Here is a 64,926-nt window from a genome sequence, read left to right on the forward strand (position 1 = left end):
TTTTTGTAGCGCAGCCTTTGCTAACACACGACTCAGCACAACCACTTTCGCAAAACGTGGACCATGCTCCACACGGCGGCGACGAGCAACAAGCGGCCGCAAGGCATGTCAATTCGGCAGTTTCTCAGCGAGGGGCTCTCGTTCATCCAGCACCTCGAGGCGCACCACTCGATCGAGGAGAACTACTTCTTCCCGCAGCTCGCACGCAAGATGCCCGAGTTCCGCGGCGGCAAGGCCGAGCTGCTGCGGCAGCACCGCGAGATCCACAAGGGCATGGAGGGCCTGCAGACGTACCTGCGCGCATGCCGGGCCGGCGAGGTGGAGCTGCAGATGAGCGTGCTGCTGGAGCAGCTCGACAGCTGGGGCGGTGTGCTGTGGACGCATCTGGATCAGGAGGTCAAGACGCTCGGCGCGGAGAATATGCGCAGGTACTGGACGCTTGCTGACATGAAGGGGTTCATGATATAAAAAGGGCATGGCGCTGGCGTTTCGCTGGAGCTGACGGGGCTCTTTTGCATGGACATGGCGTTGCGATTGGTATTCGGGGCAGCGAATTGAAGAGGATCGTGTTTGGTAGTTAGAAGTACAATTTCAATGACCTGGTATTGTCGTAAAAGTTGATTGCTCATTCTGAGAGGCTATCTGACACCAGCGAAGTGGTTCTTTGTCCTGCTGAGAAACCATGACCGTGTTCTAGAGCCAAACCCATCATGTCGCACCCGTCTATCATGTACGATAGTCTAACATCCTCAAGCTGTGTCCTTCCAGAGCTGCCTCATCTGGACAATGCCGGGCACACAGCCGATGGCCCAGACGACGGTGTCGTTGAGAATCCCGTCGGCCGTGCTCCAGTGCACCGTCAATGGCGCCCACGCCACGTTCCTGACGAAGCTCCTCTGCCACGCGGCCTTCCACTCCTTGTGCTCCGCGCTCGTCACGTCGCCGCTCTTGCGACGCTGCCTCTCGATGAGCAGCCGTCCAATCTCGAGCCCGACGTAGGCCGACCACGACCTCGTGCTCCAGCGCGCGGCCTTGACCTGCTGTGCCGGCGTCAGGCCGAAGACGCCCTTGCCGCTGAGGAAGTAGGCGTTCTCGAGCGACTGGAACAGCACGAGTGTGATGAACTGCGCCCAGGCAATCGTCTTGTCGAGCGTCTCGGCGCTCGTGTCGGGCTTGGCGCCCGTCTTCTCGTCGACGGTCTGGGGCTTCTTCTTCTCGAGAAGGGGCAGCACGAGGCGGCGGCCGGCAAAGTAGATGCCCAGCAGGCCCCAGGAGCGCAGGAAAACGCGGCTCTCGCTCAGCAGCAGGGACAGGGCGCGCAGCCTCGTGGCGAGGCGCAGGGCGAGGGTCGCGACCGGGGAGGCCTGGGGCGCGGCGGAGAGAAGCAAGGTCGTGCTCTCGGGGAGGGAAAAGGCGAGGGTGATGAGCTTGTGGGCGGAGCGGTGGAGCGCCGAGCGGCTGGCGGCGTCGAGGAGGTTTGAAGAGAGGCGGGCCGTGTAGCCGATGAAGAGGAGTACCGTGTCGATGCCCGAAGGGGTCTGCATGCAACGGTGGAGGTGGGCAATGAAGGCGTCAATGTTGGAGGGCGTCGCAGCGAGGATGGCGCTGAGGGGCAGCTTGGGGGGAGCTGGTGCCGGGGTCGGCGGGGCGATGGGCTCGCCAGAGGGCAGGTCTGTGATGGCGTTTGCTTCAGTCATGGTGATGGCGTGGTTAGTCTTGCTGCTCCAGGGCTGTCGGTATATTCGGGGAGAGCTGCAGTATCGAGGTAACGGGTTCGCGTCGAGGGCTCGGGAGTACGATGGCCTTGCTGAGGTTGCTGAGGTCGCTGACTGGGAGAGCTCTGTATTGCTGGGTATAGACGACGAATGACAATAAGATGAAGAGAGAGATGCGATATTCACCGGCAGCTGGCCATCGATACGACAATTCCACGGAAGAAGGCTAATGGCGGAGAGCAAAGACACGATCTCCAATGCTGGGGAGACGGGGTCGGCAGCGAATGCAGCGAGAGGAAGTGCCGCCATCTGCCTCTTCTGCCTCTTCCCCAACTTCCCCTTCCACCTGGCAGCTCGCACGAGGCGGCAGTCGGCCTTCGGCCCTGGAGGGGAGACCTCGGCAGAACGTAGCGTGGCTTGTAGGTACCTCGCTACCTCGCTAGCGATACCAAGCTGGCGACGAGGGCAGGTACTCAGGGGTGTCGGTCCCCCAGACCCCGGCGCCGCGGGGCGCTACGGTTGGCCCTTGGCGTCCCTTGCCCTGAGGTGGCTTGCCGACACCTCGGTCTCTGGGTACGTCTATCTGCCTGCGATCTGCCGCTCCGTACGTCGCGCTCGGATCAACAAATCAACTACCTAACTACCTACCTACCTATCTAGGTACCTGGAGCGTTTCATCTGTCTTGTTAATGCAAAATGCCGGAGACGTTGCCGACATGAAGCCAACGGCTACAATACGCTCATCTTCCCGGCACCCATCCTCACGAGGCGAGACCCCGCGCACCCATCTCAGATTCGACGTGTTCATATCCACGCGAATCCACAAAAACCTCCACTGCGCCAGGAGTGCCCTGACCCGGAACGCCGCTTGATCAGATAAAAACAGCGCATCCACATCTGAGCCCTCATCCGTTGTTCCTCTTGACAAGACTCCACAAGCCATATTTTGCCCTGTCCACTACTTATCCTCTTGCTGCCGCCTCCATCCGGCATCCAGCTTCACAGCATTCGGCGAGATGGCAGAGTGGTCTAATGCGATAGACTAGAAATCTATTCACTTCGGTGGCGCAGGTTCAAATCCTGCTCTCGTCGTTATCCTTTTGCTGTTTCGTGCTACTTCCCCTGCTTCTCGACTTTCCTGTCTTGCGGGATCCACAAGCTGTCTTTTTTTTTCAAACAATATTTTCCGCTCTGATTTTTTTCTTACTTCAGCAGTCAGACTTCGCTTCGTCCTCATCCACTCTGTCCCCCCTGCTGGTTCACCATAATCTTCCAGACCTAGCCTCTCATCATCAACGGGCGAGATGGCAGAGTGGTCTAATGCGATAGACTAGAAATCTATTCACTTCGGTGGCGCAGGTTCAAATCCTGCTCTCGTCGTACTTCTTTTGTCTTGTTTTGACAACCATCCTGTTGATGTCGGTTGTCATGAAGGATCGACCGGTTACGAGTGGTTGGCAACATAGTCGGGCCTCGGGATTCAACTCTGGCTCTGCTCAGCAGAGCCAAACGCTGCTTTTTGGACACGACCAATTTTCTCTCCTTCCTCTGCAGGGAAAAGGCTGTAGAGTAAATTGTGCGAATCGGTAGAGTGGCTAGTTCTCTAGGTCTTGATCCGGCATATCTATGGATCAGACTGTTTGGGCCAGTGAAGACCAGGCCAAGATGCTGTCTATTACGACGGCAGAACTGAGGGGGAAGTGAGCTGGCGTTTCCTCTCACAAACGTGAACACGGTCCGGGCATCTCAAGTGACATACTTGCATCTAGCCCTTGTGTAGCCATGCGAAAATTTGGTTGTCTTGTTACTCCATCAAATGGTCGTCAACACCGAGCAATGCGAATTGATCCCACCCAAGGCCGTGGGTGGATGCCTGTTGTCGACGTTCCAAATCTGATTGGCCACAAGGCAGCAGCATGGTCCGTGCAGCTCCCCGAACGCTCCCTTGTCATGCGTCATGCTGTGTCTAAACGTCTTTCTGGCTTACAAAAGTTAGGCTACATTGTGAATTCACGACGGCGATATTTTTCGTGACTGCGCTTTCTCGAACACAACAACAGGCAGGAAGTTGCTTCTGCCTGAGATGGGTGACAGAACACACAACTTCTTTCTGAACCTTGACATCCTATTCCCCAGGATCCTCGAGCTTGGAGACGGGGCATCATCGTTCTGACGTTTTCTCTGTCACTTATGGTTAATCCCAGCAAGGGAAGGTTCATCCAGATCACCCCCATGCACAACCTATACCGCGCAGGAGCAGTTTTACCCGAAGGGTCCCGTCTGAATTGACGCCATTCGCCATTCAATCTGCGCTCTCTCACTACTCTCATGGTTTCTTGAGCACACTTCCTTGGGTCTGACATCACACACATTTCAACTGCCATGGCTTCCGACGACACACTGGATGAGGAGGCTGCCCTCCGCAACCTCACCGCCGATGTTCGAGATCAAGAAGATATCGAGAGAGACATCGGCCTCCAGGCCAATGCAGCCATCAAGGAACAACAGGATAAGAATGACCAGGCCAAAATCGACAAGCTCGAGGCTAGCAAGACGAGACTTGAGGCCCAACGGCGGAAGGAACGTGAGAAGCTCGAAGCCAACCGCAACAATGTCTTCCAGTCACGCAATATCCAGAAGACCCTCGACAAGCTCGAGCTGGAGATCAGACAAATTGACGGTGACGTGGCTGATTTTAAGGCTCGTCTGGAGCGCCGCCAGGAAGAGGTGGCCGCCGCCGAACAGGAAGTTGCGCAGGGGAAGTCGCTGAAGCTGCCTAATGAGAGCCGCCGCGACTACTTGGTGCGGACCGGAAAGATCACGCCATTTGCCTCCATTGGCGGCCCTCGCCCTGAAGGGTTCGAAGGCGACTTTGCCGACACGCTGCTGGAAGCCGAGGACGAGGCCAAGGAAGAGGCTTTGGCAGCCAACGACAAAGAGCCCACCTCGCACCAGATTCTGCGTCGCCCGGGGTTTGCGGATGCCGCACCCGCACCTGCCGCCGTGGAAACAGAATTCAGTTTACGTCCCCGGAAGAAGAGGAAGGTCAAGCAAGCTGATTCTGACGATGATTTTGACCCTACCTCGGCTGACGCATCGAATGCGCCGTCGCCAGAATCCGCTGCAGCCTACACATCAGAGGATGATACCAGTTCGCGCAACCTCAAGCGAACGACCAAGGCTAGAGGCAAGAAGACTGCAGCCACAACGGACAAGGTTGATTTGAGCAGTATTGACGATGGAAACGAGCGTTCGTACCAAGAGCGTCTAGCAGACTGGACCGAGAGACGGAGCGAAGCTCGGAAACAGCGACGATCAGAAGCTGGGGATACGTCAGTGGAACCCAGCGGCCCGGAATGGTCCAAGCCTTCGCCAGATGAGGAGGACTATGTGATCAATGATGATCTCAGGCTTCCCGGCGACATACATCCCTCTCTCTTTTCATATCAAAAGACTGGTGTTCAGTGGTTGGCCGAATTGTATTCGCAAAACGTCGGGGGTATCGTCGGGGACGAGATGGGACTTGGCAAGACAGGTAAACCGATTCTGAAGTCTTGAGTCGACCCATGCTGACAAGTCAAAAAGTACAAGCCATTGCCTTCATTGCGGCCTTACATTACAGCAAGAAGCTTACCAAACCCGTCATCATTGTTGCACCCGCCACAGTCTTGCGTCAATGGGTGAATGAATTCCACCGCTGGTGGCCGGCTCTACGTGTTTCCATCCTCCACTCTTCAGGAAGCGGCATGATAAACCTGCGTGAGGATGACACAGACGAGGAGACACACAGCGGGAGGCGTGATAAGTCTGTCCGCAAAATTGTTGACAGAGTGGTCAAGCATGGACACGTGCTAGTGACTACCTACAACGGTCTCCAGACATACCAAGACGAGCTGCTCCACGTGGAGTGGGATTATGCAGTGCTCGATGAAGGCCACAAGATCCGTAATCCCAACGCCGAGATCACAGTTCTGTGCAAGGAGCTGCGGACTCCCAACCGAATCATCCTCTCGGGCACCCCTGTACAAAATAATCTTTCGGAACTCTGGTCGCTTTTCGATTTCATCTACCCTATGCGACTGGGCACTCTGGTTACGTTCCGTACCCAGTTTGAGGTGCCCATCAAGCAGGGCGGTTATGCTGGTGCTACGAATCTGCAAATCCTGACAGCTGAAAAATGTGCCGAGACTCTCAAAGAAGCCATCAGCCAATACCTCCTGCAGCGGCTCAAAATTGACGTCGCCGCCGACCTTCCCTCCAAGACAGAACGGGTCCTGTTCTGCAAGATGACAGATAGGCAGCTCGAAGCTTACAAACAGTTTTTGAATTCTGATGCGGTTAACCAGATTCTAAGCGCCCGACGGAAATCCCTTTATGGTATTGATATTCTGCGCAAAATCTGCAATCACCCTGACCTTATTGACCCTCACCTCCAAAACAAGGCAGGCTACGATTGGGGAGACCCTGAGAAATCAGGAAAGATGTTAGTTGTGCGGAATCTCCTCCAAATCTGGAAAAAGCTTGGCCACAAGACACTGCTCTTCTCACAGAGCAAAATGATGCTCAATGTCATCGAGAAATTCCTGGGTGGTCTTGAGACAGTCAAGTACGTTCGCATGGACGGCGAAACCTCCATCGAGAAGAGACAGAGTCTCATTGATCGGTTCAACACGGATCCCGAGATTGACATCTTCCTCCTGACAACCCGTACTGGTGGTCTTGGAGTCAATCTGACGGGTGCAAACCGAATCATCATCTTTGATCCTGATTGGAACCCTTCGACAGACATGCAGGCTCGTGAGAGAGCATGGCGCCTTGGACAGACTCGCTCTGTTGAAATCTACCGTCTCATGACTGCTGGCACTATTGAGGAGAAGATCTATCATCGCCAAATCTTCAAGCAATTCATGACAAACAAGGTGTTGAAAGACCCTAAGCAGCGAGCTGCTTTCGATCTATCGGATCTTTACGACCTCTTCACATTCGGCAACTCCCAAGACAGCAAGGGTAATATCGACCGGAGCAGTATTCTCAAAGATGCCCAAGTCAAATTCGACGGAACCACACCTCCCAAAGAGAATGCTCCTGCCAGTCTAGTACCAATCTCATCCGTGAGCAGCGAAAGCAAACCCCAGACTGGCAGCGAGGAAACGCGTGAAGTTCAGAATATCGATGGCGTCCAGGGCATGGAAGAGACAAACAACCCAGAAGAGATGGAGGACGAGAAGCGCATGGTAGAAGGCATCTTTGCTCGCAATGTCGAGAGCGCTTATGAACACGACAAGGTCATGAATGGCAAGAAGACAGTGCAGGCTGATCGCGGAATGATCACGCAAGAGGCAAATGCCGTCGCAGCCACAGCCGCAGCTAGTTTACGCCGAGCGCATGTCCAGGCGCGCACCATTACCCCGGGAACAGTTACTTGGACCGGCGAAGTTGGCGAAGCAGGACGTCCTGGTGCACACAACCGCCGTCGCGGCGCAGCACCGAGCAGTGCTGGCATCATGAGTGGTCTTGCTGCCCGGCAAGGCATGGGCGCATCGCCGTCTCCTGTTGGACAGAAAGTGCAAGCCGTAGATTTTGGGCCCAAAATCATTGAGTTCATCAAGCGGCACAGTGGCACGGTACCTACGAAGTCGATAGTAGATCACTTCAACCACGAGGTAAAGGGCAAGGCGCAGGTGAAGGAGCAATTTATGGAGGCCTTGGAGAGGGTCGCTAAGATCAACAAGTCCGGAGGCGCTGGTCGCAGCACATGGTCTCTGCGGCCGGCTTACAAATGAGCGGGCCAGGCGTTGAGCTGAGACGATGAGTGATGGGTAGGACGTCACGGCAGGAGCTTCGTAGCAGTCCTAAGATATCCCGGTCAGGTAGAGACCATAACACCTTCTGCTTATTTGAATGGACCTCAAAAAACCAGTTGAAACTACAGGCTAAACTCGTTCGAATAACACTTTCACCGAGAGAGTGGGCGACAAGGCACAGGTGTGATGTATCAGGAGCTGCTCTTCAGTTCAGGGCCATACGGCGCATTTCTATTCTGTCTACTTTTCAGCTACAGCCGGCCGAAAAGACGCGACAAAAGCGCGTAGAACATGGAGACCAGGCAAAAAGTGCCGTTCCCCTCGTTTTTGACGATGCCACCCAAGAGACCAATCCGCAGAGCACACTCCTGACCATTGCCGTCCCCACTCGACGACTCTGATGCCAGACACCATTTTTTGATTGTGTCTGTCGCTCAGAGACGACGACCACGGCGACCACCCTTGCGACGGGTAGAGTCGGAGGGGGTGGGGGTGACGTCCTCAATGCGGCCAATCTTCATGCCGGAACGGGCGAGGGCGCGGAGGGCAGACTGGGCACCGGGGCCGGGGGTCTTGGTGCCGTTACCTGAAAGCTGCGTGAGCAAATGCATCTTTAAAGATGGAGCGGATACCTGGACTTACCGCCGGTGGCGCGGATCTTGATGTGGAGGGCGGTGATGCCGAGCTCCTTGCAGCGGACAGCGACGTCCTGAGCGGCCAACATGGCGGCGTAGGGGGAGGACTCGTCACGATCGGCCTTAACCTTCATGCCACCAGTGACACGGCAGATGGTCTCACGGCCACTGGAATCACCCAGGTTAGCCTCTCAACCGTGACATGCGTGATAGGGTATGTTTTCTTCAGCAGCAACCGCCCAAGCTGGTCGCTTTCGCGGGGTACAGCATTGGCGCGGCGCTGCAATCAGGGGGAGACGAACGTGAGATCGGTGACGTGGACGAAGGTGTCGTTGAAGGAGGCGAAGATGCGGGCAACGCCGAAGACGAGCTCGCCTGGAGAAGATGTGGTATTAGCATCGTGAAAAGTTTCCCAAGGCGGGGGAGCTGCGACAAGGCGGCTCTTGCACGGCGCAGACGTGAAAGCTTACCATCGCGAACCTGAGGTCCGAGGGAGATGTTCTCCTGGGGAGCGCGGGGAGCCTTGGACTTGGGGGCCATCTTGTCGTTCTGGTGACTCTGTCAAAGAGGGATGAGGTCGTCGTTTGTGAGGGTTGGCGATGGGCTGTTTCGAGGTTTCGCTGGTAGGGTAGAACAGAGAGTCAGAGCACTGACCGCCAGTCCGAAAATGGGGCTTCAACCCTACCTGCCAAAAACCACCCACCCACCAATTCGTTCGCCGCACCACCTAAGCGATTTTTTTTCTGCAGGAAAAAGGCTCCACTCTTTCCCTTGACCGCCCTAGGGCCCCCATCCACATCGCTTCACTTTTCTTGACGCCTTTTCTTCTCCTCTTGTTCGTCCCTCTCCATCCCGACTCCGACCATCGACAATCACCCTCGACACCCTCGACCGACAATCGCAATGGCTGGCTCGTATGTCTACCGCTCCCCATGATTTTCCCTACGACGCCTGGATGGCGATGAATGCAGATTGTCGTGGTCTTCTCAACTGGATTCCCAGTTTCACCATGTGGTGAGACTCGGCTCTCCCAGCTCGATTCTTCTCGAGCATCTCCCTCCTTCTTGCAGGTTTGGAACACAGCCTGCGGATTGAGAGACGATGTCTCGGGGTGTTGGGGATGAAAAGAAATCTTCTCCTCTAAATACATTGCTGTTTGGTGACTGCCCATGACGCCGAAAGGCTCTTCGAGCAGTCACATTCCAAGCATGCACACCTCCTCAGCTTGAACCTGAGATGTTGTCGGATAAGCGTCGGCTTGACAAGACTCCCTCCTTACCGGAGACGAGTCTTGTTAATTAAGGGCTTACCGATCAAATACATCAACTCGAGTTAGCCAAGGCGAGAATGTCGCGCACTGCTGCAATTCTCGCACCGGCGCTCTGCTCCATACTACGGTATGCCGGACTACGTACTAATCTCGTCCTCTAGTTCCGTCCCCACCAAGGAGCAGATCCTGGTCCCTGAGACCCTTCTTAAGAAGCGCAAGTCGCAAGAGAAGGCTCGTGCCGAGCGCAACGCCGCCAACGACCAGAAGAAGACCGTGAGTTTGCCCTGGTCCCAGCTCCCCTCTGGATTTTCATGATGCATAAAATACCCCAATCGACTAGACACTTGGTGTCGCTGCTGTTGTTTAAAATTACATCTTCTTTCGGGTCTGATATTTACCGGACACTGTCACATTTGCCTACTCTCACTTCTGGAGAAGCTCATGGACTAACAATATCAATCAGAACAACAAGGAGAAGCGTGAGGTCATCTTCAAGCGTGCCGAGAAGTACGTCCAGGAGTACCGCGAGCAAGAGCGCGAGAAGGTCCGCCTTTCTCGCGTCGCCCGCGAGAGCGACTCTGCCTACGTACCTGCCGAGGCCAACCTGATCTTCCTTATCCGTATCAAGGGTATCAACAAGATCGCCCCCAAGCCCCGCAAGATCCTCCAGCTCCTGCGTCTCCTCCAGATCAACAACGGTGTCTTCATCCGCGTCACCAAGGCCACCACTGAGATGATCAAGGTCATCGAGCCCTGGGTCGCTTACGGTTACCCCAACCTGAAGTCCATCAAGGAGCTCATCTACAAGCGTGGATACGGCAAGGTCAACAAGCAGCGCATTGCCCTCACCGACAACTCCATCATTGAGGAGAACCTCGGCAAGTACGGCATCATCTGCATGGAGGATCTCATCCACGAGATCTACACCGTCGGCCCCAACTTCAAGCAGGCCGCCAACTTCCTGTGGCCCTTCAAGCTCTCCAACCCCACTGGTGGCTTCCGCCCCCGCAAGTTCAAGCACTTCATCGAGGGTGGTGACCTTGGCAACCGCGAGGAGAAGATCAACGCCCTCATCCGCCAGATGAACTAAGCGTTGGTCCCTTCACTGTGGACTGGGTTTGGGTCGTCTCTGTTGATAGGTTGAGAAAAATACCAAGGGCTTTATGATTCATGGTCGCACGGCGTTACGATCACAAAAGGGGATTTGTGAAATTGAGCTTTTTCAGACTTCATTACCGGGTCCACCCTCTTGTGCGTGCTGTTTGGTAGTCTCGATCAATCCGAAGTGACTCCTCATCCAATATGTTTGTTACCGCCATGATATTTGTTGATACAACTACAATACTGCTACATTTTGATATCAAAGCTCGTGCCGCATCCGCAGCTGCTTGTCGCCAGGGGGTTGTCCGCAATTTTGAATTGCGACCCAATCAGCTCCATCGTAAAGTCGACCTTGCTGCCCTTGAGCAGGTCGAGTGATGGCTGGTCGAGCACAATCTTGGGCGCTCCCGGCGTCGGTGACGTTGCTGTGTATTCCTCCCCCTCAGCGTACTCAAAAATACTGTCGTCCTCGCCCACTGCCGCCGACACATGTCCGTCGCTCCCCTCTGCTGGCGGGAGGGTGACCAAGCTCATGAGGTATTGGAAGCCGTGGCAGCCACCACTCTCAACCTGGATGCGTAGCGCGAGGTCCGGGTTCTTATCCTTCTGCATGATTTGGGACAGGCGCTGTTGTAGTCTGTCAGCACACGGATGCAGTTAGGTGGCATACATGAGGTCAAGTAGGTACCTTGCCAGCACGATCGGTGATTTCGAGGCGCATCTCCTTTCCGTCCTCGTCCACCTGAAGGTTATGGACGCAGGCCGTAGCTTGTCGTGCGGGGAGGTGCGAAAAAGCTCTCCTCTGCCCGATATTCTTCAGAAGACGGGCTCGAGAGTTTGTCATTGTATGTGTTGCTGCTGCATGTTTGTCACACCATGCGCGGTGTGTCGTGGTGCTGTACGCAGCCTCGAGGCGAGCGGTCTGTCGACTCCATCGTGGAGCTAGGATGTCGAGTACGGGTGTGGCGGTGGAAGTCAACGTGCGTCTGGCGAGCTGGACAAACAGTCCTGCACTCGATGCTGGTTTCGCGCACCGGAGAGAGGCCATATTGATACAATGCGGTGGAGCGGCCAGGTCAACGTGGGTTTGGTTGTAACGAAGGCATCTGACAAATTCTACCCACCGAGGATGTGATGTAAAGAGTCCGGCTGATGGTGGCGGCTCGGATCGGTTCGGCCGGTGCAGGATGACTCAGCCGTTGCTGATCTGTAGGGCCAATCATCTAAAAGGCATTTCAACCTCTCTAGCACAGTCTCGACCCTCACAGGAAGGCCATCTCTCCATTTGAATCAAGTGAAGCAAATCGTACCGATGTTGTGACGAGCGTGTTGACCCCTTTTCCACACAGTTCTCTATGCAAGACGGCATCGCCGGTCACAGGCGATCAGGCAGGTGAGCTGAGGACGGGGGTTTTTCACGCCAGTGGCTTGATACCGTCTTGAACATAACTGGTTGAACCGCAAGCCGCGAGCCAATGATGCCCGGCACTGGCCTGTCAGCCTAGGTGATTCGAACTGTCGGTGTCAAAAACAGGACGGCATAGCCTGGTCACCCCCCGAGGCGTAATCGTTGAGCCTTAGTATGTCGTAATCGAAACTTGGGGGCCGCGGATCTGACGCCCCTCATCGGACTCGGAAGTGTTTAAACTGACTGCACGTCGGTACATAAGGCTGACGTCCCTCTCGCACCTCCAGTAGGTGACAGAGAAAGGTTGTGTTTCCCTACCCAAATGTCGCTTCATGTCTGCCGACATGCACATACCACCTGACCCAGGTTCGTCGGCGTCGCCTCCAGCAGGGGTTGGCGAATCCAACTCCCTGCCGGTTTCTCTCGACCACCCTGCCGAAGAGCATCATGTCCCCGGTCCAACGAAGCCCTCCCAGCCAGTCGCCACTTTGCCGCCACCCTACACTGCTGCGGACGTGCCATCACAGACGACGGGAGCAGTCGCCGGTTCATCTGACCAGGTCTCATCGCAACCGCAGAATGCTCCTACCAAGAACCAAACCGCCTTTCTCGCCCAAGTAGGAAAATGGTTTGAAGCCCACAAACTTGCAGCCAGTTGCATCGCACTCTTCGTTGCTTTCGCCGGGTTGCTGGTTGCCATCATCTCCGTGTTCCCTAGCTTCAAAAGCCAGTATCTGTCTGAAGAGGCACTTGAGCTCTCCCGCTGGACAGCTTTCAAGGATTATATCCAGGTGTGCAGTGAACTTGTGGTACGTTTTCTTCTTCAAGAGAAGCGGGGAGCCTGGGACTGTGCGATGTCTGATATGCCGGCTGTACAGGAAGCTGGGACAGCAACTCCAGAGTGCGAAAAGGCTGCGCATGCTTTACTCCCGCCGCCGCCGCAGATGAACGAGCGCAGCCTCGGGCCCTACGAACGCCTCCGACGCCGGTTCAACAGACCCCCGCTTGTCATGTGGGCCGATTATGATGCATACTCGATGTTTCCGATGAGCAGCAGCAACCCGCAACCTGGCCACTCGGTCTCTGTTGTGCTCACCTTTGCTGGGGCAGTATGCTATTTCCTGATTGTCTATAAGATCATACATCTCATGATCAGGCTTCGTCGTCTCAGACAGGGCAAGTATTACGAAAAGTGCTCCAACACCGACCCACGCAGTATCCATGCCAATCCGGGCTATGGACCAGTGCGGTCGGAACAAGCCGGGTTACGCACAGGGTATTCCTACCGCACTGCCACGCGCTTGTTCAGGAGAAGCTATCATCCGGAGCTGGCGTGAAGAGGACAGACAAGCCGTGTCTGCGTTTCCCTGGGATATGGTGAATGAGCTAAAAGTGTTAGGTTCTGCTTGAGAATAAACAGGACAGGGTGGAAATTCCAGAAATGATACCGCGTGTTATGCTTAGTATGGTACTCTTGTGTTGCGTAAATGTGTAGCACGTCAGGAGCTTGTCGATGCTCGATATCACTCTGTATCGTCCGTGCTGGTTCACTGGGTACTGCAAAGCAAGCCTCCATAACTGCGAAACCTCGAGTCAATTCAGATGGAGCAGCTCTTAAGGTAAATGTGAAGCCCCAAGTCATCAACGGACATTCAAGTTTCGCCAACCTTTATAGCCCGGCACAGGGTAGGTTGGTACCTAGGATTACCTTTTCACAGGACTGCAAGCCACTGAGCCAGGGCTCTACAGAGGCAAGTACAATGGCGCTCACATACCAATCTCCAAACTGTGAAGGGGAAGGGAGTACCGATGGATCGGAGTTACCCATAGAGGAATGTACTTCTAGGTGAGAATGCTGCTCTCACAAAGAGAAAGAGGGGAGTTCTCGCTGGGATTCTCAATACCCAGGCACTTCAAGTTACCAATGACCTCAAAATCCCCTCAACCTAACCTGATATCCAACGTCAAAACCGTCACCCCGATACTCCCTATCGATATTTTTGCTGGTTCGATTGACCTCCACTGGGCGACACTTGGGAGACGTCCAAGTTCGAAGTCAAGCGACCTGGCTCTGGCCAGTCCAGTTATTCAAACAAACACAAATCGACCCATCTGAGGCGTAGTCTAGGATGTCTTATGAAATGCGCGAACTTCAGCAGAAGAAATCCGAGATTATGCTTCTCGCATCCACTCTCTTCATTCTAGTCAGTATACTAGGCATCGTTCTGTATTATGGCGCCGGAATACGGGCCGATCGGGAGCGGACGGCATCGGAACATCGCGAATCGCTCCGTAATAGCATGCGCTGGCAACAAGATGATGACTCCGAATCCGATAACGTCGCAGACAGCGAGAGTTTTGTAGACAGCGTCCGCCGTCGGAGCGTCTCCCTGATCAGCGGCGTACAGAGAGAGATTGGCGCTTTTGAAAGAAGAATGTCGACCAGCTCCACGAGCAGCATCCAAAGCTCACTCTTGTAGAACATAGGGGATGCTTGTTCTCAAGGATTCCGCCGGCTGAGCAGCGACCTTTCTGCATTACTCAGCCCCGCTTCCGACCGGCACAATGATGTTGAGCTTCTGCTTGACAAACCCGAGAGCATCGAAGCAAGTGCTCGTGAGATGGAAGGCCTGCCGGGCCCGCGACGAAGATCGAGTCGGGTCGTATTTCTGGATGTTTGGGCCGACGGTGGGACACACGGGCGGTGATCGCCTTCCGTGTATGAGATGAGCAGCGTACAGAACTCACGAAAGCTTCACGACGGCTCAGGAAGACGGACTGGTGTACATAGTGAATCTATTCCACTTCTCTCCACCCTCCCTAACCTATGCTCATTCTGCCTTTCGTTCGGTCTATCCCGGCCGATATAAAAGTGCCCGAAAGTCGTAGCTCCACCGCGCGCATGTTTGCTACCGGTCGTATCGCTTTTGTACAAGGCGCTGTTCCACGTCGTTGGTGGTCTCGTGCTCTTCCCCTGGTCGTCTGGTCTGTTGCTTATGCCTGCTTCTTCAGGTCCCTCGCCGCCTGTCGCAGATTGAAGTTGCACTCCTCGTACGCCCGGCCGGCTCCGAAGCCAGCGCCAACAAAGGCGGGCCACGCCCTCCGCTTGAAGAGGAGGACTGAGAAGACGACGCCGAAGCCGAGTCCAAGAGACGACTTGACGAGGAGGTTGGACAGGCAGCGGTCCCACTGTTTTGTGTTAGCTGTTGACGCGCCAAGTTTGCGATGGATCGAGCGCTCTCGGGAAGCTGTCGTACCTTCTCGTTGAGAAGTGCCTCACTGACGGGTCGCGCGACGGCGCTCGGAGGAGGACGGATGGCGGTGTCAGACATGATTGCGGAGCTGCAGATTCATCAGTCGGTGTCAATTGACGTGTGTTGATGGCGAGGCGTTGCGACGTACACGTGTGACACGATTGAGCAATTGGTGGTGCGGTTGGGATCGCGAACTACTGTCGGATTTCAATCAAAGACGGTTCCGTCATGTTATTTTCGAGGTGGTCGGGAGAACCAACCTGGAATACCCGAAGGCGGTGAGACATCGGTGAGCCTCGGTGACTATGAGTGGAGCGGCAGTATTTTCTCCAGGAAATAATTTTGGGCGGGGAGCTACAACTGAAGGTCTGAATCTTGAGTGATCGATCGGCTGCAGGCTGACCTTCACGATTGCCACATTCGTTCATTCTCTCACCATGGATGTGACAATGGCAAATATCCATGGCTCTACGGAGACTTTTGTAAGTAGATATGATTCTCTCCACGCACCAATCGCATCTAATTCGTACCCAACAGACCCGTGGACGAGACCTTGTCAAGACCGTACGATCACTCGACCAAACCGGACCGGGAAATGATGGTGAACATATTGAGCGCGCCTGGACTCTTCTCACCTCCGTTAGTTCCAGTCACTTCTACGCCGCCGAGGAGACTGTGCTGCGATGGCTTCTCAAGTCTATGAAGACGAACAACGACGCCGCCGACACTCTGCGAAGATTTCCCTTGACATGGCGGATCCTAGGCTGCACATTTCAAAGGATACCTCTATTCTCTCTCGCGAAATCTCTCGCCGATCGAAAGTTTATGGCCATCCTGCAACAGACTCTCAAGAGCATCTCGAAACCGGTCACACTCAAGGATGCTGTCCCCGCGCCATCGTCGAAGAAGAGGAAGAGAACACCCGAGGTTATATTCGATCTCGAAGCTTTGAAGACACGGGACGGCTGTATAAGCACGGGAGACGCGGTTCTGGGAGCGCTCCGAATCCTTCTAGCTCGTGTTGATGGAGCCGCACATACGTCCCAGAATGAACGCATGGGCGCGGAGCACATCAAGGGTCTCTTCTCGCAACCTGCCAGTGATGTGGTAACCTACCTGGCGCCCATCCTTTCGCTGTGCGAATACTCAGCTACCAGCGACCTGAGCTGCGCCGAAACGCAAGAGAATTGGATTCACACACTGTCCGCGATATGGAACCTGCGACTACAAGGGCAGGCCGATGGCTTGGAGGTAGCTCTCTACCTTTCGCGATCTGCCTTTGGCCTCCTGGGAAAGCTGACTGGGCTGGCAATCGATGTCGACATCACACTTGAGGACCGTGTCAAGTCTTCTTGGGTACAACAACTAGAGAGCTTCATGCATCGCAATCTTTTTCTTCCTGCAAAATCGGCTTTTCTCAATCGAAAGGACCTCGAAGCACCCATCCGGGCAGTCGATATCTCTAGACCTATCGCCTCAGTCGCGGGCCCCGTGTTCTTTCACTTGGCGTCCACAACACCCCGGATTCTCTTCGGGCCAAGCGCATCGACGTCTGAAGAGGACTGGGCCAAGGCAACATTCAAGTTGGCGCGCGACAGCTTGGCCGACCTGACCCCACAGAAGAAATCCACGACTCTGAAGATCATGCTTGGCGAAGCAATCGCCAACAGGTCAAATATTGACTTAGCAGATCTTCGCGCCCTGTGCAAGGACCACGCTCTCGGCAGCGATTCCACAGACTGGCAGGCCTTGTCACTCGTGGCACAGTGCGACCCCGATGTTTTCCTTCTTACGGACGATGGGGCTCTATTGTTGAACACGGTTGCGGACCGGCTGCTGCAACCACAATCTTCCCTAGGCGGTGAAGAAGATCTAGAGGCTGTGCGTGCGTTGTTCGACTGCATAATTGGTGGCTACGAGAAGGCTCGCGACTTGTCTTCCTTTTTGAGGAAGTGGTTTGAGCAACTCGTCAAGTGCGACGCTTCTTCACTATCGGATGCAACGAACCGGTCAGCCTGGTTTTCTTCGGCAGTGCATCGCAGTTCTCGCCTGACAACAGCCATCGAAAATTCTCTTACACCAAAGCAGCTCCTGAATGTGCTGCAATGGGTTGAAGAGCAAGCAAGCGTCCTGCCGGCGGCAACTCTGGTTTTCCTCGACACAATTGCAGCTGCTCTGAAGAGTGACGACTTTGTAGATGTAGTGCAATTGAGGCTCTTCGATCTCATGCAGGATGCTTGGCTGTCAGATACTCTGCCTTCGGACCTCCTCGCTCTTCGCTGGCCAATCGTCGCGAGCACGGTTTCCTGGGTCAACAATGAGGAGGCTTCCAAGATTCGATCGAAGGTGCAGTCCGAACTCAAGAAGACCTTGGCCAAGGGCAAGCTGGAAAATCCCGACACGCTCGAGGCTTTCCGTGCCGCCACTCAGCTTTGGCTGTCAGCCTTCCCAGATGGTGAGGATGTAGCGGAGCTTGCTGCACTACTCGGATCTTTCGCCGACCGATTAGCAAAGCAACTTCGAAAGCTAAAGCCAGCGTCCCTTGAAATACCATGGGACCCGTTTGCTGTCCAGCTTTCAACACCGGAGACTAGGCCAACCGCATCCTCTGTTACGATTACGTCCTATGTGGACTTTGCCTTGGGAGAAGCGTCACGGTTCCTGCCTCTTGTTAGCGAAAACGCCGACACATTACCAGAGTTTTTGCGGCATATCATTGCCTTTTCCGATGACAAAGACGCCGCGCCGCAAGAGTCAAAGCAGCTGTCAAGTGCTCTGAGTGCTGTGCTCTCGAACGAAAACGTGTTCCACGAGGCCAGACTCACAACAAAAGTCATCGACCACGTCATCGAGGCCTTGACGTGTGGTTCGAAGTCCTCCCCCTGGGAAGATGCAAGCACAAGCGCAGCGCTCAAAGCCCTGATCGACACACCCAACGAGTTGCTTTCGAGAGCCCAGCGAGAGAGAATCATGGAGACGCTCATGCTGCAACGTCGCAAGATGAAGAGCAAGACCGAAAAGGTGTCAGCCTCTACATGGAATCTCGTCCTCGGTCTGATGGTCAAGGTGATGCAGAGGTCGACATTCTACGAAGGCATGTCATTTTCTGATCTCACTGCCCTCGCCACAAGCGCATCCCCGGCCATAGCCGACATGGACCCAAAGACCGCGCTTGGCACATCTCGCTTGATCTGCGAGCTGTCCACTTTGACGATCCGCCAGATCAATGACCACTACGAGGAGTGGGGTGCCAAGTACTTCAAGAAGGCCGGCCGTCACCTGGACAAGAACGAGGAGGAGTCCTCAGATGAGATTCTGAAATTGGCAGTCCTCAAAGCACTGGTCAAGGTCCTGTCGGGTTCCGGCAACTTTGAAGGCGACGATGCTTCGCTCGACCTTTCCGACGTCCGTGGACGTCTTGCGACCATTGTCAAGGGTATCCTTGACGCGTACGCTCGCGAGTGGCGCTCTTCCAACGACCGGGCAGCTGTTAACAAGCTCCTCGTCGCCATCGATGCTGCCGAAGGACTTCCAAGCGACGCACTGGAAGGGCTGAAGATTGACATCAAGGCGCTCGAGGAGGCAAGCGCCGACGCCGTGTCTCAGGGATATCTTCGTGGATGGCATCTCAGGACCTTCCTCATCGGCAACTTTGCGCCTCTGCTTGCTCAGCCGCGACCGACTGACTTTCGCCTGCTGTTCCAGTCTGATGACGCGAGCGAGGGGACGGGCAGCATCCCTGACGTGGTATCGGCAAGCAGCTCACGCGAGACGACAAATGCGTGCGTCGACGCCATCGTCCGTCGGATGGGACGCAGCGAGAAGCTGCAGTACCTCGAGAGCCTGCTCGAGGAGCTCGACGAAGGACAGGCCGTGGATGGACAGCTCCTGGCTATCCACCAAGTTGTCGTTCGCCTGACCGGTACGTTGCTGCGTTTTCACGACGACTTTTGACTGGCCGACAATGACTGACAAGCTGCAGACGAACAAGGTTCATCCGAAAAGACCACGTCGTTTGATCTGGCGACGGCCCACAGCAAGCTCACCGCGCGGCTGGCCAAGACGACGTCAGCCCGCGCGTTCTGCCGGACCGCCGACGTCGCCCGCCTGCTTCTCGACCAGCGTGCCACTTTGATGACGCAGTGGAACATTGAGACGACGCTCGGCGCTGTCTCGGTCATGGCCTCCGGCGGAGGCGGCGTGGCCGTGTCGTCGTCGCCGCGCGTCTACGAAGCCCTCTGCAGCCTCGTGAGCGTCGTGATCCGGCGCCACCGCCTCCGCCTCGAGGACCACTACCACATCCTCCTGTCGACGCTCGAGGCGCTGCTGCGCGCGCTCGTCCACGATGCCAGCAAGGGCGCGGCGGCGACGCTCGGCAGCCGGCACGCGACGCTGTACGGCCGGCTCGTGACGCTCGTGACGGAGCCGTCGGTGGCGTCCGTGTCGCGGGCGCAGCACGTCGGCGCGCTCGACTCGGCGACGGACGCGGCCAAGAAGACGGCCGGACGGCACGTGTACCTCGTGCTCATGCAGTATGTCAAGCTGCAGCTCGAGGTGGACGTGCCGCACGGCGTGCGCGAGGCGCTGGAGCCGGGGATGCACTCCATCTTTGACGTGACGCCGTCGGAGGTCCGGAAGATTCTCAACGACGCCATGGACGCCAGCGGCAGGGCGATTCTGCGCGAGATGTTTAAGCGGTACACGCAGTTTGGCAAGTGGAGCGGCGTGTAGGGCTGCGGCGGTGGCTGTGGAGGACGGATGGATGGACGGAGGGATGGAACGGCATGTAGTGATACCCTTGACCATAGACTGTGCGACCTGGATAGAGCACTCGGTCGAAATACACGTCGACTGAACGTGAAAGAAATGAGCAAATACGTCACGTGCTTGTTACGAGCTACTCTTCATTCCGACTTGATTACGGGTATCTAGTTTGTCCCCCCAGGCCACACGCAGGCCACACGCAGGCCAAACGCAGGCCACACGCAGGCCCGACTGGTCTAAGGCGCCACCTTGGCATAGGTGCTCGGATGGCCGTGGGTGCGGCCGTACTTCTTCGCCTTGCCCATCATGTCGGGCAGCACGAAGAGCCAGATGAGGGGCGTCACGAACATGGCGGTCAGGGTGTCGACGACCCAGTTGTTGCGGATGGAGCCGCCGAGCAGGCTGACGCGCATGAAGAAGCCGAGCCAGGCGACGGTGACGAAGAAGTGGCCGCGCTCGAGGCCGCGGATGGCGGCCTCGGCGCACTCGTCGGGCGTCTGGACGGGGTCGATGTCCTCGAGCTGGCGCGTGATCTCGGGCTTGGTGAGGTTCTCGCGGTCGAAGCCGGGGCTCGTGATGGTGCCGGGGAAGACGACGTGGACGGCGACGGGGTTGTCGGGGTAGAGGTGCAGCTCCTGGGACAGGGCGTCGGCGAGGCCGCGCAGGGCGACCTTGGAGGGGACGTAGGGCGAGTAGCCGGCGATGGGGCAGAAGGCGGCGACGGAGCTCGTCCTGACGAAGCGCTTCTTGGTGCGCGGGCGCGGGGCGTCGGGGGCCAGCCACAGGCCGAGGGCGGCGTGGGCGAGCTCGGCGGTGCCGTAAAAGTTGACGTCCATGTTGCGGCGCAGGTGGGCAAAGGGCGTCTCGGCGAAGAGGCCGGGCGTCGACATGCCGGCGATGCACCAGACAATGTCGGGCGCGAGGCCGTTGTTCCAGGCCGTCGCCTCGGCGAGCAGGGGCGCGGCAAAGTCGGGCACGCCGACGTCGGCGGAGAGGATGTGGAAGCGCTGGGTCGAGGGGTTCTTGGCGGCGGCGCGGAGGTCGGGCAGCAGGGCCTCGAGGCGTTCGACGTTGCGGGCGACGGCGATGATGTTGGCGCCGCGGGCGGCGAGCTTGATGGCGACGCTGCGGCCCATGCCCTCGGTCGCGCCGGTGAGGAGGATGGTCTGCAGAGGCTTGTCAGCGATGCCTTGCCATGGTACGAGAAGGAAAGAAGGCATCACGTACCTTGCCCTCGACGGGCATGTGGTTCTTCCGGTTAAAGAGACCCATGGCGGAAGCGAGAAGGACGGCAAACAGGGCAGAACCGATGATCCAGACAATGCTGCCGACGTCAGGCATGGCGTCTGCTTTTGTAGGCGACGGCAGGGAGGGTTTACTGTCGTCCGGAGGCGGATGGTAGGGTAGGATTGGGTAGGGGGAGGGGGGGAAGGTTGAAGGGGTGGGAGGTCGTAAAAGTGAAGAGTCGCTTGGTCTGACCTAAGCCGCGTGAGATTTGGCTGGTGCTGACGGACCCCACCGAGCCTTGTCTGACCCCTGACATGGTGGACGGATGGACGGTGCCAGGATGGATGGAGGGTACTAGGACAGATTAGCAAACCTACTGTTGATTGCGTTTGGTTCTGACGCGAGTTGACCTGGCATGCTTTGGCCTGTTCTCTCCGTGTCGCCAGATCGCTCGAGGCATCGAGCGAAGAAGCTTCAGCCACCTCGAAGGAAGATGGCATCGCCACACATCAGAGGCAGACATGCAGACAAGACACAGACACAGACATGCAGACAGCAAACAACAGATGCATTTCTCGACAGACTACAGCTTCCTCGCCCGCACCAGCCCCGTCGTGATGCCCGTCTTCTCGCCGCCGTAGCCTCCCTGCGGCTCGCCGCCCTTGTACGTCGACATCATGCTGCGCAGCTTCTTCTGCTTGGCCTCGTACTGCAGCTTCTTCTTGACACGCGGGTTCCTGTTCTCCTTCTTCCGCTTCGGCGCGAGGCCCTTGTTCTTCTCGATCGTGTAGTTGATGCTCCGCTTGCCGTCCGGCCCGATGACCTCCTGCTCGACCACGCGGTCCGCCACGCCCGCCGCCGCCAGCGCCGCCTGCCGCGCCGCCTTGTCCGCCTTCTTGGCACCGCTGCGCGCCGCCACCATGTCGTAGTACTCGTCGTCCTCCTCGGCCCGCACCGCCTTGGCCGTCGCCGCGTCCTCGTCGTTGCTCTCGTCGCCTGCCGCGTCGGCCCCCAGGTCCTCGCCATACTTGGACCCCTTTTGGCCGCGCTTCTCCGCCTCGGCGTTGAGCCGCGCCTGCCTGTCGCGGAGACGCTCGCGGTACGGAATGTCGGCGTCGCCACCGGCGTCGCGGCCGGCGCCGGCGCGGCGGTTGGCCTTTTGCACAATCTGCGATGTGTAGAAACGCAGACTCTTCTTGCGCGCCGCCTTGTCGGCCGCCGTGCGCGCGTCGAGCTCCTCCTCCTCGCCAAAGTCGGAATTGCCGTCCTCGTCGGCGGCCCCTGCGACGACGCGTTTGGCCGCTGCCGACGTGCGTGCCTTTTTTGATGCCGTCGTCGTCGTCGTCGTTGCGAGGAGCCCGTCGAGATCGGCAAACGACTCCTCGACGGCCTGGGCCCGCTTGGCCTTCTCCTTTTGCGCCTTCTCCTTGGCCTTTCTGGTTTTCTTGTCGGCCTTGGATGGACGGACGAAATCGGCGCCGGCGGGGAGCGAGGCAAGCGTGTCGTCCTCCTCACCCGCCGAATCGACGTCCATCGACTCGTCGGCTGCCGTGATGGCCCGCACGGCGTCGAGCTTCTGCCAGGCCTCCCTGCACGTGACGAGCGTCTCCATGACCTCGTGGTCGCGGAGCTCGGCCGGCGCGAGAATCTTGGCTGCTGCTGTCGTCGTCGTCGTCGCCGTCGTCGTCGTCGTCAAGGCGCCATCGCGCGCGGGCGACGTCAGGATGGCAAAGTAGCTGGCGAGGGCGGCGACGTAGCAGCCGAGGATCCAGTAGCGCACGGCCTCGAGCGACTTGCCCGACTTGCCGTGGGCCGCCTTTTGCAGGGTCCCGAGCCGCGGCTGCAGCTCCTGGAACTCGCGGACGAGGTATTCAAACTCGGGGTAGCGGGCCGCCAGCAGCGTGGAGCGCGCCTCGGGCGTCATGTCGTCGGTGACGGCCACGTCCTGCAGCACTTCGGTCACGACGTCTTCGTCGCCATCGTTGGCGTCGCCGTCGGCCGGTTTCGCCGCGAGCCAGTCGCCCTCGTCAAAGAGAAAGTCCTCCTCGGCCATCTTGGCGAGCTTCTTCTGCTGCAGCCGCTTGGCCTCGGCCTCCTCCTCGAGCGCGTCGGCCTCGGTCTCGATCTGGTCATTGTCGTAGTAGTCCGTCTTGGCGTCGCCCCACCACCCGCTGTCGCCTTGCTCGTCGTCGTCGCCGTCGTTGTTGTTGTTGTCGGCCTGTCCGCCGGCCTCGTCGTCCGAGCCAGCAGCAGCGGCACGACGACGACGGTCCTTGGCGGCAGCGCCCTTTTTCGTCGGTGGTGGCGCCGCCTCGTCCTCTTCGTCCTCGTCCTCCGAGTCCATGTCCTCGTCTAGGATCTCCTCATCCGACTGCTCGAGAAACTTGTCCTCCTCGGCCACACGCCGCGCGCGTTTCGAACGGGGCGCCTCGTCAAACATGATCTTGTCGCGGTTGATAAAGTACTCCTCCTCCGAGTCGGCGACGTCTTCGTACGTCGTAATGGGGCCGAGGCGGGCGTCGGCGGCGTCGAGCTCCTTGGGGCCCGTCGGCTGCGCGTTGCGCGAGGACGCCTTTCTCTTCTTGCCCATTTTCGTTTTCCTTGTCGTGTGTTGCTCTTCTCGTGTCGGCTCGACGGCGGGAAGGTGATGATCGTGGGGAGGGACGAGTCGTCGATGGCAGCCTTGACCATGGGGGGTTTGGGAAAAATCCACCCGGGCGAGAACTTTTTAGTGGGGCAGGTGCGTTCGAGTGATAAGATAACGTTCCTCCACTTGCGACTTCCTAGACAGTCTCTGCATTTCACAGTCGTCTCGACAATGCAACTGCTTTCTGATGATTTGGTTGATCATCATGACTGATCCTTCATCACAACTGCAACTTCTTCTGCAACTGGTTTTTCCTTCACACGATCAATCCTGTCGTTCCAGCAATGGCCATGATCAGCTCTCTACTCGACCATTGGAGACTGCTACATGATCCGTCATCATGATCGACCTCCTCTCTGCAATTGATTCTGCGTTTGCATTTCTCTTTCCTTTCCTCATCTGAGCTACTGCCATGCTGCAACTACAGCTGTTACCTCTCACCATCGACCTGATTTATTTACGAGTTGGTGAGATTCACAGTCTACTTGATAGGATTGTACCTCTCATGGATGGCTATGCTGGCTTCTCTTTGCTTGGGACAAACTTGGAAGACCGCACATCTGGAGAACTAAAGCCTTTATCTTCTGATGATTGAATGGATATAAATAGAGTGCTACATACATCGGGAAAATGGGGCATGGGGGGCGTTTGTGAGGCCGCGGTCGGCCTGGTGAAAGATGGTCACTTGGGAGAACGGGACTGGAAAATGCAATGCAAGGGGGGGTATTCGTCTGTCAAGGGACATGCCTCACTGAAGGTTCACCTGATGCCCATTTTTTAGCACCTATTAACTTGACCAATACATCCACACTCGAACCCCCATACATTAAGCACAATCCTTGTTGATTCTCACTTCTCCTAGAACGTAGGCTTCAGGTCAACGTGGTGACTCCATCCAACCCACGAGTTTCCTGGCATCCAGCACCTTACAGATGGACCGCTTGACAGGTGTGCCAAACGCGCAGATGGACTTGCTGCTATATATGTATATGTCTATATGTATATGTCTATATGTATATGTCTATATATATATGTATATATATTTGTATGTATATGTGTATTTTATAGTCATACATGAGGGACGTGCCCTGTGGAGCACCTGCATCGTCATGGTGTCCCTCCAGCACCTGATGCCCTCAATCCCGTGCCTTCAACGTCGTCCTCGGATGATCCTCTATAGACAAGGTCCATAGTCCGTACGGTGTGCAGTGTCTCGATTGCTGTAGTGCTTTTTCTCGGCATTTCCCAAGTGAATCAGCTGAAGTGGTCTTTCAGAACCAGTGGAAGCCCGTGGGCGAGACAGCGGCTGCTACAGTGGCCATTGACAGTGGCCATTGACAGTACCTAGGTAGCCATTTACAGTGGCCAGAGTGCCCGCAAACCACAGACACCGGCACTGACACGACACACGGCGGCAGCTGGTCACGCAAGGTGCTCCGGCATCTGGCCACCACTGAGAAAGGCTCACCCGCAGCTGTCGACAGCTTCACCACGGAGCACAGATCCTCCACTACTACACACAGCTGGAGGACAGCCTCGAGTCCCTCCACCACACACAGCCTGCAGAAGCTGCATCAAGCCACCATCTGCACACGACCTGAGACTGCTCCTGCTCCTGCTCCTGCTCCTGCTCCTGCTCCTGCTTCTGCTTCTGCTTCACCAGAAGCCTAGGCCATTGACCGGCACACAGACAACCCCCCCCCCCTCGATGCCCCTCCCATAACCGCCCACCATGGCCGCCGCCCCCGACATCGCCAGCCTCACCTCCTCCGCCGACGTCTTCACCGCCAACCACACCCTGCCCCAGATCCGCGCCATCCACCGCGCACTCCATGTCCAGATTGACGACAAGGCCGCGCGCCTGCGCACCCAGGTCGGCTCCTCCTACCGCGGCCTCCTCGGCACCGCCGACTCCATCGTCCAGATGCGCCAGGACAACGACGCCGTCCAGGCCCTGCTCGCCCGCATGGGCCACCGCTGCGGCCGCGCCGTCGTCGGCCGCAAGCTCGAGGGCTACGCCGAGTTTGCCTCCGAAGCCGAAGACCCTCGCATGGCCGTCTTGGCGAGGGCGAGGCTCCTCGACGCCTGCGCCCTCGTCGTCGGCAAGCTCCTGCTCAAGGGCCGTGGTGCTAACGTCGGCCTCACCACTGCTGCCGCCGCCGCCGGCCACGATACAAAACTGGGTCCCGGCGACAGGCTGCTGCTCGGCAGCGAGGTCCTCGTGTTGAGCCGCCTGCTGTCCAAGGGTTTCACGCGTGAGGAGCTGGCGAGGGAACCCGACGCCGCCCTCGTCGTCGACACGGCGAGAAAGACCCTCGAGGGTCTCCGCCGGCGTCTTCTCCGGAGCATCGAAAAGTTCCTCGAAAAGACGGCAGACAACCAGGCCCAGAGGCAGGATCACACACTCAAGGCCCTGTGCGCCTACAGCCTCGCCACGAGCTCGAGCGCCCGCGACGTGCTCAAGCATTTCCTCACGGTCCGCAGCAAGGCCATGTCGGCGGCCTTTTACGCCGACGACGCGGAGACCGGCCGGCTGCAGGGCGGCGCCAACGTTCTCAAGAGCCAGCTGCTGTACGTAAGGACGCTCCTCGACGTCCAGGCGCTGGTGCCCTCGAAGCTCTCGGACGCCCTGGCCAACCTCAAGAAGCGGCCGCTGCTGCAGGGCGACGTGCTCCGAAACGTCGAGGCGCTGAGGCTCGACGTGTACGAGCGCTGGTGCGGTGACGACATTCTGACCTTTACGCCCTTTATCCGCCACGACGACCTCGACGGGCCCCAGGCACGCAGCATGCTCACGAGCTGGGCCGAAAGGGGTGGCGAGGTGCTCGTCGCCGGCCTGCGGTCGACGATGGAGCGCATGACCGAGTTCAAGGCCGTCATAGACCTCCGCACGAGCGTCCTCCGCCTCTGGATCCGCGACGGCGGCAAGGCCCGCGGCTTTGACCCCTCCGAGATGCTCGACGCCCTACGCGAGGCCATCAACGGGCACCTGCTGGCGCTCATAGAAGCCAAGGTCCACAAGCTGCACCTCGTCGCCTCCGAGGTCGCCGCCACGCTCGACGCCTGGAAGGACGGCGTCACCGACCGCCCGACGCCCCTCTGGGCGCAGACGACCCTCGACATCGACCCGGCCGCCGGCGTCGACGCCTTCCTGCAGGACCTCGTGGCCCAGCTCCACGGCCGCAACGACGCCGTCGCCAGGGCCGTGGCGTGCTTCGCCTCGTGGCGCCGCGTCATTGGTGAGGTCGAGGGCGTCGTCGACGAGCTGAAGAAGCAGCGGTGGGAGAACGACGGCGACGACGACGACGACGACGAGATTGAGGACGAGGAAACCATTGACGCGCGCCACGCCCAGCTCAGCAGAGACGACCCCGCGGCGCTGCACGACCGGCTCGACGCGACCCTGGCACGCGCGTTCGCCGCCCTCGAGACCCGCCTCGCCGACCTGTGGCGCGCCCGCGCCGGCGCCGTCAACGCCGGCCGCGTCGCCACGTACATGCTCCGCGTCCTGCGCGACGTGCGCGCCGGCCTGCCGCGGCTCGAAAGGGCCCCGGCCCCGGCCCTCCGCGGCTTCGGCCTCGACATGGTGCCGTCGCTGCACGACACGCTGGCCCTCGCCGTGTCGGCGGCGCCCGTCGAGGTCTTTGCGTCGCGCGGGCTGACGCAGAAGCTCGTCGTCGGGCGGCCCCTGTGGGAGGGCCGCCCGGAGCTGCCGACGCAGCCGTCGCCGCTCGCCTTCAAGTTCCTGCGCGACCTGTCCGTCGCCATGAGCGACGCCGGTGTCGACCTGTGGAGCGCCACGGCCGTCGGTGTCGTCAAGCGCAAGGTGCGGCAGCAGATCTGTGAGGCCTGGCTCGAGGCGGTGGAAGTGCACCTCGACGGCAGCCGGGAGGACGGAGGGAAAGCAAAGGACGAGAAATCTGCCGACGGCGAGGACGAGGACGAGGACTCAGACGAAGAGGCCGAAGAAGAGAACGAGGCAAAGGACGGCAGCACAACGGAGACAGACGCCGTCGACGACGACGACGACGACAAGCAGACGAAAGAGCAGCAGGAGCAGGATCTCTTCACCCAGTGGTTCTTCGACATTCATCTGTTCGAGTGCGCCTTTGGGCCTGCAGCAGACGGTGCATCCACGGCGAGCGAACTAGCAGCCCTCGGCGACAAGGTGTACAGCCATACGGGGCTCGACGGCGCCGAGGCGCGGAAGCGGATCGCCGCGTCGTCGCGTGAGCACTGGAGGAAGACGAGCCTGCTGTTTGGTCTGCTGGCGTGAAGGAGGAGAGGTTACCCGTCCCCCATAGACATGAACGCCATGCACATACATGTAGACACCTGTAGCGAGCGAGCATATACACCAATGCAGTGCTTTTCCAAGACAAGGAGAGAGAAAGTCGCACCAAATCCAAATGTCTAGTTTACAACTTGTGCCTCTTCTGCCCCGAGGCAATCTTGGCAAACTCCTGCTGCGGCACGCCCTTGACGAACCTCTCAAGACCGGCAAATACCTCCTTGTGGTTCTGCCTCTCGAGAATCTCGCGCTCGGGCGCGCGGATGAGCTCCTTGATCCCCGTCAGGCTCTCGCCTGTGAGGTGCTCGCCCAGCTTATCATCGACCTCGGCGAGGACGAGGTCCCGGAAGCGGTCGCTGTCGCCCTTGGCCACGTCGAACGACTTGTTGGCGAAGCCCGTCTGCAGCAGCTGGTCGGCCGTGATGCGCCTGCTCATGAGGAGGGCCTCGTGGGACCGCGCCGGGCCGAGCCGCTGGACGAGGGCGCGGCTGGCGCCGCCCTCGGCGACGAGGCCGAGGGAGGAAAAGGGCGTCAGCAGAAAGGTGTGGGGCGTGATGTAGATAAAGTCGGCAAAGGCGACGAGGGCGGCGGTGAGGCCGATGACGGGGCCGTTGAGGCCGACGACGAGGATCTTGGGGTGGGAGAAGAAGGCCTCGGTCGTGTTGAGGTTGTTGGCGACAAAGGCCGAGAGCCAGTGCTTGTGGTTGGCGAGGGCATCGTCCGCGGCGGGTGCCTTGTTGGCGAGGGAAACGTCGGCGCCGCTGATGGGAACTGGTTAGCGGCGCACGCGGGAGGCGGCCATGGGGCGTTGATTCATGTGCAGGAAGTTCATACGCTGAGAAATAGCGGCCCTTGCCAACGAGCACGGTGATGAAGACCTCGTCGTGTGTGGCAATCTCACGGAGCTTCTGGGCGAGGTCGTAGTAGTTTTCCTGGTTCATGGCGTTGAGCTTGGCGTCATTGTCAATGGTCAGCAGCGCAATGCGGCCGCGGTACTCGAGCGAGATGATGTTGGACATGACGGCGGGCACGGTATGTTATAACAAGAGTTGAGTGCTGGATTGGGTGCAAGGACATGAAGAGGCCCAGCATAAAAATGAGAAAGCTCAGGCCGAAGTATAGAGCGAGGGCAATGTCGAAAACGTGTACGAGCAAATCAGTCAAATGCTCTTGCTCACTCGTCGTCAGTACCAACTTCCACTTAAACTTAAATGGCAGGTCCAGGTTGGGGTGAGCTTTCCCTTCCCCAGACGAGCTACCCCACACTACCGAAATGCCTCGGCAAGTGCGCCCCTGAGGGCTGCGACGTCCCCCAAAGCACCCACCAGATGCGGGGGAGCCGCCAGAGCTGCCAGGGGCAAGGGCGGCGGGCTGTTGGAAGGAAGGAAGGAAGGCCTAGCGCTTTGACCGTCAGTTTTCCTCATCACCAAGGTACACTCGATTGTGGTGGCACTCGCAGGACGATGGCACTCGGTTCAGTGTGGTCAAAACATTCATTTACTCCTAGTCCCTGGTATCGCTCATCCTGTTGAGCTCGGGAGCACCCGCAGCCACGGCAAGACAATGAAGGCACAAAACACTCTTTCATCAGTCTCATCAGCTTCAGCAAGTACCTTCAGCAGGTACCGAACGGCGCAGCGAAGCATTGTTCATCGCCGCATCGGCGCGCCACGGCTCATCTTGGGGAACACGAGCGGCATCGCCAGCTTCGCGACCGGCTGCGCCTTGGCCTCGCCAGCCGCCTTCCTCTGTCCAATCTTGGCACCAATCTCCTGGAAGTACTGGTTCATCGTCTTGGAGTCCAGACGCAGGTCCTCCCTGAGGTCCCTCGGCTCCGTTTCAAAATTGTCGATGATGCACGACAGCGCCGCGCAGTGCGTCATGATGAGGTCCATGTGGAACTTGCGAATCTCACCGCCGTCCGAGAACTTGCGCCGGATGCTGTCGATGACCGACTGCGGCGCCGGCGACAGGTTCTTGGCGAGCTGGTCCTTCGGCGGCACCCGCTTGGTGCCCCTCTGCCGGCCGTCCTTGGCCGTGACGTAGAAGAGGATGAGGAAGTAGAGGTACCGCATGATGCGCAGCTTCTCCAGCGGCTTCTCCTGCTTGCCGACGCGTCCGATGCGCCGCGCCACGTACCGCGACGCGAGGTCAATGTTCTCGTTCTTCTCCACCGCCTCCTGCCAGTCGCGCACCGGCACCGCCTTGAGCACGTCGGTCCCGATGATCACCTTGGGGTCGTACACGTCGGCCACCTCGTCCGCTTCGAGGTTCGCCCGCGGCACCGGCTTCGACTCGTCAATCGCCGCCTGCAGCTCGTCGCGCGACGCCATCGTCGACGTCACCTGTCCGATGTGCGACAGTGTCGCCTTCTCCGCCGAATCGAGCTTGGCCGTAATCGCGTTGCCGTCAGCGTCCTGCTCTCCGCGCTTGGGACCGATGGCGTTGATGCGGTTCGACTCGATAATCTTCTTCGCCTTTCGTGTGCCGAACGTCTGGCCGAGGTCCACCTTGCGGTCCTGGTAGGTCTGTGTAGCTGGTCAGCTGGGGTTCTCGTCGTCGTGCATCCCGTGATTGGGTGTCCTACCTTGATGTCGGCAGGTGCAATCATAGCGTCCTCATCTGCCTGCTTCGCCCTCACCGTGCCTCGCACGACCATCTTCTTCGCCGCCATGACCTCGAGCCCCCCCGTCTTGGGGTCGTACAGGGCGACGTACTCCTGCTGGTAAGGCTCGCCCCTCGTGTCGACCTCCTCCTCCCGTGCGGTGAAGTCGACAGTACGGTGCTTTGTCGAGTGCAGGGTGATCTCCTGCTCCGAGGCATGGCGCCGGCTCGACTTGCGTCCGGCTGTCTGCCTCTTCTGGTAGGTTCGGAACGTGATGTCCTCGTCCAGGCGCACGCCAGGTGCAGACACTGTGTGAAGAATGCCGTTAGCCATGAAACTTTGGGGCAGTTCCTGCCGAGCAAACATCTGAACCATACCTATGACGGGCGGGCAGTACTTCGCCTTCTTGACGGACTTGATCCGAACGGGCGTTCCAGGGACCTCTGTGACGTCGCCATCAATGGCCGTCTTCTTCTTGGGCTTCGACTTGCCCTCGCCGTCCCTCTTCCTTTTCCTGCCGTTGACGTCGGACATGTCGGCCGTCGATTGTGGTGCAGGCATCCGGGTCGATTGTGCGTCGAGGTGCGGCTGGCAGCTGGCGGCTCGTCGCCTTCTTTTTTTGGGGCTTTGCGGTGCTGAGACTGCTGGTGCTGCTTTCTACTAGAGGTGGGATGGATTGGCTTCCAGAAATAATTTTCTCCCTTATCGGTAGCCTTGCTATCAGTCGAAGGTCGCGTGCACGGGCCAAGTTGTCTCTGCCTAGTAGTGTGCCTTCATTGGCCCCGTTGGCCCCATCTCGCGATTACCAAATACTAGCTGAGCTCCAGCTTGAAGGTGGTTTACATCGACCGAGCATGCCTAGCGATCGAAAAGGATATCATGTAGTTTCATAATCCTAGAATCTTTGTCTGTCTTCAGAATTGAATCTCCATGACGGCTCTTCGGCTTAGCAGTTTGCCGTTCGCGTTGTCCTCCTACCTCGGCTGACACTGAATATCATCTCCACTTCTCCTGCCCAGCGATCTTACCAACCAAGCGACCTCTCTCATAGCTTCAGTCTGAGGCACAGCGTCGAGTCGAGTCGAGATGAAGTCGTTGTCGGTTCAATGCCCCGGGCATTCCCTCGGCGGCATGCTTCGGGCTCTACAGACAAGATCATTTTCTTCTCAGGCAGCAGCTACACCGGCGAATTCTATCAGAGACATCCTCAACAAACCAAAGCATGTACCAGACCACTTGTCACCAACCAACTCCCGCCTCCTGACCCTCTCGCTGTCAGACTATCTGCCCCCTGAGTGTCTTGCGCCCCTCCAGCCGCAGCCCTCACCGTCCAGGAAGCCAGCCCACCCCCTGCCACAGGGCCACCACCTCGTCTATTTCCCCATCCAGGCGCGCCCATCGGAGCTCCATCCCGATGGCACCGACGCAGACCACTGGCCGGGACGTCCCTTTATGCGGCGAATGTGGGCCGGCGGCGAGGTTCTCTTCCGCCCAGGCTGGGAGAAAGACATGCCCCTCGACGGCCGCGAGGCCGTCTGCACGGAGACCGTAGAGGAAGTCCGTCTCTCGGGCGAGGGCGACAAGGCCAAGGCGTTCGTCGACGTCTGGCGGCGGTACACAGTCGCAGATGGCGGCAGCGACGCGGCCCCGGCCATCGAGGAGAGGAGGACCCTCGTCTTTATGCCCGAAGTCGAGGCTCTCACAGGCGACGTGGCGGCCGCGGCTGCAAAGAGCCCACCGCGCATCGTCAAATGTACGTATGACGAAGAGGACAAGGGGGGGGCGCCTCAGCCACTAGATATGTCATCTTTCTATCTACAAACACTGGCACGAGGAGAAGTATATGGAGCGCTGACACGCGACAGCACCGCACACGCCAGACTACGCCTTCGCGCTGACGCCGAACCGCGCGCTGCTCGCCAACTTTAGCGCCCTCACGTACAACGCGCACTCGATCCACCTCGACGGCGCGCTGACTCTGGCCGAGGGCCCCCGCGCGCTGCTCGTGCACGGCCCGCTGACGCTGGCGCTCGCGTTCGCGGCGCTCCGGGGCGCCGCGCCGCGCGAGGGCGTGCGGAGGCTGGAGTACCGCAACGTGGGGCCGCTGTACTGCGGCGAGCGGCTCCGGGTGTGCGTCCGCGAGAAGGAGGCCGGTTCAAGGACGGGGCCTGCGGACGAGAGGAGGTGGGATGTGTGGGTGGAGGGGCCGGCGGGCGGCATGGCTGTCAAGGGAACGGCGGTGACGGGGGCATTTTGATGCTATCTTTCCGACGATGTCTTTCTGACGAGGTGGGTAGACACGGTAGCGGGCGCTTCTTTGGCACCATGGTACTCTACAGGCAGGTCGACAGACAGACACACCGTTCGATGTCTCGTAGGAGGGCTCGCCGCAGGGTCAGATAGCCTGTATGGAATGCAGGTCGCTCTCTTTGACCCCACAGATCTGATCCGTGGGTTCCGATTTGATGGCATGGACGTTTGCCTGCACCGGGAGCGGGGTTTCGGGTTGTTGAGGTAAGGTTTCGGGTTCCCAGAGAGCCCGGCAGTAACAAGGTTCGACATCTTGATGGCATGATTAGACTCTAGGGCAATATTTGAACACGATCTCTGAGACCGCCAAGGTTCTCGTGGCCGTGGCCCGTTGGATCTTGTTCTTTTTGGGTGGCTATCGTCACCGGATATAGTTGAGAAGCTCGAGCACATGTCAATCTGGAAAGAAGATAGGTCTTCGGAGACCTGTATGTGTTGGTGATGAAGGTTAAGGTAGCAGGCGGGCGGGTCGTGCGATGGCTCTTGCGTTCATGCTTCGGCGAACTATTTGGGGAAGCCGCGGGAACCATGCTCAGAAGAGCCACAGTAGAAGCAACATCTCGGAGCCTCATCAGACGGATGCATGTTGCCGTTCTCACCGAGCTTGGCCTGGTTGGACATGCACCGATAAAGTGGCCGCCGGGGCGAGATGCTTACTGGCATCTATGAGGTCTGTGGCTGGAACATGGGGCTCTGTGATGGGAACTGAGCCGTGGCTTGTGTGCCAGGTCGAGTGCACCATCTGGGTGTAGAGAGGGGTCTGCGAATAGTGCTATGGAAGTACGCAGACGAAGCAGACATTTCCAACATGGACATCCAGACGCTTTGCTCGTTCATCCTCGTCCGAACATGGGGCACATGCATTGGGCCATCACTGAGATAAGAGCATCTCGCAGTGGGAGGTTGCATCATGTGTGTGTGCGGCCAGCGGCGTCCAATGGAAAGCATCGGTGGTAGCGAATTAGGGTCTCGTCACTAGCTCCGTTCCATCAGCTGTACCATGCACCCATTCCTCGGTCAGTGCTACCAACAATGTCATCATGCCAACCCCAGGATGGACTGGTGAATGGAGATCAGGAAGGCGCCTCAAAACCGGCCATGATTAATCTCTATGTTATCGCACTTGACGAGATCTGTGGAGCAGGCAAACATGCTGCCAGATTGCAGTGTTTCGCGCTCTTGGCCTTGTGCGTGCCCCCGGGCAGTAGACCCTGCCCTGGTACAAGACAGGAAACGGCACCGGTCGAGAAGCCCCACTAGACAGTCTCTTCCAGGGGCGCCCACCAACCCCCGAAACGACCTACGAATAGGGGCTCGAGGCCCATCTTCCGGGCAGTGCTCAGGGGGTGATGAAGGCGGGGCGGGGGATGTGGGCGCCATCGTAATTTGGAGCCGACGGGTGGGTTGCTGTCTAGGTACCGTACCTACCTACCTACCTTGCCTTCCTACCTCTACCTGGTAGGTACCCAAGGTACATGTAGGTAGGTACCTAGGCCTTTCTCTGCTACCAGGTACCTAGAGGTGCAGCCCCAGCCCATGCAGCGCCGGGGTTGCACAGCACAGCACTCCATTTCGTTGAGTTCGAGTCGAGGCGGTCAAAACTGGAACTAGGGTCGGACGAGAAGGACCTCCCCTCCCACCAGCCCGGAACCCCCCCCCCCCCCTCCCTTTCATGTGTCTCCACGAAACAACCTCTCCCACTGCACATTTTTTGCCAGTGAGGACCTCCTCGACAGCAACATCACTTTTGCCGTCCCTTTCCATCGCCAATTGAGGCCTTTACCCCCCCTCATACGGCTCGCCCATCATGTCGAAGCCCACAGGCGTCGAGAGCTTCGAGTTCGTCCAGACGCCTCCTGCTCCCCAGCCCACCTTTGAAAAGGAGGAAGAGTGTGGCGTCCGCACTACCAAGGTGAGCGAGCTTCCTTCCACCTGGCCCCTCTGATTCCGGTTGAGAGGTAGATCTAGAGACATGATTGCTGACCTGGCCCCATCAACAGTCGCCCGCCATCAAGAATGCCCCCCTTCCCGCCGATGGCCCCGGCTCGGACAGCTTCTCCAACTGGTTCATGATCGGTGCCATGGTCATCGTGCCGTACTACGGCGCCTGGAAGATCGGCTACGGCTTCAAGACGGCCCTCTTCTTCGCCCTCTTCACCACCGTGCCCATCCTCACCGGCTACTGGTACGTCGCCTCGCGCATCGGGCCCCGCAAGAACGAGAAGGCCCGCCTGCCCGGCCGTCCCGTCGAGCACTACATCACCTTCAAGAAGGACGAGGACAAGCTCAAGTACCGCGGCAAGAACAAGATCCCCATGGAGACCTTCCAGGAGAAGTACTTTGACGGCGACGTCGAGTTCAACGGCGACGCCCTCGAGGTCCTCGAGTACCGCCACGACTGGGCCGCCTTCCACTTCACCATCAGCCTCTTCAAGTTTGTCCTGTTCCAGTTTGCTCCCGAGGTCATCATGCACTCTCGTTCCCAGGGTATGTCTCTCTCTCTCTCTCTCTCTCTCTCTCTGTCTCTCTTGTGTGTGTATGAGTGTGCCTGCTGACCTGTCCAGACGAGGAGCAGGTCCGCGACCACTACGACCGCGGCGATGACTTTTACGGCTGGTTCCTCGGCCCACGCATGATCTACACCTCGGGCGTCATCTCCGACATTGACCGCGAGGAGACCCTCGAGGAGATGCAGGACAACAAGCTGGCCATTGTCTGCGAGAAGATCGGCCTCCAGCCCGGCGACACCCTCCTCGACATGGGCTGCGGCTGGGGCACCCTCGCCCGCTTCGCCAGCGAGTTCTACGGCGCCAAGGCCACCGGTGTGACCCTCGGCCGCAACCAGACGGCTTGGGGCAACAACGCCATGCGCAAGGCCGGCATTCCCGAGGAGCAGAGCAAGATTGTGTGCTGCGACTACCGCGACACCCCGACCGTCCCCGGCGGCTACAAGAAGATCACCTGCCTCGAGATGGGCGAGCACGTCGGCGTCCGCCACTTCCCCGCCTTCCTCAAGCAGATGCACGACCTCCTCGACGACGACGGTGTCTGCTACTTCCAGCTTGCCGGCCTCCGCAAGTACTGGCAGTACGAGGACCTCATCTGGGGTCTGTTCATGAACAAATACGTCTTCCCCGGTGCCGACGCCTCCACCCCGCTTGGCTTCTACATTGACCGCTTCGAGGGCGCCGGCTTCGAGGTCCGCAACATCGACACCATTGGCGTTCACTACTCGGGCACCCTCTGGCGCTGGTACAGGAACTGGCTCGCCAACAAGGACAAGGTCGAGGCCAAGTACGGCAAGCGGTGGTTCCGCGTGAGTTTTTTCTTTTTTTCTTCTTCTTCTTCATATGCAGTGTTGCTGACTACCTCTAGATCTGGGAGTACTTCCTCGCCTCCTCCACCATCATCTCCCGCCAGGGCAGTGCCACGTGCTACCAGATGGTCCTCGTCAAGAACATCAACTCGACGCACCGTGTCGAGGCCATCCCCAGGCAGTTCAACCTCTCGGGCGCCCTCGCCAGCAGCAAGGCCAACATTGCCGACTGGGCCAAGAGGAACAACGTCACCTCCTCGACTGCCTTTACCGATTAAATCGGGAGAGCAGGCGTCTAGGGGCGGGAACCCGAGGCAGGACGCGCGCTTTTTCGACTGTTTGTGTCGTTGTGCGTCGTGCCCATTGTATGTAAAAATGTGACAGGCCTTGGCCAGGACACGGTCCAGGGTGTTTTTCTTCGGCTTCTCAGCTGGCAGACATCACGTTTTGTATGAAAAGTCGTATCGCGGTGCAGGGCCCTTCGGAGTGCAGGAGGGTGCAAACAGCGCGAAGGCTGAGGGAAGGAAAATGTTTACGTCCGGACATGAAACGTTCTAGATTCTACATGATGTGCGTTGTGGTGACGATAGTCTAATGATGCCCGCCCGGCGCAGCTGTGGCTTGCGGCTCCTATCTGGTGCTGTTCCTGCTCTAGTCGCCGTGTTTCGTGCGTGTGTTTGTTCGGGGGTGTCTGCTGAAGCTGAGGAGGGTCGATGAAATAGCCTGCATTGCGTGCCACCACGTTCACAGACGCGGCATGGCAGAGAGCTACATGTCCATGCATGGTGGTCAGGCACTTGCTGGCTGAGAAGATGGCATGTTGTGTTCAACAAGTGCGGAGGCGAATACGCATCCGGTACCAAGCTTCAATAGATTCGTCCCACTCCTTTTGCGCAACCTTATTTACAGTTGATATCACTATTTACAGGACCGAGATGAGCAGAGCGCCAACAGCTGTGACTCCAGACTCGCCACCCACATTACTGCAGATACAGCCTGCCCTCCCACGGCCGCAGCACCCTCGCGCCGCCGCCGACATCAGCCTCGTCGCGCGCCCTGACGTCGTCATAGTTGCCCACCTCGGCCCGCAGCCCCTTGACCGCGGGCAGCGTCACGGGCCTGTCCTCGGCGGTAAAGTTGAGGGCGACGACGGCGGTGCGGTCGCCGTGCGTCTTGGAGAAGACAAAGGTGTGCGGGTCGGCGTCGTCATGGACGGCAAAGGCGCCGTGGATGAGGAGGTCGCGGTGGTGCTTGCGCAGCCGCAGGAGGGCGCGCCAGAAGTGGAGGACCGAGTCGGGCTCGCGCTCCTGCTTGGCGACGTTGATCTCGGGGTAGAGGTCGTGGACGCGCATCCAGGGCTTGGCGCCGTCGGCGTCGGTGAAGCCGGCGTGGGGCGCGTCGTCCCACTGCATGGGGATGCGGGCGTTGTCGCGGCCGAGGAGGTTGATGCTCTCCATGGCGTAGCGCTTCTCGGCGTCGGTGGTGCCGGGGCGGGCCTCGAGGGCGCGGTAGTAGTTGAGGGCCTCAATGTCCTGGTACTCGTCAATGGGCCAGTCGGCGGGCACGTTGGTCATGCCGATCTCCTGGCCCTGGTAGACGAAGAGGGTGCCGGTCAGGGAGCAGAGCATGAGGGCGAGCATCTTGGCCGAGACGGCGCGCCAGCGCGGGTCGTCGCTGCCGAGGCGCGACACGCTGCGGCCCTGGTCGTGGTTCTCGCAGAAGACGGTCGTCCAGGCGTCGGTGCCGTCGATGAACTGCTGCCACTTGGCGACGAGGGCCTTGAGGTCGGGCAGGGCCCAGGGCCGCCAGGCGTACTTGTGCTCGGCGCCCTGGCCAAGGTCGACAATGTCAAACTGGAAGACCATGTTGAGCTGGCGGTCGCCGGCGCCGACGTAGCGGCGGACGTGGGCCGGGTCGGGCGTGTGCGGCAGCTCGCCGACCGTCATGGCGTCGTAGGCATCGAGGACCTGCGTGTTCATGGCGCGCAGGAATTCGTGCATGCGCGGCCCGTTGGCGTACATGCACCATGCCGGCTGCTCGTAGTTGTTGGGGTCGACGACGGGAGCGTCGCGCAGCTCGACGCCCTTGCTGTACATGTTGACCGTGTCGACGCGGAAGCCGTCGACGCCGCGGCGCAGCCAGAAGCGCATGGCGCTCTCGTGCAGGGCCTCGCGCACGGCGTCGTTCTCCCAGTTGAGGTCGGGCTGCTGCGTCGCGAACAGGTGCAGGTAGTACTCCTGCGTGTGCTCGTCCCACTGCCAGGCGCTGCCGTTGAAGTAGGACCGCCAGTTGGTCGGCGGGCGGCGCGTGCCGTCGGCGTCGTAGCGGGCCGGGCGCCAGATGTACCAGTCGCGCTTGGGGTTGTCTCGGGAGGCGCGGGACTCCTTGAACCAGGCGTGCTGGTCTGACGTGTGGTTGATGACGAGGTCGAGGATGAGCTTCATGCCGCGCGCGTGGCAGGCGGCGATGAGCTTCTCCATGTCCTCGACGGTGCCGTAGGGCGCGTGGACGGCTTCGTAGTCGGAAATGTCGTAGCCCATGTCGATCTGCGGGCTCGCGTACATGGGCGACACCCAGACGACGTCGACGCCGAGGTTGGCGAGGTAGTCGACCTTGCTGATGATGCCGGGGATGTCGCCGAGGCCATCGCCGTTGCCGTCCTTGAAGCTGGCGGGGTAGATTTGGTAGACGGTGGCATCCTTCCACCAGGGCGTGGGGTTATTGGCCACGGAGCCCATGTTGGGTCTAGAGGAATAGAGAGGCAGGGAGAAGAGGAAGAGGAAGAGAGAAGAGCGAGGCTGAGGAAGAGGAAGAGGCGGAGAATAGGGAAGAGCGAGGCTGAGATGGAGGGGTAAAGGCAGGAGGGGCAAGAGCAGCAGGGGAAGGAGCTGGTCGAGGATCTCCAAGTGCAGGTGCGAGTGAAGCGCTTCTCAGGTGCCTTCTTCAGTCAAGGTCCTGACCCGAGATCTTTAAACCACAGCTCCGAGGTAAACCTTAGGAGACAGCTCTACAACTCGACAAGAAGACGAGCAAGGCAACGCAAAGTCAATGATGCAAACAGCCGCGACCCCAACGCTACGACATACCGTCCGCCGAGGGCCCCCTTTATACCCGACACAAACATCGTCAATTCCCCCTCAGGCAAGAAAGTCTGCCCCTCCTCCCCCTCGTGACGTTCTCCAAAAACACCAGCACCGAACAAAAGACACGGGCAGCCCAGGGCGGGAGAATCCTCGGTGCAAATGGCACAGCAGAGGGGCCGTCCCCCGCTGCCGATCGGGAAACTCGCCCTCTCGCCCCGGTTCTCCATGGGGTATCTGGGCATCGCAGAACCCATGGCACGACGACTGGCCAATGGCCTCTCGCAGACGCCACCAATGCTCGCTGCAATTGAACAGCACGGGACGGCGTGGAGAGGAGGGAGGGGGGTCCCTTCGCCCAAACTCTCGCCCAAACCTGGTCTCCTTGCCACTTGCGGCTCGCCGCTGCGGAGTAGCTCCGCTAGCTTGGGGGGAGTATGGTGCATCATGGTTCACATCGTGACTTGCTGACGGTGAGGCTCCGTGTAGGTAGAGAGACAGCAGGCGAGCGAGAGGCAGAGAGACAGAGAGGCAGAGAGACAGAGAGGCAGAGAGACAGAGAGACAGAGAGGCAGATAGACAGAGAGGCAGAGAGGCAGAGAAAGAGAGAGAGCAGTCTGAGTCCAAGAACAGCATGTCACACCAAGCACATTCATCCTAACAGGCACAACGCCAGACACCATGATAGCAACCAATTCTCATCCTGTGTCTGTCTGAATAACCATTCTGGGAACGCCTTGCCGCCCTTTTTTCTCCTGCCTCTACTATGCATACACGGGATCGAGGACGCCCTGGCCGGCGACAGCTTCAACCTTGACACCAGAGAGTCCCTCTCTTCTCAGTCTTCACGCCTCGTCATCGTCCTCGGCATCGGCCATGCTGGTGTCAGCCTTGGCGGCCGCCACGTCGTCGTCCCCTGATCGGTGGCCTGCCGCGACACCTTCGTCGCCTTCCTCCTCGTCCTCCTCGTCGCTCTCGACGACGCGACCGCGTCGGGCACGCTTGCTCTGCTGTCGCCGCGTGACCTCGGCATCGTCGTCCTCCTCGTCATCATTGTCACCCCCTCTGCCGGCGTCGACGTCCATGCGGTCATCGCCCTCGTCGTCGCCATTGTCGCGCCCGTCATGGGACGCAGCGCGACCGCTCCGTGCGAGCGCCCTCTCAGCCCGCTCGAGGGGGTCCTCCTCGTCGTCCTCGTCGCGTTGCGCCTCCTCGTCCTCGTCGCTGTCGACGATAATCTCAGCCGACTTGAACTTGCCGGGCTTCTCGGTCTCCTTCTTGGCGAGACGTCTCTTCTTCGGCTTCGGCCGCTCCTCCTCCTCCGACTCGTCCTCGTCCTCGCCCTCCGAGTCGTCGCCGCCCTTCTTCTTGCGCGCGCCCCTCTTGGCCTTGCCCTCGCCCGCCGCGCCCCGGGGTGCCGCCGCCTTGCGCTTGCGCTTGACCCTCTCGCCCGTCTCGCTGTCCGTCGTCATCTCGGCCTCGGCCCGCGCCTTCTCCTCCTCGGCCCGCCTCTCTGCAATCTCCCGGTCCCGCGCCGCAATGGCCTCGCGCTCCGCCTGGAGCTTCTCCTGCTTCTCCCGCTCGATCGCCAGCGCCGCCGCCCGCACCTCCTCGCGCTTGCGCATCTCTGTCTGCCGCTGCTCGAGCGCCGCCTGCAGCTTCTCCTTGTTCTTCTCCTCGTACTCCCGCTGGCTGGCAATCGCCCTCTCGAGCTGCTTGCGCTGCGTGTTGCGCGCCATGTTGGCACGCTGCTCCACGTCGTGCTTGGGGTACGGCGTCTGCGGGTGCGCCGCAATCTCGTCGAGCGCCGTGATGGCCGCCTCGAGCCCCTCCTGCGCGTCCACCAGCTGCTGCAGCACGCGGCCCGTCTCCGGCAGCAGGTAGATCGTCGACGCCAGCTGGATCTGCACGAAAGCCACGTTGAACTTGTAGTGCACCTGCTCCGGCGCAGCCTCGAGAGCCTGTGACAAAAATGTTAGCCGTCATGACGTAGAGATGCATGCGCGCCCTTTTCGTATGTGACTTGCCTTCTTCGCATACGACAGTGCCTGGTTGTACGCGTCGAGGTTCTTCTCCGAGCGGCCCTTGTTCAGCCACGTACGGCCCAAGCACGCCAGGATGACGGGGTCGTTGCTCTTGCCCTCCTTCGACAGCGCCGTCTCGTAGTTCTCGAGGGCCTTCGAGTACTGCCGCAGCTCGGCGTAGATGTGACCGAGGTTGACAAACACGTGCGCGTCCTTGACCGTGTCGCGAATCTTGACAAAGATGCCCAGCGCCGTCTTGTAGTCCTTCCTGTCCTCGACCAGCGCGATGGCGATGCCCTGCGCGGCGTAGGCGTTGAGAGGGTCCAGCGAGAGCGCCTTCTCGAAAAACTCGACCGCCTTGGTGTACATGGCGCTGCGCTTCGCCTTGTCGCTGTCGCTCTCGCGCCGCATCTCGCGCGCCGTCAGCAGGTGCAGGTTGCCGGCGCCGACCAGCGCGTAGCGGTCGTGCTTGTCGTGGTCGCGGAGCGTGTGCTTGTAGTGACGGAACTCGTCGTCCTCGTTGATGTTGCCTGACCTCTTCCGCGACGGCACTTTGCCCAGGTACCAGCCGTACAGAGCGCGCACCTCCAGATCCCTCGCGTTCTCCTTGTACAGCTTGGACACGGCCTCGGGGCCCTCCTTGTGAGGGAACTTGCGCAGCTTGATGTACGCGAGCCTAACGCGGGCATCTGTGTAGTCGTCGTGACGCTTGAGGAGCTCCTCGTACACCTTGACGGCATCGTCTAGCATGCCCCGGGACTCGTAGCTGCGGCCGAGGTTGAAGCTGATGGTCGTGACGAGCGCGTCGACGTCGGCGTCCTCGTCCTTTTCGCCGAGCTTCATGCACGCGTCCAGCGCCGCCTCGAACAGCTCGCTGGCCTGCTCGTGCCTCTCCGACTGTGAGTAGAAGCAGCCAATGTTGTTGAGCAGCTGAGGCGGCAGGAACCGGCGAAGAGCCCTCTTCGTCTCGGCCTCGTCCGTCTCGGGTGGCGGCCGGTCTGCCGCGCTGACAAGGTCCATCTCGAGCTGCTCGACCTGCAGCAGACAGTGCAGCGCCTTGTCGGGGTGCTCTGCCTCGTAGAGGCGGGCGAGGTTGAGCAGGACGGCCGCGTCGGGGTTGAGGTTCTTCTTCGAGTCCCGCCACGCGCCGCGCACGCTCTCCAGGAGCCCAATGGCCTTCTTCGTCTCGGCCGACTTGTCTTCCTTGGCGTCCAGGTCCTGGTTCGCAAACACTTCTTCGGCGTAGAGCGTGCCGAGGAGGACCAAGGCCTCGTGGTGCTTGGACTGCTGGACCATCTTCTCCAGCGTCAGCTTGGCCTCTGCGAGGTCGCCCCTCATAACGGACAACTGCGCCGCGCCAAACTTGGCGGGCAGGTAGCCGCGGTCCGCACCGCCCCTGGCATCGTCGGCTCGGCGGTAGTAGTCGGACGCCTTGCTGGGGTCGCCCTCGTGGTGCTCCTTGCGGGCCAGGAGGTACCAGCCGTCGCTGGCGATGGCGTTGACGTCGGTGTACTGGATGGCTTTGTGCGCGAGCGTGTCGACGGTGCCCAGCTGCTTGCGGGAGAGGAAGTAGTTGGCGAACGTGGCGCAGGTCAGGGGCATGTTCTTGTCGAGCTTGAAGGACTTTTGCGTGTACTCGGTCATGGCCTTCTTGTAGAGACGGATGAAGTCGGGGCTGTTTGTCGGCACGTGGCCGCTTGCGTCGAGGTAGTAGAGGCCGAGGAGGATGTTGCCGACCTTGTGGTCCGGGTTGATCTCGAGGCAGCGCTCCCAGGCGCTCCTCGCGTCGTCCTTGAACCCCAGCTGCCAGAAGCAGGCGCCAATGCCGATTCGCGGGTCGGGATCGACGAGATCGGGCATCTTGCCGAGCACCTCCTGGTAGCAGGCGAGCGACTCGGGAAACTTGCCGAGGGAGAAGAGAGCCCTCGCCTTGCCCATGACGGCCAGCATGTTCTTGCCCTGCGACACGCGAATGGCGTCCTCAAACGCCTTGAGCGCCGCCCGCAGCAGGTCTGCCTTTTCGTTGTCCAGCTTGCCGAGACCGGTGGCCTTGGGGATCTGCAGCGACGCGCGCAGCAGCTGCAGAACACCGCGCGCGAGGAACAAGGGCGGGAACGCGGGGTTGATGCGTGATGCGTCGTTGAGCGTCGACGTCGCCAGCTGAAGGTAGTGCTCCTTCGTCTTGGCCTCGCTCGCCGGCACGCCGTCGGGGGGCAGGCGCGGGGCCTCGCGGACCTTCCACAGGTACATCCAACACAGGCATCCGATGAGGCTGAGCTTTTCTCGCGGGGTGTTGTCGCGCATGGAATGGCCGCCACGGACCAGCATCTCGATGGCATGGTCGATGTTCTTCTGCTTGGCGTAGGCGAGGGCCACGGTCATCCAATATGTGCGTGCCGCTCGCTCGTTCTCCAGCAGCGTGCAGACTTCTGTGGGATCATCGAAGAGGGCCTCGAGGTCAATCTCGACGGCTTCGTCTTCGGCTTCGCCATGGACGGGCACGTCGATCGCAGAGGGAATGTCGGAGAAGCGCTTGCTTGTGGGCGTCGCGTAGGCGCCATTGGCGCCGTTGGACGTGCCGTTGCGCTGTGTCGACATGGTGAGGCGCGTGTATCTCAGCGCATGGCGTGGTGAGATGCGTTCGGTCGTCCGGTGGGAGATGGGGGATGGTCGAGGATGCAGTGTGTGGGAGCTGGGAGCAAGCAAGAGGAAATGATTGCTCTAGCTTCCTCTGGCTTTCAAAGTTGAGGTTCCTGGTTGTGAGGCTGCGAGGCTACTGGTCTGTGTTGGTCTGTGCGCATCAAGATGTGTGCAGGGACCAAGGGAGAAATGAGCAACTGGGCGGCTGGTCTCTTCTGAGTACGATCGGTCTTAGGAGAACGACATCTCGCACTGCACTATCTGTAGTTTGCTCCATTCACTCGGTCATTCTGATCATCGATCGCCAGACTTTTGTGTGGTCCTCCGTGACTGCCAGCATCGCAGAGGAAGAGCTTGCACACTCCCGCTGCCCACCAAAACGAAACAATCACTCCTCCAACACGCCACTCTGCCGTCTCACCAAAACATCACACAAATGCGGGACACAACTCGGAGTGAAAACACTTTGTAATGCACAGACGACTGGTCTATCTTCCTAGCTGCCCCCTTTTTTTTTATCATGACGCGGCTAGTCTAAGCAGACATCATCGTCAACCCAACCGCACCCCCCACCCCCTTCCCATCAGTCGCTTGAGGCGAAAGCATGTGGCTTTTTTCTCGACTGGCCGAAAGAGGCGGACGCATCTAGCCATGTCAGTCAGCTCGCTCCTTCGCCAGGCCAAGGTCATCTGCCTGCGTCAAGGGTCAGGGGGGCGGTTCACCTCCAATCTCGCTGTTCGTGACTCAAGTGGCCATCATGACAGTGCGGAGCGGGCTCGGGCGCGCCGTCTGGTAGCCCGAGGCCAGCCGCTTCCGCGACCCAGTCGTCATGCTCCGACGCGCGACACTGGTGCTTGGCTCTGGCTCGGGCTTGCTGGCGCCCAGGGTGCACTCCTTCCCGTCATCAGGCAGGGACGTGGACACTTGGGTCGATCCCCCGCTAGGGGATTCGGTCGGTCAATCATCGTAGTAATCATCATCATCATCGTCGAAATCGGCCAGCTGCTCAAAGTTGACCTTGTAGCGGAGGAGGCCGCCGATGCCACCGAAGCCCTTGACGAACTGGTTGCCCTCGGTCGACCTGTCCGAGACGAACTCGAGCGTGGCGCCGAAATCCTTGTAGTGCTCGGCGACCCACTCGAGGAAGGACTCCTGGCTCACAATGTCCATCTCCTGGCCGGTGGCCTTGTCCATGAACTGCGAGCGGTCGCCCGTCTCCTGCTGCTTGGTCGTGTGGATGACAATCTCGGCCCCCTCGCTGTCCTTGAGGACGTAGCGCGTGATCTCGAGGTTCTCAAAGACGATGAGCGTCTCGACGGCGCCGAGGTCCAGGGCCTTGAGCGTGTCCTCGATGCCGTAGCAGATGCGGCCCGTGTCCTGGCTGATCTCCTCAAAGTACTTGCCGATGAGCTTCTTCTCCTGGATGAACTTGACGTTGCCCAGCGTCTCGGAGGACAGCTCGATGGCCTGGTTGAAGCCGTTCTCGCCGCCGTACGACACGTCGACGACCTTGATGACCTTGGTCTGCAGACGGCCGTCGAACAGATCGGAGGCGTTGAGGTCGTTCTTGAAATCGGCGGAACCGGCGAGGATGAGACCGGCGACGTTGACCTTGTCGGCGGTGATGAAGTTCTGGACGGCCAACTCGGCGACCTTGCGGACGTAGTTGTGGCGCTTCTCGTCACGGAGACGGGCAAAACGCAGGGCCGACTGGCCACCACGGCCGTGCTTCTTGGGCAGATCGACGGAGAACTTGTGGACAATCTCGCGCGTGTTGCCGCTGAGGGTGGCGAACAGGGCACCGTTGCCGTCCATGATGATGAAGCCGAACTTCTGGTCGGATTCGAGGAGCTCGGACAGGGCCTCGGTGTGGAACTTGTTGTCGCAGAGGTACAGCGACGTGTTGATGGGCTTGAAGGGCTCAAAGTCAATGTTGACCTTGCGCTCCTTGCCCTCCTGGGTGAGGATTTCACCGCAGTAGACGACGAGGCCGTTGGGCGGCACCTTGTTGTAGAGCTTGAGACGCTGTTGGGTCGAGGTGATGGCGGAGAGGACAGACTGTCGGTTCACTCGCGACTTGATGTTGGAGGCGGTACCCTGAGGTGCAGCGTCAGCGGCTGTGGCCGAACAATCCTTTTCGGGGGGAGGAGGAGGGACCGCGAAGCATCGGGGACACATACGTATTCTTCAGCCAACATCTTGGCAGCACGGGAGACTTGATCCTTGGGGGCTGCGATGCGAAGGGGCATGGTCAGCGATTTTGTCGACCAAGAGCGCACGCAAATGACGTAGTTGGAGGGGGGTTCGTGACGTACGGATAATGAGGGAGATCATGCTCGTTCCGTTACCGCGAGCGGCCTCGAGGCTCTTGATGAGCTTCTTGACCTTCCATATCTCGATCTATGGGCGCAGGGCGACATGGTCAGTTTTTTGGTGAGAACGCGGGGCAAAGAGGGGCGGGCGCGGGCCGGCGGTGCGAAAATGGCCACGCCAGGGGGGAACAGAGCGACATACGTTCTTCTCGGCCTCAGTCGAGTTGGGGTCCGACATGGTGGGCAACTGGAATGCGGAAAAAATGAAGGAAAATGCAGAACAGAAACGGCGAGCACCGGGCGACGCGCTGGAGTAATGGCTCGGATCTGGACGGGTCTTTGGCGCAGTTCCCTCTGCCTCAGCAAGTTGATGTTTGTGCGGGCCGTGCAGGACCAGATGGCGGACGGACAGTTTTTTCGAACCTGCTTCGCGGCACGACCGTCGACGTCACGTGCCTACGGAAGCACACTGTGGGTGCCTGCCACCTGCTGCCGACCTGCCTGCCGACCTGCCGGCCGACCTGGCTAGGTACCTACGTAAGGCGCCTTGGGAGCTCATGCGTCTGTCACTTTGGGCGCCCATGGCCACCCGAGCGGGTACGGCGATCCTAGCGCCTGGAAATACGTCTGCCGTCGTTGGGAACTCCTTCTCGTAGTTGTAGTAGTAGTAGTAGTAGTAGTAGTAGTAGGAGTAGTAGTAGTAGTAGTAGTAGTAGTAGTAGTAGTAGTAGTAGGAGTAGTAGTAGTAGTAGTAGTAGTAGTAGGAGTAGTAGTAGGAGTAGTAGTAGGAGTAGTATACCATTATAGCGATCGCTTGACGGTTGTGCTTGCATCAATCCCTGGTCGGCTTCCTCTGCATCCTACTTCGTACGGATTCACATCTGTACACGCGCTGAGTATACCATTGCCAACAACTGACGACAGAACACCAGGCTGTCCATCACAGTTCCTCACCAAGGAATAGAAATACAGTAGCGCACTCGATCAGTCAGTGCATCGATCCGTCAGTGCACAGGCAAGACAGGGTAAGGTCCGTCCTCGAGAGTGCGGTACGTACCCAAGTTAAGCCACATGTGGCTGGGCCGAGGTAAGGCACCGGAGCCGCGACTGAAGCACGGCTCACCCATTCCTCTAGTACGACCAACCACTTCATCATCGTCTCGCGACATCCATGTCCCATCCCGGCGTGGAGCATCATAGAGTGGCATGTGATGAACAAGACTGGAACTAGATACCTAGACACGATCCCCTCCTGACCGAGTTCTCCATATCCCCTCCTCCTCCCTCCCCCCCCTCCTCTCCTCCGCAGCCACTCTGAACCCAACAGTACTACATTGCGACATCGGGCACATCGTGAGCCCGAGCTCGCCTGCCGCCGCCCTCCGCCCTTCACACCCACAAACCCACTTGACATCCGACCGCCATGCTCGCCGCAACACGGCGGTGGTTCAACCGCAATCGAACGCCCCTCGCCGTCGGCGTCGGCATCGTGGGCGCTGGCTATGTCGCGACCCAATATGTCCTCTCGAAGCTCAGCGACGCGCGCGAGCGCATGAGCAGCGACCGCATCGCCAAGGAGAACCTGCGCCGCCGCTTCGAGCAGAACCAGGAGGACTGTACCTTCACGGTGCTCGCCCTGCTGCCGACCGCCACATCCAACATTCTCGAAGCCCTCGATACCGAGAGGATCACGTACGAGATCCAGACGATGAAGGGCCAGAAAGCTGGCGCCGTCACAAACGGAGGTCAGGCCGGCGCGCCGAGCATCGCCGACACGACCCTGACCGAGGATGACGCCAGGAGCAGCGTCGCACCCAGCAGCGCCCAGAGCGAGAGCGGCGTGCACGCGAGCCAGATTGCCGTGCCACCGCCTGCGCCGCCCACACCATCGACAGCAGCGACGCAGGAGGAGGGCGCCCAGGACGGAGGTGCCGCGGCCCCGGCCATCTCGGCACAGCAGCCGCAGAAGCCCAGAAAGACGAAGCGGCAGCTCTGGGACGACCTGACCATCAGCTGTGCGTATTCCCTAACCCATTGAGGCCTGCCCTGGGGGGCCCATCTCAGCTAACCAGAACATCCAGCCATCACGCGCTCCTTCACCCTTCTCTACACTCTCGCCCTCCTCACCATGCTCACCCGCGTGCAGCTCAACCTCCTCGGCCGCCGCAGCTACCTCTCGAGCGTCGTGTCGCTGGCGGCCGGCGGCGCCGCCTCGGCGCCCATCAGCCTCGAGAACAACGACGACGACAGCCCCGACCACGCGTACGGCAACGACTTTGATACGAACCGCAAATACCTCGCCTTCAGCTGGTGGCTCCTCAACCGCGGCTGGCGCGACCTCAGCGTCCGCGTCGAGGCCGCCGTGCGCCAGGTCTTTGGCCAGCTGAGCCCGCGCGACCTCCTCTCCTTTGAGCGCTTCGCCGAGCTGACCCTCGACGTGCGCAGGCTCGTCGAGGGCGACACGCGCGAGGCCCGCCGCGCCAACCCCGTCTGGCTGGCCTACCTGCTGCCCGACCGCGCCAGCGAGGACGACGTCATCCGCGCGTCGGGCATCCTCGACGAGGTCGAGGGCAGCACCGTGGACCTCGGCGCCCACGCCGCCGCCTCGGCCTCGGCTTCGCTGCGGAGGCTCCTCGACGAGACGTCCGATCTCATCGAGTCGCCGTCCTTCGTGCACGTGCTGACCGAGCTTCTCGACGCGGGCTTCTCCGAGCTCGTCGACCGCCGCGTCGCCACGACGGCGTTCGAGCTGCCGCCGCAGGGTGACGAGGATTTGGCTGCCGCCGCCGCCGCCGCCGCCGCGCGTCCTTCGATGGACGGCGTCCTCGTCGGCGGCGCGCCGCTGGGCACGAAGCTGCCGACAGAGGAGGACGGCCTGCGGTCGACGAGGGTCGTGCAGCTGCCGCGCATCCTGTCGGTGCTGACGCGCCAGGCGCACCTCATCGGCAACGGCATGCCGAACGAGTACCTCCGGGAGATGGAGCGGGTGCGCGACCTCGAGGGCTTCGCGGCCGTCGTCTACTCGAGCAACTGGGAGAACGAGGTCATGCGGGACCAGAACCTCGCGGCGGGCGTGGCCGAGGCCAAGGACGGCGGCGACAGGCCGGCGGCGGGGTCGGGCGAAGAGAGCATCGTGCTTGTCGATCGCCAGCCGAGTCTCGAGGATGCCTGGAGCAGGGCGCAGCAGAAGTGAGTAGATTGGGGGGACCAAGAACAAAAAACGCCGTGTACCAATATAATGCCATGTCATGCACCTGGTGAATGCTATGGTGAAGTGAGGTGCCTCGTGATCCACAGTCGTCCAGGCCGTCTGCCACGTATGTGGAGACTGTCCTCCAGCTAGATAGCGCTTCTTTGCCGCGTGAGAACTCCCGTGTCGCTGGAGGCATACTTTTGCTCGCTCAAATCTTTGCCAACACTTTGAACAGGCTTTTGCATGTCTGGCCTCATTGATCAGAAAGACCAAGTCAACGCGTGACATTCTGACCAAGACATGCGCACAGCATAAGTGAGATGACGATCGCACAAGAAACCGAGCTCCAGAAAATATGAACACAGATTGAGCAGTTATAGCAGGGCCCAAACCAGCCTCTATAAACGAGAAAAAAAAAACATGAAAAGCTAACGCTACAAAATCTATGGCCACCAATGTCAAGATGATCGTAATCTCGTGGCACCCAGCACCGCAGGGTTTCATGCAAAGAACACATCGTACCCGCCACACCAAGCCACTACCAGCTCCGACGACCACGGGCACCACAGGCACAACAGGCGCAACAGGCACAATACAGCTCAGCTCAGCCCCCGGACGAACTGGTCAAGGCCAAGCTCGAACAGCTCGTTCCGCACGCCGGCGCCGCCCTTGTGCTCGACGGGGGCGAGGGGGTTCTTGACGACGTACTCGACCCAGAGGTTGATGTAGATCTGGTGCAGGACGTTGCGCATGCTGAGGGCGCCCGTGTCGGTGAGCATGACGAAGCGCAGGTTGGCAGGGGTCTCGTAGTAGTGCAGCTTGTAGGTGGCGGTCCGGAAGGAGATGAAGGCGTCGTCGTCGCCGCCGAGCTTGCGGGCCATGTTGCGCAGGGAGAAGACGGTGCCGAAGACGAGCTTGGCGTCGTCGCTGGAGGAGGCGTGGTGGTGAGGGTAGACGGGGGCGGGGGCCGGCGGTGGTGGTTGCTGCTGCTGCTGCTGTTGTTGTTGTTGCTGTTGCTGGTGTTGGAGGGCGGTGGTCGAGGTCGAGGATTGGGAGAGGGGACGCGAGGGCGGTGGGAGCCAGGCTTTGGAGTAGACGCAGTCGGCTTTGGATTGGCGTTAGCATAGGGGAGCCAGACCCGGGCGGTGAGGTTCAGGAGAGGAGATGATAGAACATACTGTGACGGTCAAAGATGTATATTGAGTAGACTGGCATGGTGACGGCGAGCTAGGGCTCTCTGTTGGGCTGCCGCGCCGACGAAATGCGTGGCACGTCCTGATGCTCGTCCTCTTTGTTTCCGTTTCCGTATCAGGTCTGCCAGACTCCAGGGGGGTTGGTCAATTGCAGGTGGAGGCTAGATTGGAGGTCGCAGTGTGGTTCGTGATGGGGTCGCGGATTGGTTGATAGACAGCTCGAGCCTAGGTGTATCGCGTGGAGAGGCAGTTCGAGGTGTCGTCTCGGTCAGGGTCGGTCAGATGCTGCTTCCAGGGGGTTTGGTGGAGACGCGGGGCACGGGTACTTTGGTGCGATGCTCAGCTTGCTAGGTAGGCAGGCAAGGCAGGCCAGGTACCTTGGTCTTGGTGGGTGGGGGTCCTCGGCTGCTGCCCCCAAGGCTGGCAAAATGAGGGGCAGTCGAAGCCGCCATCACACAGCTGCGGAAGCTCGCGAATCCCAAGCGCCATCCCGCACGCGCTTGCCTGTCAGACGAGCTGAAGTGCGCCCAGCTGGCTGTGCAGTGCCCGGCCACCAAGGCCTGCAACCAGAGGGACTGCCACCAGAGGGACTGCTAAACTGCGGACTGCCGTGCTTCTTTTCTCTCTGTGCTGCTATACCCATCCATACCCACAGCCTTGCCGCCCTTGCCTTCTCAAACCTGCCCCCATCATCACTGCTTCACACCTTCCCAGGCCCAAGACTGCTGACGCTGAGGCCTTCAACTTGCCTTCATACCCCTGCTCCAGCGACACGCGTTCTTTCCTATTCTTTTTATTTTTTTTTCCATCTTCATTCTTCTTGACTTGCCTCCTTTTTTTTTCCCTCGTGCCATTTCATCTCACAGGCACCTTATCCTGTTGCGCACTTCACCCCTCCCTCCTCCCTCCTCCTCCTCTTCCAACATCACCAACAGTACAATGGCCGATCCCGAGATACCGGCAGCAAGCCTGTCCTCGCCCGAGATTGCCATCCATAGCGGCGACGGTTCCGATTCCGAGCCTCGTCCACCCCTGACCCCTCACATGTACGTCCAGCCTTCTCGCAAATCCAATGCCTTGGTCTGGTCTCACCCTCATCCACCCCGCGCCGCACGCACATCACCGTAGGGCTGCATATGATATCCTGCACCGCCTCAGCCATCCCCGCTGCCCATCTCCACCACTCTTTGTTTCTGAAACTACCTACATTCTGGGATCTGATGGGACGTCGTATCAAACGCAGCTCGGAACCCACAGCACACACCAAGAGCTATCACAGCCCCATGCGCCACCACCGTCGCACACCATCCGCCCACCGCGAGGTCAAGGAGACTCTCGACGCCCGCACAGAGTACCCCGGCGAAGGGGACGAGGGCCAGAGCCACCACCGCATCAACCAGTACATCATCAAGGAGGAGATTGGCCGAGGCTCCTACGGCGCCGTCCACCTCGCTGTCGATCAGTTTGGTACCGAATATGTCAGTCATCCGCCGACTATCACATTCAGTTTGACCGTGCTTACCTGCCCCAGGCCGTCAAGGAGTTTTCCAAGGCGAGGTTGCGCAAGCGCATACAGTCGAGCATGCTCCGCCAGGGCCCGCGGCGCCCTCAACGCTTCTCTCGCTCGGGCCTCAATGGACCGCTGTCTCCCCCTGCCACGGCATTTGGCTCGCTTGGCGCGCCCTCCGCTGCAGACGAGAAGGACGCCCTGTTTCTCATCCGAGAAGAAATCGCCATCATGAAGAAGCTGAACCACCCAAACCTCGTTCAGTTGATCGAGGTGCTTGATGACCCCGAAGAGGACTCGCTGTACATGGTGCTCGAAATGTGCAACCGTGGTGTCGTCATGAAAGTCGGCCTCGGGGAGACGGCGACGCCCTACAGTGAGGAGTGCTGCCGTTGCTGGTTCCGCGACCTGATTCTGGGCATCGAGTATCGTAGGTCTCCTATTTGGTGCCCTCTCCTGTTTTACCCCAGACCTGACTAGCTCCAGTCCACGCCCAAGGTGTCATTCACCGCGACATTAAGCCGGACAATCTTCTTCTGACGGAAGACGAGGTTCTCAAGGTCGTCGACTTTGGCGTCTCGGAAATGTTCGAGAAGCCAGACAGGATGATGACGGCCAAGTCGGCCGGCTCCCCCGCCTTTCTAGCCCCTGAGCTCTGCGTGGCCCGCCATGGTGACGTCTCGGGCAAGGCTGCTGATATTTGGTCCATGGGCGTCTCTCTGTTCTGCCTGCGCTACGGCAAGCTGCCTTTCAGCCACGACGGCGTCTTGGAGATATACGAGGCGATAAAAAGCGATCCTCACGAGGTGCCAGACGATGAGAATCCTCACTTGGCAGACCTCCTAAGCAAAATCCTCGAGAAAGACCCCCAGAACCGCATCAAGATGGCCGACCTATGGGTAAGCACGCCATCCGCCACAGTGGTACACGTGAAGCCTTGCTAACCACACCCGCAGCATCATCCCTGGGTCACCAAGGAAGGCGCCGACCCCCTGCTCTCGGAAGACGATAATTGTGCGATGCTTGTCGACCCCCCTAACGAGCTTGAACTGAACCGCGCTTTCACCAGGAAGATGAATCATCTCCTCTGCGTCATGAAGGCCATCCAGAAATTCAAAGTCGTCCTAGCACGACACCGCGCCAACGCCGCCAACCGCAGAGACGACGCTCTGCCTGCCCCCAAGGAGTCTGATTTCGACCCGGCCGAGGCCCGCGCCCGCGCCGAGGAGATTGAGGCTCTCGTCGAGCGCCGTCGCAACTTTATCGCCCGCCACAACTCGAGCCGCGGCACCGGCGACGGAAGCAGGGCCGCGTCCCCACGCCCCGAAGCGGTTCCTGAGCTCTTGACCGAGCTGGAGCCCCTCTTCCTCGGTATCGGCACCGGCGCGTGCGACGAGTTTGGCGAGCCCTTGACTGCCGACACGGTGGCCGAGTCACCGACGAATGCCGACTTTAATGTCTACGACCGGGCGTACGAGGAGGAGGTGCAGCGCATCATGGCCAATCCGGCGAGGAAACCGACGATGTACCTTACACGCTTTGTCAAGGAAAGGGAGAATTACCGCACAGTGGCCAACGTTGTGGATGGTACAGGAGGGCATGGCGCAGGTCCTGATGAGGGTAAGGGGCGGTTCGCCGACTTGGTGACGAGGCTGGGGCAGGCCGTCAGGAGCAAGGAGGAGAGCAGGGAGCCCGCCGAGGCAGATAGTGGGAAGGGCGAGGTCGCCGATAAGCTGGAGCAGGCCAGTGGCATGCCGCACGAGGCAATCGCCGAGGGTCAGGGTGAAGTCGTTGCCGCTGGCGAGAAGGAGGCGGAGACAGCGAGCTGAGCGCCTCACATTCTGCGAAGACTTTGTACGAGACTTTGGCTAATGGAGGACGCAGTTCTGGTTAGCGATGCTGGGCCATCTTTCTGGCACTTCTTGCGATATGCGCTCTATGTGATAGCGAGACACGAATATCATGGGCTCGAGATGCATGCATGCCTATCAAATCACGCCTATCCTACTTCTTCTCTTGCCATCTCACTACACCTGTCTGCTGGCCTCTCAGCGTCCATACCGCGCATCGTCGACACCTGAGTTTGGTTGAACTTTTGATCTCCCGTGATCCTACTGTCGAAAGACGGGCCTTGAAACACCTAGATACCAGCCGATCCCTCCGTTGAGCTCTCCCGCGCCGGCCCGATTGCGTCCAACGGTTGAGCACCTCACTGTTGAGGATCCATCCACGAAGACGAGCCACCAGCGCAAACCCGCTCGGAGGTTGAGCATGGCATCACGTTGAGAAGTCATCACCCCCCTTTTTTTTCTTCCAACAACCAGTAGGCGGGCACCAGGCCCGAGACCAGCCCGAAAACACGGGACCACCCGCAATCCAGCCATCTCCTATACATACACGTCTCACAAGTCGGGATAATGCCGAGAGTTGACTTAACCTTAATCGAGAGACACCCGGCTTGCCGAAGGCCTAGACCGCAAATCGCCGGGCCATATTGGGGATGAGGTCGGCAGGGAGCCGACATGGGAATCGGGAGAAAGACTTGTCGATGGAAGATGGACAGACTTTTGGGGTCCTGCAACGGCCCGCGTTCCATGGTGGGTTTGTCTGACATGTGACGAACGGGATAGGAGAAAGAGAGCGGGAAGAGAAAGAGGTCTCAGAGGTGGTGGGTTGTGCTGGACTCTCGACACCCGATGGCCTGGAGGTTTCGTCGCCGAGATTGTGACAGCTGGTAGTTCAAGACATCTTCGACAGGTTCCACGACCAGCTTACCACGGCAGACCAGGAGCCTCTCTCTTATTCGTTGATAGGCTCAGTGGTCACACGCCGATGAACCCCCCCCCCCCCTCTTGAAGAAGAGAGGGTGTCGCCGGCTTGACTGACAGCATTCATGAGCACCTTTCGTAGGAAACGCACGACTCGTGCGAGGAATACAGTATCAACATGGCTCGGTTGACCCCTACTCCCCGAATGTCCACCCAAACACACCGCAACCACAGAGCCGCCTTTGCGCTGGTCCTCTCCTCCCTCGCAACCCCGAAACGTGCCCGTCCATTCATCTTGATTCGTCTGCGAAAACCTTATCGGCGGGCCAATGCAGCACAGCCCAGCATACGCACGAAACCGAGATGATAGCCAGCTCAACCGGCCAACACGGGAGCTCGGAGTCGAGCTCCCCCATCAACAATGACGACACACGGCATGGAGCTCCCCCCTTGACCTGTCACACCTCGAGGTATACGTGCCTCGTTGGGCCCAGTACCATGGCTTGGCAATATGGAACCGCTGGCCCCTCTTCGCGGCGACAGCCTGCAGAGACGTCCATGCGCCCTGCAGTCTCACCGCCGCCGGAACGACACCACGGCAAAGCCGCCAGCAGAGGTGCAGAAACCTCTTGCTACGGTTTAGCTTGTTCGTCGTCCGGAAAAGTTGCGATCGGCTATGAGCAGAAACAGCCATGCACCGACCATACGTGGCCATAACGCGCGCGCGCACATGTCAGGGGGACGCCAAATGCAACTGCAGACGACCGGGTAACATGCAAGGCGGGAATATCGCCTGGTCTGTCATGAAGAGCAGCGGCCGCCAGAAGACCCAAGCTCGACTACGTTATTGACAGTTGGGTCCCGAGCGGGTGGCTGCGGGCGATGAGCTTGACTACAGGAATCATTTAGGTTCGCCACCGACAGACTGTCAGATGCAGGCGATCAATCTGCCATGTTGGCTCGGTTTAACACGTTCCCACAGACGGAACGCCAGCGGCTTTTACAGAGTTCATACTGTTGTGGAAGGCCAGCTCTTGGTGGTCCAGGTGGCGTTCTGGCGGTCAGGGCAAGAAAGCCGACGACAACTTACGAAATCCTCTTGTACGTTTGCAAGGTCAAAGAATGTAGGTGCTGAGGGGATCATCGTTGATCCGCACGAAGTTCGGGATCTGATCGGCAGCCTCATGACGTCCCTGTCTTGATCACAGGGCGACTCTAGGAGGCGTAGTGCTGCTTCGCGTCCTGTCATTGTAGTCTGCGGCGTACTCGGAAGTTGCCCTGTACGGCTTCGGCTACGGCGCTCTCGGGCTGCGAAACGGTAAGATGGCTGGGAAGGGAGCGGGGCGTGATACTGTGGATGCCGGATCAGGGTGGAGGTAAAAGGGACGTTGGAGGCTCCGGCGACCGGGGAGGCCGCCCACGTCCACGGGAGACAGCCAGACACTGACAGCTGTGACGCGATGCCCCTCTCGACCCTGGCGCCGATGCCCCTCTCTACCCGCGGCCCCCATCACATTACCAAAGGAAGCAGGGCCCCCCCCCCCGAAGTCGACTCTGTGTGGGACGAAGACTAGAGAGAGGGAATTCGAAACGGAGTAGCACGTTAAGTCGCTGCATGTGCGAGGCAGTTCCGTGGCCACATTAGCTTTGGCGGCTAGCTGACGAGGACTGCTGGTGTTCAAGTGATGCATACGAGGTAGCGCCAGTGGAGGAGAGCTCTGGTCCGTGAGGCAGTCGTCCATCCATGATGCGGGGGGGTACAGATGCCAAGTCATCTGTCACCAGTTCTATGCAATGTCACTGATCTGAGGCAAAGGAGCGTGGCTGAGGGTTGATGACCACCCGGATGAAAACCAATTGGTCGGTTGAAACGTTGCTCTGGCTGCAGGTAGGGCCCTCTGGGACCGGGGAGCTGCGAGTCGCACAGAAGAGTCGGGATGCCAAGAAATGCCTCATATGTACAGTTTCTGTCGTGTAATGACAGGTGACGATGTACGAGACGAGCGACCGAAAGGCCTTGAAAGGGTCCATCCAACAGAGAGGAGGGGCACTGCAATGCCTGGCTGGCGTAGACGGACCAGCTCACGAGACGGGAAATTAGTGTAAGCAGCGGTGAAATGGTGAGCATGCAGCGCCAGCGCAAATGCCCGTCATGGTCCTGGTCCTACCCAAGGCACCTAGTCCGAGTCCTGCTGATGTGGGTGTGCCCCCTTTCAGTTGGCGCTTGCTACTGGTGCAGCAGCATCGGCTGAAGCTAAGGCGGAGAGCAGGTAAGACTAGCAAGAGGACTCGACCCAAGGAGTTTCGGTCTTGGGTAGGTCTCCTGAATGATCGAGTGCTGTCTCGTTTTATCTGCCGTGGTTGGTTTGACCTCGTCTCTTCCGGTGTAGGGCAAAGTGCCAGGCTGAGCCACATTCGTAGGTGGTAAGCAGCGTTGACTCGAAACGGGGTCCGCAGAGCGCGTCGGCCGCGCGAGAGGGGGCGCATGGCCCTCCTCTTCTGATCAGAAGAGGTCAGTCAAAGTCGCAGATGCCGGCAGAATACGAAGCGGCGAGACGAAAACGGGAGTTGGCCGAAGGTGGGAGCGAGAGGTCGGTCTGACCAAGCCATGCCGCCTTGGGGGGCGCTGGGACTGCTGGGACTGCTCTGCTGGCGGACATGACATCGATGAATGAGAATCAGCAGTCGCCATCCAGGGCCGGGCCCACTTTCCACTGTTGATGGCCATGTGGAGAGGGGAGAAAATTTTCTTGGCAACTGGCTCGTGCTCAGGGCGCGGACACTGTACCGACATGCTGGCCCGTGGTTGGTATCCACAGTGCGGCGCAAAGAGGGACCCTCTTTCAGATCTGAGCAAGCCGGCTTGGCATCTCTGGCTGGCGGTCTTGCCCTATTCCACCTCCCACCCCACCTTCCCTGCTCTTGCTTCGGTGCCATGCACGTCGTGCTGGGCGACTTCCTATCGCCGCTGGTCCTATCCACAGTGGCAGACCTACAGTGCCACAGCCTCGGGGGGACAAAGCTGGTGGTCGCTCGCTGTAGGTCGGCCACTGACATGCTGCTCAATGGGCAGGTAATGAGCAGTGGCCATCGTCTGCCCTGCCCTGTGCTGCAACTACACCTCCACCCGCACCTGCATCTCACCTGCAGCAACAAATGTGCAATCCATGTACTCCTTCCCTTCCCTCGGCAGACCGCCGAGTTCGCACACAAACACCCCCCCAGGGCACCCGATCAGAGGGCAACTGGTGCTGCTGCGTCGCCATCCCCCGCCCCCTCCTGGCAAGCACGGCCAAACTGAACAAACGGCAACAGCCCCTAACGAGGCCCGCTTGTCAGGTCAAGCGCGATCTCTGTTTGTGTGTACAGAGGCAGAGAATGATTGGGACGAGGCCACGGTGGATTCGTTCATGAGGTTCCCCGCCAAAGGTACCTGGGGTTGTGCACCTTCAGACCCAGCAACAGCACCAGTCAAGAAGCTAGGTACCCATCAGCTCGTGTCCGGCCCTCTTTTGAACACCTGTGATTCCTGCCCAGGTAGGTAATTATTTGGCATGCTTTGCTGTTGCTGGAGCGTGCACTGGTGCACATGCCGTGCCTACCGCAGGCAACCGCCGTCGCGATATTCGGGTCGCTTCCTAAGCTATCATCTATCACCGTCACTCTCTACTCACTGCCACCGCCTCCCACCGTTTTGTCAGCCGTCATATGCTCATTTTCCTTCTGCTTGGAGGCACTTTGTTATGGTCGTTGCATGACAGCTTACAAGCAAGAAAGAAAGCCCGAGTCGAGACCACGAACCCCCCCCCCCCGGTCTTCCTCGCTGGGGCATTCCAGAAGGAGATAGCCTTCGTCTAATCATTACCAACCCACTTCCCTTCTAGTCGCCGGCCCTGCCCTGGCTGCCCCTCCCCATCCCCTTGCATTTTGAACTGGCCCACTCTCCGAGATCACCCTCTCTCTACCTAAGGTACCTTAGCTAGGTACCTACTTACCTGACTTTCCACCAGGCACTTCAGTCTATGAGGCACGCTACAATCATGGTACATTTCTCTGCATCGTCGAGACTATATTCGTCGAGGTATTGAGTACAACGCCAAAAAGTCCACCACTACCGGCATCTCGCTGCCTCGGTCACCCGTCCACATTTGACCACCTCAGTCTTCGACTATGCCCCGTCCGTTTGTGCCCCCCGAACGTTGACAGTCGCAACTCGCCTTCCCGCCCCCCCTCTCCGTCTAGACCAGTCCACAACGCCAGCCATCATGACTTTTTTTTTTTGCCAACAAGAACAGCTTTTTTCCGCCCTCTCCACCCACTCTCCATACTCTTCGCCTTCAATTTATTGCTCTGTTGCCTCTCTCTCCTTCTAACGTCCCGTCGCTCAAGAATTCGTCTTATTCTCTCACACATACTCTTCTCTGCCGCACCCTGGTCCGTCCCAACAGAACCAGCCGTTCCGCACGCACATGCCTGGGAATTCCTCAGATCCCTCCCCGAACCCAGGCCGAACCAAGACCAGTAATTGACACCTCGGTCTCCCAGCGGGCCAGCCCCCGGCAGCCACCAGCTCCGCTTGCACACAAACACACCAGTGGCTCCCTACCTCAGGTACCCAGGTCGCCGCCATCTTACCTGAGCACCAGCGCCAAACGAAGAGCACCCCCCCCCCCTCTGACCCTCTAACACGTCTTGGCTCCCCACCTCGGCCCTATAATTCCCTGGCTCTCGCCGCCCGCCACAGGCCTTCGAAGCCCTCTACCACCTCTACCACTCCCTGCCAACCCAGTCCTTCGGTACAGGGTTCGTTCGCCTGCACCAACCTCACTTTACCTTTCTCCCAGGCCCCCCCCCCTCCTCCCCTCCCCCTCCCTTCTCGGCCATCTATCCCCACCACTGCATTCGGTCACGCTTTAACCTGCGCCCACCCATCGATCACCCAGAAGAAGGCCGCCTCCTTCGACATCTGCTTTTTGTCGACCGTCAACAGACAGACAAAAGGACGAAAAAATATACGCTTCTACCTGCTGCTCTCTGCCAGGAAAACAAAAACCCCTTCTTGGCACCTCTTTGGTTCGTGCATCCAGACTGCTATTCTTCACGCCTGGTAGCACAAAAAGCACCACTGCTCCGTCGTCCACATCTCCGTCGCTACTCTGTTTGCGACTCCCAGCTTCAACCAGTCCAGCCCGCAGCACAGCAGCTGTTTTGTTCGCTCAACGAGTCGCGTCTCCTCGGGCATAAGCCCGTACGCCCAGGCGTCTCTTACGTCGCCGCTTCATCCCATACATCACCTTTGGCAGTCCCCTAGACTCCCTTCCTGTCGACTTTTTGGGCATCGCGACCTCTCCAGTAATACCAACTGCTTACCAACACACCTCGCCAACTAGACGACTGGCCGGCTGCCAAGTAACCCTGTCACGACTGTCGTCATAAAGACCCGCCACCCACCACGACAAACCACGACCTCGTCTTCACACCACCCAAACTCCCACTCTGCTCAAGCCTTGTGCTCGCACGTAAAATGAACAGCGCACCTCAGTCCAGAGTCGGCTCAGTGTCGAGCTCAAAACCCCCGTCTTTAAAGTCCCACGACGACTCCGTCAAGCGATCACCGCACATGAACCCGCAGAACGGCCAAACCAACGGCACCGCCAGTCGGAATGGTAGTGTCTCGAGCAGCGTCAACGGCAAGACCTCACCTCCTCCCGACGCTCTCCTCCAGCCTGTCGCCCGCCCCACCGTGTCCATGAAGGACAAGCTTTCCCGCATGTTCTCCCACCGTGAAACACCACGGTCAACACCCTCCGTCACGCCACGTCGTGCCAGCTTCGATGATGACGCAGCGAGACCAAAGAAGAGCTCGCCGCCGATACCGCGCAGTACGCCCGCCAACGGCAACGAGAAGGCGAGCGAAAAGTCTGCCCCTGCGGTCAAGCCAAAACCCAAGGAACTGCACCGCTTCATGCCCGATGAAGATGTCCAGGGTGGCCATTCACACCACCTCAAGTCCAGTCGCCGGCAGGAAAAGCTTTCGGACATGTGGCGCATGTTGCTCGGAAAGAAGCAGGAAATCGCAGAAAACGACCTGTCACTCGTCTCTAATTGGGTCGATACGCTGAGGGACGAGAACCGCGATGATGTGGCTGGAGACAGGAAAGGCGGACCCAACGCGTCAGTCTCGCTGACACAAAAGTACGGAAAATGCCACGAAGTTGTCGGACGTGGTGCCTTTGGCATTGTGCGCATCTCTCACAAGAAGGCTGAGAATGGCGCCGAGAAACTGTTCGCCGTCAAGGAGTTCCGTCGCCGTCCAGAGGAGACGGAGAAGAAGTACAGCAAACGTTTGACAGCCGAGTTCTGCATCTCGTCGTCCCTGCGACACCCCAACGTCATCCACACGCTCGACCTTTTGAAGGACGCCAAGGGCGACTACTGCGAAGTCATGGAGTTCTGCGCAGGTGGTGACCTGTACACGCTGGTGCTAGCCGCCGGCAAGCTCGAGGTCCAAGAGGCGGACTGCTTCTTCAAGCAAATGATGCGCGGCGTGGAATACCTACACGAGATGGGCGTCGCCCATCGTGACCTGAAGCCCGAGAACCTCCTCCTTACCACACGTGGTGGCCTCAAGATTACTGATTTCGGCAACGGCGAGTGTTTCCGCATGGCGTGGGAGACAGACCCCCACATGGTCTCTGGTCTCTGCGGATCGGCCCCATACATCGCGCCTGAAGAATACGTGGACAAGGAATTCGATGCCCGCGCCGTTGACGTTTGGGCATGTGGTGTCATTTATATGGCCATGCGGACCGGCCGTCACCTTTGGCGCGTCGCCAGGAAGGACCAGGATGAGTTTTACGATCGCTATCTCGCCGGACGCCGTGATGAAGAGGGGTACGGTCCCATCGAGTCCTTGCACAGAGTGAGCACCCCCGTACAAACCGGATGTAATTGTCTCAGCCTAACATGTCCCAAGGCCCGCTGTCGGAATGTCATCTACTCCATCCTAGACCCGAACCCCACGCGGCGTATCACGGCCTCGCAGGTTCTCAAGTCCGAGTGGGGTCGCGAGATTACCCTCTGCAAGGCCGGCGAGGAAGGTCTGTGATCGTCAACGGACAGAACGCCCCCTCCAACCCCGGATCGGCAACCATGTGAACGATATGATTGACCAAGACTCGAGCAATTTCTTTCCTTCCCTCCCCGTGACAACAGCAACGATTGCCGAGTTGGTATGCGCGCAGCGAAAGAGCATCGGCGTTTGGCGTTGAACGAAAGCTTCCTTGGGGGCGTTGGGACCTCCCACACCCTTTGTCCACCCCCCCCCCCCCCCTTTACTTCATTTTATCTTATTTTATTTTTTTGGTTTATGCATGCCACGCACAGTACATAGGAGCATATCCGCGTTGCTCTCGTGGGACAAGCATTGATGGGGTGACTGACGCTTGAGGATTGAAGGCATGATGTTACAGGCACAAGCCCTGATGTTGGGAAGTGTGCTTGCTTGAGGTGAAGCAGGTCCCACAGCCGTGTAGAAAGAAAGCCTGTTCTATAGTTAACAAACAATGGCCTGTGATGAATCCAGGCATACAGAAATAGTTCGAGGCTGCCTTCTTCGCCTGTGATGGGGTGAGTTGTTGATACAGCATTTGCGTTCCAGAGGCGTGGGTTGCCCGAGCCTTCCGCCGACAGACGTAGTAGCTGAGGCCGTCGTTACGTCCCTCGAGCTGTGATGATCTACTTCAGACACTCGTTGCTACCCATCTGTCTGCAAGGGCGCTCCATCGGAAACGTCAATCCACCATCTTGAAAGCCCTTGTCACAATGAGGAGAGCGAAACCCCAAAGGGATCCTGGCGCTCATGGCTTCTATACGAAGGAATTCCATACGTAGCTCGCCCCCGTCCAGCTGCCTCCTCTATGCGTTCGACAACGACAACGTGCGCCACTACCACGCAGCGCCCCCAAGGTCCGTCGGCGCCCAGAAGGGAGGGGAGGGGGGGGAGAGGGGACAAGTGGTCAGACCTCCAAACAGGCAGAGGGAGGCACACGACATGCGCCAGCGAAGAGGAACCCAGGTCATTCATGCGAGCTGCGCACGGCATAAGCTGCGCAAGGCATATATACCCGGAAAGACCTATGCTCCAGCAGGAGGCGGGTTGATGAAGAGGGGGAGCGACAAACAGCAAACAGCCTCTCCTTTCTCTCCACGTCTTGCCTTGCCGAGCACCGGCCGGACATCTCTCGCTCGCTTCCGCGGAATCGTCTTCCGAGGGCGACTTGCCCGTGCATACTGCACAGAGGCGAGGCAGCGGTCAAGTCCTAGTGGCTCGGCAAAGTAGACGAGATGCGTGGGCATGCTGCTCGAACTGTGGCGCCCGTGGGGGCCGCAGGATATCCTGTCCAGCACTATATGGTCTTGAAACAGAAGGAGCCAAGGTCACAAATGGCCAGATGCATTTCAGTCAAGTGTTGGGAACAAACGAGACCCTATTCACGGGCAATGAAGATTACTGTACGTGTACAACTACCCCTTCCGCTCCACGCCCGCTCACTTTCCTCGCCTCCCCTGGCCGACCGTATGTCCACACACAGCCTCAAGTAATCCCCACGTAAACGTACAAAACCCGATTCAATTCGCCTCCGCCGTTCATGTGTCTCGTTTCCCATGCCATCCGGGTCAAGAAGGTGAAAGATGAAGAAGTGGTAAAAGATAGAAGTGATTCTCTCGCAAACATTGCATCTCCAGGACATGACAAACGAGAAAACCAATATGGTGGTCGGCGCACCCAAGTCCCATCCAGCCCAAAGCACCGGCCGTCTCGCGTTTCTCGAGCCATACCATGCCATTTGGACAGATACGCAGTGGTTCTGCCCTGAGCCATGAACGAAGTGAATTTTGACATAAGAAATGAAACAACGTGTTTCATATAGATCGGTTGATCGTTTTCCTTGTTACTGTTGTTCCGTGTTTGCTGCAGCATAGACCATGCTTTTCATTTTCTCTTCGCTGCCCCTTGACGAGAGTGTAAACAAACCGAAGACATTAAATCCCGATACACCTTGCGCATGATCAAAAGCAGTGCAACCAGACGTGTTCCGGTCTCATGAGTGGAAGAGGTCCCAAGCCCGTTCACATAACCGGAGGAACTCATCTCGCTTGGCTTGTTGCGTTTCGGAGCTGTCGCGGCCTGCGCCGAAAGGTCCTCGTCGTTGTGGTGCGGGACCATTACCCAGGGGCGGGCTGGCACCATCTTCGTACTCGGCTCTTGTTCTCCTCCGACTGGCGCTCCGGCTGGCTTCCGCGGCGCGGCTACCAGGAAGGGGGGAAGGTGGGGTCGGTGGCTGGGGACCTCCGTAGTGAACAATCTTCGGCAACAACTCCGCCCTGCCTCCAGCGAGTTCAGCTTGAGCCTCCTCAGCCGACTTGTATTCCCTTGGACGCCCAGGGGTGGGAGCTTGATGTTGCATGTTCGGTGGTGGGTGGCTCGGGGATGTGAGCGGTGCGCGGCCGTTTCCAGCATACATGGAGGCGGGTGCGTTGTCTGGGTGGCCAGAAAGCCCCTGACCAAATACATCGGCGATGGGCGGCAGACGATTGGACGTCTGGTTCGCCGGGACATGGTGGATGTGAGAGGTATTTGACAGTGTCGACGGCTGGTTTGTGATGTGGCGGGTCAGAGGATGCGGGTTGTGGCGGCCGGTGAAGGTTTGTCCCAGAGGGGCGGATTGAATCACTCGTTCGTTGGCAAAGCTCTCTGCAGCTGGTGCCATGATGGACAATCCAGGTGGTGCCTTGTTGCGACGCGACATGCCGGGAGTTTTGGCGGCAAATGCCGACGCTGGAGGCTCACGACCGGCAG

General features: G+C 59.1%; 24 protein-coding genes and 2 non-coding genes across 26 annotated transcripts in view; 13 read left to right on the forward strand and 13 right to left on the reverse strand.

Annotated features, from left to right (window-relative positions):
- Positions 1-63: 63 nt before the first annotated feature.
- Positions 64-468, forward strand: D7B24_000788 (uncharacterized protein; the record flags this gene model as incomplete). Its single annotated transcript, XM_028635038.1, has 1 exon — positions 64-468. One exon carries the CDS (start codon positions 64-66, stop codon positions 466-468), a length of 405 nt encoding a protein of 134 aa, XP_028492351.1.
- Positions 469-749: 281 nt separating this feature from the next.
- D7B24_000789 (uncharacterized protein) lies at positions 750-1,697 on the reverse strand (the record flags this gene model as incomplete). The annotated part of the gene is made up of 1 exon (XM_028635039.1): positions 750-1,697. The coding sequence occupies one exon, from the start codon at positions 1,695-1,697 to the stop codon at positions 750-752; it is 948 nt and encodes a 315-aa protein (XP_028492352.1).
- A 1,028-nt stretch (positions 1,698-2,725) lies between these two features.
- Positions 2,726-2,807, forward strand: D7B24_000790. Its single transcript has one exon. It is a non-coding gene; the product is annotated as a tRNA-Ser (tRNA).
- Positions 2,808-3,013: 206 nt separating this feature from the next.
- On the forward strand, positions 3,014-3,095 carry D7B24_000791. The gene has a single exon. It is a non-coding gene; the product is annotated as a tRNA-Ser (tRNA).
- Positions 3,096-4,097: 1,002 nt separating this feature from the next.
- Positions 4,098-7,498, forward strand: D7B24_000792 (uncharacterized protein; the record flags this gene model as incomplete). Its single annotated transcript, XM_028635040.1, has 2 exons — positions 4,098-5,250; positions 5,301-7,498. The coding sequence occupies 2 exons, from the start codon at positions 4,098-4,100 to the stop codon at positions 7,496-7,498; spliced, it is 3,351 nt and encodes a 1,116-aa protein (XP_028492353.1).
- A 455-nt stretch (positions 7,499-7,953) lies between these two features.
- RPS14 (ribosomal protein S14, S11) lies at positions 7,954-8,694 on the reverse strand (the record flags this gene model as incomplete). The annotated part of the gene is made up of 4 exons (XM_028635041.1): positions 7,954-8,105; positions 8,162-8,322; positions 8,457-8,529; positions 8,625-8,694. The coding sequence occupies 4 exons, from the start codon at positions 8,692-8,694 to the stop codon at positions 7,954-7,956; spliced, it is 456 nt and encodes a 151-aa protein (XP_028492354.1).
- An 807-nt stretch (positions 8,695-9,501) lies between these two features.
- Positions 9,502-10,514, forward strand: RPL7 (60S ribosomal protein L7; the record flags this gene model as incomplete). The annotated part of the gene is made up of 3 exons (XM_028635042.1): positions 9,502-9,551; positions 9,586-9,697; positions 9,888-10,514. The coding sequence occupies 3 exons, from the start codon at positions 9,502-9,504 to the stop codon at positions 10,512-10,514; spliced, it is 789 nt and encodes a 262-aa protein (XP_028492355.1).
- Positions 10,515-10,771: 257 nt separating this feature from the next.
- Positions 10,772-11,573, reverse strand: ISA2 ([4Fe-4S] proteins maturation; the record flags this gene model as incomplete). Its single annotated transcript, XM_028635043.1, has 2 exons — positions 10,772-11,152; positions 11,214-11,573. The coding sequence occupies 2 exons, from the start codon at positions 11,571-11,573 to the stop codon at positions 10,772-10,774; spliced, it is 741 nt and encodes a 246-aa protein (XP_028492356.1).
- Positions 11,574-12,265: 692 nt separating this feature from the next.
- Positions 12,266-13,270, forward strand: D7B24_000796 (uncharacterized protein; the record flags this gene model as incomplete). The annotated part of the gene is made up of 2 exons (XM_028635044.1): positions 12,266-12,742; positions 12,812-13,270. The coding sequence occupies 2 exons, from the start codon at positions 12,266-12,268 to the stop codon at positions 13,268-13,270; spliced, it is 936 nt and encodes a 311-aa protein (XP_028492357.1).
- Positions 13,271-14,927: 1,657 nt separating this feature from the next.
- On the reverse strand, positions 14,928-15,265 carry MIC10 (Mitochondrial inner membrane organizing system component; the record flags this gene model as incomplete). Its single annotated transcript, XM_028635045.1, has 2 exons — positions 14,928-15,122; positions 15,191-15,265. 2 exons carry the CDS (start codon positions 15,263-15,265, stop codon positions 14,928-14,930), a joined length of 270 nt encoding a protein of 89 aa, XP_028492358.1.
- Positions 15,266-15,624: 359 nt separating this feature from the next.
- On the forward strand, positions 15,625-19,918 carry D7B24_000798 (uncharacterized protein; the record flags this gene model as incomplete). The annotated part of the gene is made up of 3 exons (XM_028635046.1): positions 15,625-15,669; positions 15,725-19,109; positions 19,170-19,918. 3 exons carry the CDS (start codon positions 15,625-15,627, stop codon positions 19,916-19,918), a joined length of 4,179 nt encoding a protein of 1,392 aa, XP_028492359.1.
- Positions 19,919-20,187: 269 nt separating this feature from the next.
- TSC10 (3-dehydrosphinganine reductase) lies at positions 20,188-21,292 on the reverse strand (the record flags this gene model as incomplete). Its single annotated transcript, XM_028635047.1, has 2 exons — positions 20,188-21,117; positions 21,179-21,292. The coding sequence occupies 2 exons, from the start codon at positions 21,290-21,292 to the stop codon at positions 20,188-20,190; spliced, it is 1,044 nt and encodes a 347-aa protein (XP_028492360.1).
- Positions 21,293-21,761: 469 nt separating this feature from the next.
- Positions 21,762-23,768, reverse strand: D7B24_000800 (uncharacterized protein; the record flags this gene model as incomplete). The annotated part of the gene is made up of 1 exon (XM_028635048.1): positions 21,762-23,768. The coding sequence occupies one exon, from the start codon at positions 23,766-23,768 to the stop codon at positions 21,762-21,764; it is 2,007 nt and encodes a 668-aa protein (XP_028492361.1).
- Positions 23,769-25,557: 1,789 nt separating this feature from the next.
- D7B24_000801 (uncharacterized protein) lies at positions 25,558-28,101 on the forward strand (the record flags this gene model as incomplete). The annotated part of the gene is made up of 1 exon (XM_028635049.1): positions 25,558-28,101. The coding sequence occupies one exon, from the start codon at positions 25,558-25,560 to the stop codon at positions 28,099-28,101; it is 2,544 nt and encodes an 847-aa protein (XP_028492362.1).
- A 142-nt stretch (positions 28,102-28,243) lies between these two features.
- D7B24_000802 (uncharacterized protein) lies at positions 28,244-29,135 on the reverse strand (the record flags this gene model as incomplete). The annotated part of the gene is made up of 2 exons (XM_028635050.1): positions 28,244-28,877; positions 28,951-29,135. 2 exons carry the CDS (start codon positions 29,133-29,135, stop codon positions 28,244-28,246), a joined length of 819 nt encoding a protein of 272 aa, XP_028492363.1.
- A 630-nt stretch (positions 29,136-29,765) lies between these two features.
- Positions 29,766-31,282, reverse strand: RPA49 (DNA-directed RNA polymerase I subunit rpa49; the record flags this gene model as incomplete). Its single annotated transcript, XM_028635051.1, has 3 exons — positions 29,766-30,635; positions 30,704-31,029; positions 31,099-31,282. 3 exons carry the CDS (start codon positions 31,280-31,282, stop codon positions 29,766-29,768), a joined length of 1,380 nt encoding a protein of 459 aa, XP_028492364.1.
- Positions 31,283-31,807: 525 nt separating this feature from the next.
- Positions 31,808-32,978, forward strand: D7B24_000804 (uncharacterized protein; the record flags this gene model as incomplete). The annotated part of the gene is made up of 2 exons (XM_028635052.1): positions 31,808-32,474; positions 32,587-32,978. 2 exons carry the CDS (start codon positions 31,808-31,810, stop codon positions 32,976-32,978), a joined length of 1,059 nt encoding a protein of 352 aa, XP_028492365.1.
- Positions 32,979-34,838: 1,860 nt separating this feature from the next.
- Positions 34,839-36,625, forward strand: MT2 (Sphingolipid C9-methyltransferase 2; the record flags this gene model as incomplete). Its single annotated transcript, XM_028635053.1, has 4 exons — positions 34,839-34,943; positions 35,032-35,518; positions 35,596-36,347; positions 36,407-36,625. 4 exons carry the CDS (start codon positions 34,839-34,841, stop codon positions 36,623-36,625), a joined length of 1,563 nt encoding a protein of 520 aa, XP_028492366.1.
- A 702-nt stretch (positions 36,626-37,327) lies between these two features.
- On the reverse strand, positions 37,328-39,085 carry MAL12_1 (alpha-glucosidase mal12; the record flags this gene model as incomplete). The annotated part of the gene is made up of 1 exon (XM_028635054.1): positions 37,328-39,085. The coding sequence occupies one exon, from the start codon at positions 39,083-39,085 to the stop codon at positions 37,328-37,330; it is 1,758 nt and encodes a 585-aa protein (XP_028492367.1).
- Positions 39,086-40,272: 1,187 nt separating this feature from the next.
- On the reverse strand, positions 40,273-44,049 carry CTR9 (protein required for normal CLN1 and CLN2 G1 cyclin expression; the record flags this gene model as incomplete). The annotated part of the gene is made up of 2 exons (XM_028635055.1): positions 40,273-41,388; positions 41,455-44,049. The coding sequence occupies 2 exons, from the start codon at positions 44,047-44,049 to the stop codon at positions 40,273-40,275; spliced, it is 3,711 nt and encodes a 1,236-aa protein (XP_028492368.1).
- A 999-nt stretch (positions 44,050-45,048) lies between these two features.
- On the reverse strand, positions 45,049-47,205 carry SUP45 (eRF1; the record flags this gene model as incomplete). The annotated part of the gene is made up of 6 exons (XM_028635056.1): positions 45,049-46,188; positions 46,272-46,321; positions 46,407-46,491; positions 46,606-46,650; positions 46,709-46,730; positions 46,937-47,205. 6 exons carry the CDS (start codon positions 47,203-47,205, stop codon positions 45,049-45,051), a joined length of 1,611 nt encoding a protein of 536 aa, XP_028492369.1.
- A 621-nt stretch (positions 47,206-47,826) lies between these two features.
- PEX3 (peroxin) lies at positions 47,827-49,596 on the forward strand (the record flags this gene model as incomplete). The annotated part of the gene is made up of 2 exons (XM_028635057.1): positions 47,827-48,418; positions 48,485-49,596. 2 exons carry the CDS (start codon positions 47,827-47,829, stop codon positions 49,594-49,596), a joined length of 1,704 nt encoding a protein of 567 aa, XP_028492370.1.
- Positions 49,597-50,195: 599 nt separating this feature from the next.
- BET5 (TRAPP subunit bet5) lies at positions 50,196-50,811 on the reverse strand (the record flags this gene model as incomplete). Its single annotated transcript, XM_028635058.1, has 2 exons — positions 50,196-50,701; positions 50,775-50,811. The coding sequence occupies 2 exons, from the start codon at positions 50,809-50,811 to the stop codon at positions 50,196-50,198; spliced, it is 543 nt and encodes a 180-aa protein (XP_028492371.1).
- A 917-nt stretch (positions 50,812-51,728) lies between these two features.
- On the forward strand, positions 51,729-54,125 carry CAMKK2 (Calcium calmodulin-dependent protein kinase kinase 2; the record flags this gene model as incomplete). Its single annotated transcript, XM_028635059.1, has 5 exons — positions 51,729-51,913; positions 52,033-52,267; positions 52,321-52,726; positions 52,777-53,195; positions 53,253-54,125. The coding sequence occupies 5 exons, from the start codon at positions 51,729-51,731 to the stop codon at positions 54,123-54,125; spliced, it is 2,118 nt and encodes a 705-aa protein (XP_028492372.1).
- A 6,463-nt stretch (positions 54,126-60,588) lies between these two features.
- SAT4 (serine/threonine-protein kinase HAL4/sat4) lies at positions 60,589-62,172 on the forward strand (the record flags this gene model as incomplete). Its single annotated transcript, XM_028635060.1, has 1 exon — positions 60,589-62,172. One exon carries the CDS (start codon positions 60,589-60,591, stop codon positions 62,170-62,172), a length of 1,584 nt encoding a protein of 527 aa, XP_028492373.1.
- Positions 62,173-64,168: 1,996 nt separating this feature from the next.
- D7B24_000813 (uncharacterized protein) overlaps positions 64,169-64,926 on the reverse strand; it is a gene marked incomplete at both ends in the record, with an annotated part of 1,458 nt that continues 700 nt past the window's right edge. The window contains one exon of the mRNA XM_028635061.1: positions 64,169-64,926. This exon is cut by the window's right edge and continues 341 nt beyond it. Coding sequence (XP_028492374.1) covers positions 64,169-64,926 — 758 coding nt within the window.

This window comes from Verticillium nonalfalfae (genome assembly GCF_003724135.2).
Source record: "Verticillium nonalfalfae strain VnAa140/NRRL 66861 chromosome Unknown scaffold_112, whole genome shotgun sequence".
Classification (NCBI taxonomy): Eukaryota; Fungi; Ascomycota; class Sordariomycetes; order Glomerellales; family Plectosphaerellaceae; genus Verticillium; species Verticillium nonalfalfae.